The 68313-nt window shown below is 33.3% G+C and overlaps 6 protein-coding genes across 7 annotated transcripts; 2 read left to right on the top strand and 4 right to left on the bottom strand.

Annotated features, from left to right (window-relative positions):
- Positions 1-1218: 1218 nt before the first annotated feature.
- LOC115697382 (uncharacterized) lies at positions 1219-2415 on the bottom strand. Of its 2 annotated transcripts, none has more exons than XM_030624364.2 (2): positions 1626-2415; positions 1219-1483 (listed from the first exon to the last, which is right to left on the bottom strand). In XM_030624364.2, the coding sequence occupies exons 1-2, from the start codon at positions 2080-2082 to the stop codon at positions 1440-1442; spliced, it is 501 nt and encodes a 166-aa protein (XP_030480224.1). In that variant the 5' UTR covers positions 2083-2415; the 3' UTR covers positions 1219-1439. The 2 variants fall into 2 exon arrangements, with proteins under 2 accessions (XP_030480224.1, XP_030480223.1); XM_030624363.2 differs by having other exon boundaries at positions 1219-1501; positions 1626-2316.
- Positions 2416-2978: 563 nt separating this feature from the next.
- LOC115697383 (protein TIC 56, chloroplastic) lies at positions 2979-5966 on the bottom strand. The gene is made up of 5 exons (XM_030624365.2): positions 4899-5966; positions 4408-4605; positions 3824-4106; positions 3529-3691; positions 2979-3412 (listed from the first exon to the last, which is right to left on the bottom strand). The coding sequence occupies exons 1-5, from the start codon at positions 5626-5628 to the stop codon at positions 3212-3214; spliced, it is 1575 nt and encodes a 524-aa protein (XP_030480225.1). The 5' UTR covers positions 5629-5966; the 3' UTR covers positions 2979-3211.
- Positions 5967-7241: 1275 nt separating this feature from the next.
- Positions 7242-12145, top strand: LOC115696981 (gamma-interferon-responsive lysosomal thiol protein). The gene is made up of 5 exons (XM_030623877.2): positions 7242-7581; positions 10228-10293; positions 11244-11381; positions 11611-11703; positions 11804-12145. Exons 1-5 carry the CDS (start codon positions 7318-7320, stop codon positions 11999-12001), a joined length of 759 nt encoding a protein of 252 aa, XP_030479737.1. The 5' UTR covers positions 7242-7317; the 3' UTR covers positions 12002-12145.
- Positions 12146-17325: 5180 nt separating this feature from the next.
- Positions 17326-19416, top strand: LOC115698280 (gamma-interferon-responsive lysosomal thiol protein). Its single transcript, XM_030625492.2, has 5 exons — positions 17326-17848; positions 18062-18127; positions 18240-18380; positions 18997-19089; positions 19194-19416. The coding sequence occupies exons 1-5, from the start codon at positions 17492-17494 to the stop codon at positions 19263-19265; spliced, it is 729 nt and encodes a 242-aa protein (XP_030481352.1). The 5' UTR covers positions 17326-17491; the 3' UTR covers positions 19266-19416.
- A 141-nt stretch (positions 19417-19557) lies between these two features.
- On the bottom strand, positions 19558-22208 carry LOC115698281 (kinetochore protein SPC24 homolog). The gene is made up of 7 exons (XM_061101584.1): positions 22051-22208; positions 21712-21921; positions 21048-21190; positions 20851-20951; positions 20362-20435; positions 20074-20222; positions 19558-19843 (listed from the first exon to the last, which is right to left on the bottom strand). The coding sequence occupies exons 2-6, from the start codon at positions 21887-21889 to the stop codon at positions 20116-20118; spliced, it is 603 nt and encodes a 200-aa protein (XP_060957567.1). The 5' UTR covers positions 21890-21921; positions 22051-22208; the 3' UTR covers positions 19558-19843; positions 20074-20115.
- Positions 22209-25521: 3313 nt separating this feature from the next.
- LOC115696991 (protein NODULATION SIGNALING PATHWAY 2) lies at positions 25522-27591 on the bottom strand. The gene is made up of 2 exons (XM_030623887.2): positions 26153-27591; positions 25522-26056 (listed from the first exon to the last, which is right to left on the bottom strand). The coding sequence occupies exons 1-2, from the start codon at positions 27204-27206 to the stop codon at positions 25737-25739; spliced, it is 1374 nt and encodes a 457-aa protein (XP_030479747.1). The 5' UTR covers positions 27207-27591; the 3' UTR covers positions 25522-25736.
- Positions 27592-68313: the final 40722 nt, after the last annotated feature.

Below are 68313 nucleotides of genomic sequence, written 5' to 3' on the forward strand. Positions count from 1 at the left end.
GAATAGTAGTTTCGTTATTCTAAGAGCAAATTGGACATATTGTCAAAACCTTCATACCATGGCGAGATAAGTTGGCATAAGCCGGGATGAAATTCAGACGTGCCTTCCACACAAATTTTTTTATCTTAGACGGGAGATTCAGCTTCAAAAGAATTTTCCACCATATCAAATTTATCAATTTTAATTGTATGATTAAGATTAATGAGCATCATTATGTGTAAAATAATATGTGTAATTTGATTGCATCCCAATCAAGTGTATATATTTATACTGTTCAAATAAAATAATGGTACTTTATATGGAATTATCTTTGCTTACAATGATGTGTGGTACAACCATGTGGAATAAATTCACATGCAAATTTTGTGATAGTTGGACTTATTGAAACTTGTACCATGTTTTAGTTGTGGCTATTAATTTACATTGCTTGAATTATGATCAAACATCATAATGGAAGGGAAATTTGATTTTTTATGCTTACATTTGGTTAAAATTTTTTTTCTAAACAAATAATAACTAATATTTGTAAAATATGACAATTTTTATGATATTCCTAAAATACCCCCATTTACATCACCCCATTTACACCATCGGACCACCCATCGGGCTACCCATCGGACCATCCATCGGGCCACCCCATCGGGCCACCATCGGACCACCCATCGGGCCACCCCTCGGACCCATCGGACCACCCATCGGACTACCATCGGACCAAATCTGCTACCAATTATTTTTTTTATGTTTTTGTGCATACAAAAGTAGCATCAGGTGACCATCGGACCACCATCGGACTACCATCGGACCCCATCGGACTACCATTTTTTTTTTTTTTTTTTATGTTTTTGCACTAAAAAAAAGTATGAAAAATTTGAGAGGGGTATTTTTGGGTTTTAGATAAAGTGGTCATATATTTTTAATGATGATATGTATTAGTTTAGAAATAAAATATTAGGTATATGTAAGTATAGAAAATCAAATTTCCCTAATGGAATTAGAATGAATAAAACTGAAATTTTCATAGGAACTAATTAATTTTCAACTATATCCACATTGAAGGGGTTATTTTCAAAGCATAATAATACAATAGAATCCTAATTAATTTACATAAATACACCATTGCAACAACCAAAAGCTAATTAACTATAAACTCATTAATCCAATCATATATATTTTTTTCTTTTCAAAACTTTTGAATTTAAAAGGAGAAGTAAAATCAAATTGGATCAAATGGGTAACTTTTTATTTTTAACTATGACTAAAAACATTACAAGCAAAATGTGAATAGTATAGTATGCCAATGCAAATTGTTATATACATTCACACAAACCCAACCCTTTAATAACAAATCACAACTAAGAACACATATCTAAACTATTCATCAAAAAAAAAAAAAGAAACCATAACAAAACAAGATCTCTTTTCTTCTTCCTCTTTACATTCTAATCTTTAACAAGGGAGTGAATTAGAATACAGGCCTCATCAGCTGTAGGAACAACATCATCTAGTCATATTAAGAATAAAAACAATGTCAAACACTAAAAACGATGTCGTATTATTATTATTATGCATCAAGAAAGAAAACAAAGAATGGTAAATGGTTACCAAAATAAAATCAAAATAGTTACCTGGAATTGAAGTTGGGAAATGGGAAACAATGGTGTCAATAATACCACCACCAATACCATCATTCTCCTTTTCACAATCTGGTTTTTTCACTTCTTTTTCATTCTCAACTTCAATCTTAGAAACCCCATTTGGAATGTCACCATTTTGAGCTGAAACCTCCTCTGTTTTGGGACTTGAAGGAGAGACTAAGTTGGATAAGAAATTGGTTATAAGCCCACCTTTTTTCTCATCATCTACATCATTTTCTTCTTCTTCCTCAGACTTGGAATAATCCCCATTTGGTGTTGTTTCAGCTTCATTTTCACCCTTTTGAGATTTGGGACTAGAAGAAGGAGAGACTAAGTTGGAAATGAAATTGGTTATAAGCCCACTTTTTTTCTCATCACCATTTTCTTCATTCAAAGAAGTGAAATGAAGCTTAGTTTCTTCTTCTCTTTCTGGCATGAGATCATCCATCTCTGATTTCTTGACACCAAAATCAAATGAGAGAGTAAAGAAAGATATTTGTTTGGGGAGAATGGAATGGAAGAAGTGAGCAAAAAGATTAGAACTTTAATAAAATACAAGCCAAGAAAGAAGATTATATATAAGAAAATTTATATAATAAAATAAAAATCACCGCTTTTATTACGCGTATTCCATTGTTGTTGTCTGATGAAAATGGTAGACCAGTGTACAGAGAACACGTTACAAAGGTAATTTTATTATTATTATTACCATTTACCATTTATCGATGAGGAAAGTCGGTGGACTTTATGGGCTTCTACTACCCAACCCATCAATTGGGCTTTCCCAATATGGGCCTTTAATTTTTGGTTTGAGCTGGCCCATTATGGAAATTAGACTTTGTACCAACTTTTACAAAGGTCCTTTTTAGTTTTTCTTCTTACCTATTTTACCCATACAACCTCAAAATGACTTTAAAGTTTGGTTAAGATAAAAATTGTTTAAATAAACTACTCAATTAATAACAGCTTTAATTTTTGTCCTAAATATATGGTTTTAAATTAACAAACTCATCAGTCAGTGGATGAATCTTCCTTAGCTAGTTATTAACATTGTAATTAACCCACCAAAAAAAATAAAAAATTGTACTTTACTCAGTTGGCAATATCTTTTAGTGTACAAAATTTAGTGTTATACTTTAAACTAAAATGAATAAAGAGTAAGTCCAAACTCCAAGAAAGCTTTTTTGAGCTAAATTTACTTGATCATAAACAAAGTCCAAGTTTGAACAAGTGTGTGATAATGCTGCTAATGTAAGAACAATATGTTTCACAATTAAGGTAATTATGGGAAATAGTGCCTGGCTTTTTTCCATGGTTATAATTTAGAAGTGTAACAAGAGAGCCTAAAATAAAGAACATGATTTATCAAATGAAACGACCCCATAATTGGTTTGATTGAAACTGAATACTGATATCTACTTATTATTATATAATCCAAAAGCATGAAAATCTGAAGTTGCTATTTGCAATTTGCATGGTTAAACAGTACAAGAGTTACTCACAAGTAAATTTGTAATGAATTGAAGGTAGAATCTTGCTTGCTACTAACTCAAAATTGGATTATTCTTGTGATCATGCTACCGACCACGAGCAAGTCGGCGAATCAATTCTTTCTCTTCCTGTTCTTTCTTCTCTCTCATCCTCTTCTCCTTCCTTTTCTTTTCCCTCACTGAAGCATCAGCAAGGACACTTTCGAGTACAGTGTCGAAACCAGGAATTGTCTGTTTCAGTTTTTCGTAAACATGGGTGCTAAGCAATGTATAAACATCTATCAATCTCTGCAAGAACAAAATAAGACGAGAGAACTCGTTAGAGGTTTCGCACGGCATCACTGAAACATAAAAGTCATGTAAGGAAAATGAATTTTGAAGTCAGAAGCCAGTGTATATAGTACCATGACTTCCTTGTTCCACTCCTGAATGTATGGAGGGCCTGTGGTGTATGAACCAAGAGGTTCACGGTACCATTCCCCGCCATATGTTATTTGATCCATTGCTTGTTCTACACTTAGAACCTCCCATGGCCTTAGACCAGGGATAATTCCAGCCAATTGACGCCTGTCCCAGATAAGCAAATAGTGAATTAGTATCATAAGCAAGCAGTTCTTATCAGGACTCGTGTTATAATCGAAAATCAAAAGTTGGGTTTACGAAGCATTTTTGTTATTTGCTTTTTTGTTAAACCAATACCTAACATCTTTTGGAATGTATTTGTTTGGCATGTGATCGGCTTCAAGAATTGTCGTGAGTTCAGAACCGCCAGCCCAGAGAAATAGAACATGACTTGGAATTCTAACACCAGGCCAAATCCCATCATTAGCTTTCAGTACTGCTAAATCACGTCTTTTGCTTTCATAAGCTTCTTCTTGAGCCTGCTTATAAGTCTTAGGCTCACGACCCTTTAGAGGAACCCAAGGAGGGATACCTTTTTGTAATTTGTGAAGGAAAGCAGTGGCAGCAGCTCCAAATCTAACTATAAAACAAGAATAAGGACAAGTTTGATTCTAACAATATTCAAAAGATAAAATGACAAGAGGCAGCATAACAACTTATTAAATGGCAACCCTGCAATATGTTATGCTATCTCAAAATATCTGAGCTAATCAGAGATTCAAAAATCGCTATCATTACCAGCTTAACTCAGCCTATGATTTGATGCACATTTTGTTTTGACAGCATTGCATCAGAAAACCAAGACACAATTTTTAAAGATCAACCAACTGGCTCAAGGCTCAATCAAGGCTCAAGCAATAATGCAAGAAAAACTAACAAACCTTCCCAAGTGGCAATCGCACGCTCCATGCCGTAAACCATGTGAATTGGCGCCCATTCATCCATGTCTTCAGCCCAAATGAAAGTATCCTTATCAATAATGCCACCACCCCACGCAGTCTTGAGGGTTATCAATTCACAAGGCCCCCTAGTACGGCCCAACCGATCCTTATAGTAAAATCCACCACTCCTCATGATAACTGCCATCAGTACATAACAATAACCACATTAACATATGGTAACATAGCATCATTCTCAACATAGTTTCTTTCTTTCATTTTCTCAGGGAATTTTCGGGTCCTACAAATACAGTCCCATCTATACCGAAAAGCTAAGGTTTTTCTTAGAGAATATGATAAAGAAACAAACTTTTTCACTAAACTAAGTAAAACAGCATTATCATAACTCCTTTGAATCTCTTAAATAAGAGCTATAACACATGTCTCAAACTAGTTTGAATATTCAATTTCATCAAAAATAACAAAACACTTACAATCATAGTACCGCTTCTCGAGTCTCTTGTACCCAATAGCTTGAGCAACATCAATGGGGCGCCCAGGCGGGTAAGGCCTCTGTCTGAAGCCCCAAAGCCCAAAGAAGAACTGCCTGGCAAAATCCCAGAACTTATCATCAGATTCCTCTCTGGTCTTTATGGCTTTCCTAGGCATAGGCCGGCCATCAAGCCCAAGAACATGAGGAACCGATTTCCATAGCTTCCTATCTTCCCTTCTGTAAGGATTCTCATTCTCTTTCAGCTCCATTTCATTGTACTTATCCGCAATCTCCTCAGCTTGGGCTAAAAACTTCATAACTGGATTAGCCCTGATTGCTTCCAACAACTTCTCGTTCTCTCTAATCTCTTCCTCGGTTGGATTTTCCTTCTTTTCCCAAAAAGGGTCTTCCTTTAGAATCTTCTCTACTTCTGGTGTGTACCTGTAATCAGGCAAGTTCTCACATTCCCAGAAGTACTGGTCCAGCATTTTCCCGAAATGACCTTTTTCCTCTTCGGGCTCTGCATTTTCTGACTTGGGTTCTTCTGAATTCTTGTTTAGAGGCTCGTTGGCTTGATTGAAGAGGTTTGAGGAGCTGAGTGAAGCGAATTTTGTAGGGGTTTGGGTCTTGAGGAAGAATGAATCGGTTAGTCTGAGGAGGTTCAGGGGAGGAAGTGGCTTAGGGGGTTTTCCGAACCAGCTTTCGAAAGGGTTGAAGTTGATGGACGCCATTGAAGATAATTCTTAAGCTTCCGAGTCTCAACGAGTTTGAAAATTGAAGACTGAGTTGGACTCGGTGCAAGGGAAGAAGAAAGAAGGGTTCTCTATACGGATAACAGTTACGAGAACGAGTGAAACGAAGTTTGGGTCGTAAGAAAGCCCATTATGTCCTACATGGGCCGTAAGAGCCCATTGTGCTATATGGGCCAACAGTTTACGTAGTTTGTGATTTTAACTTCATAATTATCACTTTTCTTTTATAAATTTAGAAAAATACAGTAAATTTAGGGGATGGTTCCGGCAAATATAGTCAATGTTTTTTTTGAAAGTAAAAATATAGTCAATGTTTAATTAACACTTTAAACCTAGTTTTATAAGGTATGTTTTCATTGTTCTTATGAAAAAATATTCAAAATTGATAAAACATAATATTTAAATACCTAAATATATTTTTTTGTTGCAAAGATACCCGAAATGTTAAACTACAGCACCTTTATTACCCCAAATAATTTTTAAAAAGTTAATAATAATATATTTTAATTTATATAAAATATATAAAAAAAAACCTAAATTAATAGTAAAATTGAAGAAATATTTTATTTTATAAATATAATGTTTATCATTTAAAAATGTTCAAAGAAAAATAAATAGCTAAAAAATTATTCAAAAAGATAAAAAAAAAAAAATTAAAAATATTCATATAATAATAATAATTCACTTACTATATTTATTAAATAATTTGTCATAAAATATCGGGTAAATACCGTTTTGGACCCTGTGTTTTGCAAAAGTTATAGATTGGACCCTGTGTTTTGTTAAATGACAAAATGGACCCTGTATTTTCTAAAATAGTAAAAATAAGACCCTGAGCTTAATTTTTGACAACTTTTTTTCAATACAACCAACTTGAAGACAATGCTTAATACGAACAGATACAAAAAATGCAAACAGTTTTATCATAGCACTTTTAGATCGAATTATAATTAAACTTTATTTTGACAAAAAATCAATTCAGGATCCTATTTGTACTATTTTAGAAAATACAGGGTCCAATTAGTAACTTTTGTAAAACAGAGAATCAAAATGGTATTTACCCTAAAATATCGGCACTAAATAATTTTTTTAATACCAATTAATTATCAGATAGTGAATAAGTTATGCTATATTGTTTTTAAGGAACTTTCTTTTTACAACTAAATTTATTTTCTCTATAGCAAAACAAATAATATATTCACTATAAATTAATAATTCCAATTCCATTTAGAAATAATAATAATAATAATAATTCTAATTTGTTCAAAAGAAAAAAAAATAATTTTTGACCTTCTTAATATTTTCCAATTCTAACCTACAAGTCATTTTTTAACCAAAATCATATTTGCAACCACTAATCTCCATTCTCCACTGAACAAATTTCACAGTAAAGCATCTATGGAAACTGAAAATAATAGCAATAATAATGCTTCATTTATAATAAAAAAATTAAATTAAAAATACCCAAAATACCCTCAATATTAATGTCTCGAAATCGTTATAGGACCACAAGCATTCTCAATAGTGAAAACATTTTGGTAATTTCACCTCCAAAAGCATCCTCATTCCTCATTCATTATAAGATACAAAGATAAAAAAGCAAAGCAAAACTCACAACACAACACATAAGAAAGGTTGGATTCGATCTCAATCTCATCACTGACATTAATGGCGGGTGTTGTATCTTGTTGGAGCTTTTTGGGTTTTGGTTACTTGATACTATTTCTGTGTATAAACCCATATGGGTGTGTGGGTTCTAATAACAAGGTCCAAGTTTCATTGTACTACGAGTCATTGTGTCCGTACTGTGCTAATTTCATCGTCAACCATTTGGTCAAGCTCTTCCAGAACGGTTTAATCTCCACCGTTGATCTCAGGCTTGTTCCTTGGGGTAATGCTTCTCCCAATCCTGATGGCTCTATCTCTTGCCAGGTCTCATTCTCTCTCTCTCTCTCTTTATTATTTAATTTTGGGTTACTTTTTATGAAAATTTGGAATCAGAACAGAGAACTCTGTAACTTTATTGCCAAGTTTGGTTTGTTCTTTTGGAATTTTCTCTCTTTTAACATTCGTTTCTCTATTATTCTTTTTATTTTACTCTTTTTTGTAAGAGAGAGAGAATTTTACTCTATTTCCGGTGAAAGAAAATCATCATTTAGAAATATGTAACATTTTTTAAAGAGGAAAAGCCCCAAAGAAAGTAATTAAGAAATGTAACTAAGAAAGTTTATTGCACTATATTTAGGATTTAGCTTAAGGGATAATTTCAAAAAGCACAAAAATAATAAAAGAGAAATTACAAAAATACGGTTTGTAACTTTGTATAGAGTTTTTAATATTTTTATGATTTTTTTAGATTTTATTTAAGTTTTTTTAGTGTAATTTTATATTGTATACTTGTTATATTTGTATTATTTTGTATGTTATTTTGTTGTTGTTTTAATGATATTTTCTTGTTACTTTTTGTGTGGTTTTTTAGTTGGTTTTTTTTTTTTTTTTTTTTTTTTTTTTGTATTTTTATGAAATAAGGTATGAAAGTAAAAATGTAAAAAATTTACAAAATTTTTTATGAAAATATCTCTTATCTTAATCAAATTAAATACCAATTATCCATAACACCAAAATATAATTAATTTTATAAATACGAATTTCTTTTAGGTGATCAAATTTTAATTTGCTACTATTGAACTCTAAAATTATATCTTTATCTATCACAATATTAGACTTCATATTTATTTTTATTATTATAAATTAATTAAAATTTGATCACCTAAAAGAAATTGGAATTTATAAAATTAATTAAATTTTTAGTGAATTATGGATAATTGGTAATTTATAAAATCAATTTGATTTTTGGGAAATTATAGTAAATGGCCCCAAATCATAGGAGTATGTTAGTTTATGTCCTCTTTTCAAAAAAATATAGTAAATGACCCTAAATCATAAGACTATATTAGTAAATGTCTTTATTTCATTTTTTTTTTTTTTTAGAATTAGAAGCAAATTATTTAAACATTATGGTATCTCTATATTAGTTTTGTTAAAATCTTTTTTATTTTAAAGTTATGTCAATTTTTTTAATTTTTTATGAGTTGTTTTGGGTTGTTGGTATATAGATTTTGTTGTACAGTATATTTCTATTTTGTTGTATGGTATATTATTATTCTTAGATGATATTAATTTTTTATTATGATATGTATAATAGTGGTATATAATTTTATTAGCATAATAAAAATATTTTAATGTATGTATATAATTTTGTTGCTACCTACATATATTTAATTATTATTTTTATATTTTTTGATTGTATGATTATTTATTTTAAATAATATTTTATTAGTTTTTATTTTATTATATACAATGGTCATGGTATACGTATTTTAATTGTGGTATATAATTTGGTTAGCATACTATACATACATATATATATATTAGTAATCTATATTTTTATTATTATTATTTTTTGTATGTATATTTTGGTGTATGATATATGTATTTTTTGTTATACGGTATATAATTTTTTTTAAATAATATTTAAGTTTTATTTTTTATTGTACTTTTGTTGACATGATATATAATTTTATTAGCATCCTATATATTTTTATTTTTATTTGTTATTATTATTATATATATTTTTATTGTAAGGTATATATTTTATGCTATATGGTATATAAGTTTTATTGTATAGTATATCATTTTATTTTAGATAATGTATGTTTAGTTTTTATTTTAGTATACATAAATGTGATATATAATTTTGTTAATATGATATATATAATTTTTTTTAATAATATTATATTATTTTGTTTTATTTTTTATTGTAGGTATATACGTTTTATTGTATAGTATATGATTTTTGTTGTCTATAATATATTATTTATATTTAATATGATATTTAGTTTCTATTTTACTGTATATAAATTTTTTGGTATGTATTCATATCTTAATGGTGATATATATAATTTTGTTAGCATGATATATATATTTTTTGAGTATTAATTTAGTATTGTTATAATTTCTTTGTGGTATATAATTTTATTACTACGGTATATTAATTTTCTGTACTACGATATATCCAATACTGTTGTATATATTTAAATGATCTAATATATTTATTTATTTTTGTTACAATATAATAATATGCAATACTAAAAAAAATTATGTAACTTAATTTTGTTATTATATATAATTTTTTTAAAAAACTATGTGATAAATCTATTTTTATAATTTTTATTAGCTAATTTATTAGATTTGGCCATTTTCTTAATTTTTGTAAAAAGTGGACATTTATTAACTTAGTTACCAAATTTAAGGTTATTTTGCATCTCAATCCTTGATTTTTTGGTGGGTTATGGGCCAATGACATAAATGGTGTAGTTGACCATTCTTTATGATTTGGGCTGTAAATACTCATGGGTTTCTCATTCATCTGCAAGTGCAACTACTAACTATGTTGAGAGTTGAGAGTTACATTTATTTTTCTCTGAAAATCAAAATAAAAATGAATTAATTTCCTTTAATTGATGAGTTGTATTGAAATTTTTAATTGATTTGTTTGGTTAAAATTTTATGGTGCAGCATGGAGTAGATGAATGCTTGTTGAACACAATAGAGGCTTGTACTATTACTGTTTATCCTGATGTGGTAAGACTAATTAGCAAAAATTAATTTTTGAAATATTTTAACATGCACAAAAAATCATGCTTAATAATAAAATTCCCTTACTTTAAATTTTTTGTTGCATATATATTTAATTATACCTCTCAAAATTTGGTTCTTTCTCTGCATTGTCTAGAAATTAGAATATTTTACAAATTTTTGAAATTTTTTTGAATACTTTATGCTAAAAACAAAATCAGACAACAAATTACACTAACTTATTTTTTTTTTAAAAAAATAATGGCATAAATACTCAATATTTCACATTTGTATGATGAATTAATTAAATACTCAATCTTTTTTTTAGTGACACAAGTGAACAATGTTTATTTTCTTAGTTTTTATTAATACCCACTGTAATGGAACTGTTAAGTGATTATTGGGTGAATACATGATCTGTTATTATCAGTACTACACCCTGATTATAACATTTTTTAAAAAATAATCTAAATTAAATTAAGTCATTTAAATATTAAATTAAGTACTTATATTGTTATTTTTTTAAAAAAAAATTCAAAAGTTTATTATAAATAACTAATATGTAAACTATCACGCTAGAATTATAATTATACATGCATATAAAAAAAGATCAGTAAAAATAGGAATCGTGTACGGATAACATTTTAAAAGATGTAATGTAGTAATTGACATAAACTATTGATACAATTAAGTATCAGGTCTCATGTAACTTAGGGAATAATTTTAAAAAAATATCGTTAACTAGTAGAATATCATTTCTAAATGGTGTTAAGCATGCCTAATAACAATATTCATAAATTATGTATGTGTAAATATATATATCATTGTAGTAAATTTTTTCATTTAATACCTAAATATATAAATCTTTAGAATTTAAAATCATGGGTAGGTTGGGATGAGTAGTGTAGATGATGATGATGAGTTTGGTTTAAAAAATTGGTTTGTTTTGTATGCAGAATCGACACTTTAGATTTATCCACTGTGTGGAGAGACTGAGTTTGCAGAACAGACACAATGAGTGGCAAAATTGTTTTCAAATTTCAGGGTTGGGCACTGTCCCCATTGATTGTTACAACATTGGCTACGGCAATGTGGTAATTAGTTACTAGTTACTACTTACCTATATATTCTTTTTTTAATTTTATGCCTTATATATATCAAGCAAAATAATCTCATTTCTTCACTTTAGCTTAATTTATGTAATTCCTTGCAAAAATCACATCAAACAATTTAGACAGCTGGTTGAATTTTTAGATAAGGATTATTTTACAAATAATACACAATCCAAAACTAATTATTTGTTAATAATGTTGGTTTTGATAGATTGAACATAGATATGGAAATGAAACAGCTATGCTTAAGCCTGCACATAGATTCGTTCCATGGGTCATAGTCAATAATAAACCAATTCAAGAGGTCAGTAATCTTTCCATACTATATTTTATATATATAATTAATAAAAATAAATATTGTTTTTTAACTAACATAATAATATATATAAATTTAAATAATGCAGGATTATATAAACTTTATGGCTTACATTTGCAAGGCTTATAAAGAGACTTCTAAACCAGAGGCTTGCAATTCAGTTTCATATGAGAGTAATATTAATGAACTAAATGATCAGAAAGTAGACTCAATTCCTCAAGTTTGCTATGAAGGTGAATCAAGAAGTTTTACATCATTAGGGCTAGCTCACAAAATCCCTAAATAATATAATATAATGTTATTTTATATAAAATATAGTAATATTATTGGTATAACAATCTTATCCCAAACAAAGTGTTTGGTATAATAATATTATTGGCAATGATTTGGATCAAAATTTAAGATTTGGGTTTTGTTTATAAGTTATAAACATAGATGAGTCATATTTTGTTATATATTTTTTTTTTTTTTTTGTGAGGATTAAACTCATTTAATCTGTCAAAATTAGTAGTTCTATCTTTTCACTCCTCGGATGAATATGAAAAAAGTTGTTGTTAATTATATGGGTATGCAGGATTGGTCAACAAACCTGTGAAAACAGTCTTGCAGGTCTACCGACCAATCCCAATCCCATATAACTTGAGAGGCTGCTCGTGGTTAGGATGAATAGCAAAATTCTTTTTTGAAGAAATTAAACAAGAAAATTAATTATACGGTAGATGCTTGTTGTTTATGGTTTAGTATATAAGGTTTAAGGTCAATTTACATTGGTCAATATTTTGTTTTTAATATATGGACTTTAATATGGAATATGGTAACCTTTTACTCTTCATCATTTTTCAGGAATAACCAAAACCAAAGCAATCAAACACATGATTTAATACACACATGTATTTCTATGAAACATATTAAAGAAGAGTGATCATTTCATGATTTTGACTATTTTAAAGCTACAATGACCAAATTCATTAACTTCTTATGGGCCATGTTCATCTTTGCCAACCATGAAAGAGAAAACAACCAAAACCAGTTAGCTATTTCTTTATCAAACTACACTATCACATGCTTTTGTACCATTTTTTGTTAGGGAAAATGGTTAATTAAAAAGGAAAATTTGGTGGACTGTTCTCATCTTTTGTGGATTGTTAAATAAAATATGCTTATATTTGAGTAGTTGATTAGATTAAGATTAGTATGTGGTTTATGACACAAAAACGCCTGTAATAAAATAATTATTTTCCTTTAAGAAAAAACAGAAAACCAAAGTTTATATAACTACTCAATGATTACATTTTTATTGTAACTATTACATTCTTCCTTCACGCAGATTACCAATAGGTAAAACTTTCTTTTTTAGAATCAATTAATTATAATAATTATTTTCTTAAAATAATTAATTGAACATTTAACAAGACCTCTTTTAGCAATTAATAATTATAAATAATTTTTTATATAAATCCCTATTATAATTATTTTAACAGTTAAGTCATTTTTTTAGAGAATAGTTGAGCCATTTAATTATAATATTTACAATGAAACTTTATTTTATTTTATTTTTTACAAAAATTAGACTTCTTTTTACGCAAATTAGAATTCTCTTCTTGTATAATAAATTTTTAAATAATTAATTATTTTTAAAATGATATAAAATTATTTTTTTATAACTAGAAGAACTAAGTATGAGGTTTTCTATTCGAGTTTGAGGTTGCTTTGTTTTTTGGGGAGCTTGACTTTGTTTTTTGACTGTGGTTTGGTTTTTTGAGTAAATGACTCCTTATCAAAAAAAAAGATAGAGGAGTTTAACTTTTTTTTTTTCAAAAAAAAAATACATTTAACTTAATTCACTGTTTACTTTTTAAATATTTAAATATAAAAAGTATTAAGTAAATAATTAAGTGTAATAATTTTAAATTAAAATATAATTATAATAAAATTTTAATTATGAAATTATATGTGTTTAATTTTAAATTATAAAGAGTTTTGCGATAAAATTTTTAATAATTTAAGGGCAAAAAAAATTGCTAAAAGATCCTTATTTAATAATAAGTTACAAAAAATTAATTAATAATTATAATTAATTTAATTCTAAAATATAATTAATATTCATTAAAGTTTTATAAGGAAATAAATTATTAGGTAACTATTAGGTTATAAGTTAATTATTTTTTTTTTTGTTTAATTTCCAAATTAATCACAATCATTCATTAGTAATCTAATGGCTAAAAAAAATGTAACCATGATAGTTATATATTTAATGTAACCATTGAAACCTCTTCCATATATATTTATATATATATAAGGATAATAGTTACATAAAGAAAAATGTTTTTGAGAAATCAATAATGAAAAATCAAATCAAAAGAGAGTTATTTTTTAAGGATTTTTACACAATTATTTTTTATTTTATTTTTTTACATTTTTACTAAAAATATTTATTTTTTCACATTTTTACAGAAAAAAAATGTTATTTAAAAAAAATAATATATAAATTTGTAAGAAAAGAAGCTTAAATTTGTTAAAAAAAAATATTTAAAAAATAGTAAATTCGTAAAAACAGTAAAATTATAAATATATATATTTTGAAAGAAATTTGTAAAAATATTTTAGAAACAGTAAATTCGTATTTTGTAATTTTTATGTGTTTATGAAAATATTTTTTTTAAAAAAAAAAAAATTATCTCTCTAAAGGGATAACAATAAGAAAAAAAAAATTAGGGTTTCTTATTCCTAAATTTATAGAGGTTGTCTTTTTCTCTCTGGCCATCCTTGTTCCTTGGGCTAAGTTGTGACTTGGTCAGGTGTGTTTTGCTACTGCAATTCGATTTTTGCTACTATTATTAGTCTTGTCTCTTTGACATGATTTTGAGTACTTTAGTCTTATCTGTGTGATATGATTTTGTTTTATTTTGTTTCGTTGTTGGTTCTTTTTTGTTCTTTAATGGCCCGCCATCGAATCGTTGTTAGTGGTTGAAAATAATAAGTTCTTTGCGACTAAAGGGTTTGTTAGTAATGTAGTTAGGTAACTTACACAATAGTTGAGAGCTTAAGCTCCGGGGTTGAATGAACCTGTTGTAACAGTTTCTACTATTGTGTCTTTTGATTTTATTTTAATTTTTTTATCAAACGATCTAAAAATTAGACGGCTGATTATTTGATTCGTTTTTTTTTTTTAATTTTAATCATGATCGTGTCTTAAATAAGAGAGATGTCCCCATTAGAGATTGCACGTTATTATTATAGTTAATTTTTATTAATAAATTTATTTTACAAATTGTAGAGAGTATTTATTTAAGTCAACAAATTTTTTATTTTTCTAATTTTTAATTAAAATTTTAAAATATTGAGCGCGTAATATTTATATAATCACAAAACTTATATTATTGAGCGCGTAATATTTGGATTTTAGTGCCCAAATAATGTTTTGTACATATTATTTTATTTATTTATGAAAAAGGGAAGAAAAAAAATTAAATCAAGAATGCTATCACTTTGTCTTGTCATTTTGTATGATATTTCCCTTAGTTTTGGAGTCATTTAGTTGTTGTGGAATGGTATGTGGGCAAAATCTGTGTCTCTTCTTGCTAAGATTAATGTATTGTTAGGTTTATTTGGTTTTGGTCAGTCATTGTAATTAGTTGCAATTAGGAGTGATAAATCGTGTTGTGTTATTGTGTTTTGTTTGATCTTTGTTTTCGTATTAGTCGTATTAATCTATTTTTAACTCGATTTTAATTAACAAAAATTTATGTTGTATTCGAGTTGTGATATTATATTTGTTGATCGAGATTTTCGACAACCAATTAAATAATGTATAAAAAAAACTGTAGAGAGTTTAATGCATGAGATTTTTACGTAGTTGAGGCATTAATGAGCCTTAGTCCATGAGTCTTTTTTTTTATTAATGAGAGTATTTATTACAGAGAATGTTCTTGGTAGATTTTTCTCCGATTTTCTCTCTTTGATTTCTTAAAACCAAAAACTTTTCGACCCCTTTTCAGTTTGTTTGTAGGGTATTTATAGTGTTTATGGGTGATTCCTAGGAATGAATCACTTGTCTTTCTGTGTTAGCTTCGTAGAGGCGCATATTCCCAACAGATACACAATAGGATGTACATGACCTATACCGTAGGTATCTTAGGGGTTAGGTGGATATAATCTTTTATCCCATTTTGACTGATGTGATCCCGCATAAAGTAGCCGTCACTAACCTTATTGATTGCAGTGTAATAGCCGAAAAAGGGGGGGTTACGCCATCTGTCATGTCGTTTATGGAGATCTCAATACGTCTTCCCTCATGCGGCATTAAATGCGAAGTGACTGTTCAAGAGATCTCCATACTTCCCGGAACTGCCTTAGCATGCCTCTGGCCTCCCGGAGAGTAAAGATACTTTTTATGCTCTCTTCTGGGAGACACCTTCCCTGAGATACTCCTTTGTCGTCTAAGACTTAGTCGATTTCCATAAGCGTTGGTTTTTACAAATCCACGTGTGAGCCTTATCCATGTCCATGTATTTTGAAAAAATCAAGGGCAATAATGTTGAATGGTGTTTTGTCATCTTTAACAGAAGGCATTGTAAAAAGAAAAATAGAAAAGTTAGGTTTTCATTAAAATATATATGAGTCTTTTTATTACAATAAAAAAAAAAAAAAAAACATTTTTAAGATATTTATGCATGTATAAAAAAATCATATTTGAGATTTTTTATATTATTTTATTCATCAAAAATATGTAGATTTTGTGTTAAGTGGGTCATGCTATATTTGATCTATTTTTATTTCAAACCAATTATGTGGATGAACTTTTGACCCACTTAATTTCCCAACCCTAACCTACAAAAATTTGTGTCATGTTCAAGTTGTGTTATGTTATCATTTTTGCTACCTCTACATTTGTAATTAGTCTCATTTACCATTATTTGAATATACAGATCTTTGCAAGACATTATGATATTTTCATTTTATTTATAAAAAAACAAAACAAACTCAAGTCAAACATCTCTTGAGAACCACATATAGCTGATTGTTAGTAATAACAAAATTATTTGGATAGAAAAATAAATTTAAAACGATAATATGATTCGAAATTCACACTAAATAAATAAGCTTAGATTTTCTTAAATGAATTTTGTTATTTTCAAATTAACATACCTAACATATTTATTAAACATGTCATTTTGGAATTTACATACCTAACTTAAAAATGAGAGAACAATTAAAATTCAATTTATCAAATATATATAAATATCAACCTACTTAAGAGTATACACACTCATGTTTAGTACACTTAAAATATATCAAGTTAGTTAAATAGATCAAAATCATGCTAAATAACTAATAAATGTGTCATAAAATAGTTTTAACCTACTGATGATGTTTTAATTTTAATTTTAATTTTTGGTACGATTACTAAATTAATTAGGTTAATTTGACATTTATTTATAATACATAAATCTCGACCCGTAAACACAAATTGCAAGCACTAAATTCACCTATTATCATTACCAATTGCAATAAATTAATAAATGAATTTGGTCAAAATAATAAATAAAAGACAAGAAAATTATATATTTCTTTAAAAACAATACTAAGGTACACAATTATTTGAGTAACTAATAAAGGTAGTAGACAATATTGACTATGAATACTTCTCTGGTCATTATAGCAAAGAGTGCAATTACTTCTCAGTGTTAACTGTTACTGAAAAATGTCCATTAATATGAGTCTCTGACTCACTCTCTCTCTCTATCTCTCTCTATATATAAATATAAATATATAGATGCACAAACAAAGTAGAATCCATATCAGAAAAATGGGTTCTCAATCTGATTATAATAGAAATTTGGTTTTCACATATGCCATTGGATTTTCATTACTATTGTTTACATTTCACTATGATAATAATATTAATAGTGTTGAGGCTTATGATGAGAAACAGAAGGATTCAAAGATGGTTTCTCAGAAAGTAAATGTGGGAGTTTACTATGAAGCTTTGAACCCATCTTGTTCTTCTTTCATAGTTAAAAATCTTGCTCAAATTTTTGACAATGGTCTTCACACCATTATAAATCTCAGGCTGGTCCCTTGGGGCAATGCTTATTTTCTCAACAATTCTACCAACACCACAGTTTGCCAGGTTCCATTTTCTCTCTTTTATATATTTTCTTATAATTAATAAATATTATCACTCAAATTGGATATTAAGCTCTCCACCGACAGATTCAGTGTTTGCAAAAAATACCCATTTTGGGAAAAATAAAATTAATCAAATTATTTACTATGCATGTTTGGTTTGGTTTTTTTTCTTTATTAATGATTGTTGTTGTTGTTATTTATTTATTTATTTCAGAATGGGTCAGATGAATGCAAATTGAATACACTACAAGCCTGCACTATTAATGTGTTGCATGATGTGGTTTGAGCCTTATTTTATGCTATTATTATTCTCTATGGTTTATTTATTTAATTGTTGTTCATTATTGGTGTTAATTTAATTTAAGTGATTTATTTTCTTCTAAAAAATTCAGAACAAGCATTTTGCTTTGATTTACTGCTTTGAGTTTCTGGCCATTGAAGGAAGGCATAAGGAATGGGGAAGTTGTTTCACTTCATTGGGTTTGCCTCCAAAATTGGTCTTGGATTGCTTCAATAGCTTAAATGGAACATTGGTACTTCTTTTAATCTTCACTAAAAATCTATTTTACTATTAAATGTTGCATAATAATACGTATACATAGTAGAAATTAAACAGAATATTCTTATTGTTGTTATTTGAGTTGTCAAAAACTTTGTTCGAGTTCATTCGGTACACCATATTATATTGTAGGCTTAATTAGGATTTTTACCTCCCGAACTTTGATATGTATCAAATCATACCCCCTGAATTTTTCTGATCGTTAAAAATTTTCCCTGAACTATTGAGATTATTAGATTTAAGGACTTTTGTCTAATTTCATTCAATTTTACTATTTTAGTGATTATTTATGTACTAAATCATACTCCCCAAACTTTGATATCTACCATATTATGTTCCTTGAACTTTGACATGTCCCTTAAACTTTCATCCATGTTAGATTTTTTTTACTAAAATTAGATAAAAGTCCTTTAATTCAACAATCTCAATAGTTCATGGGGCATTTTTAACGACCTTAAAAGTTCAGGGAGCGTGATTTAGTACATATCAAAGTTCAAAGAATAAAAATCCTAATTAGCCTATATTATATAATATTATATTAAATTGTATTGCATAATACGATATAATACGGTATAAATTTAACTTTGCAGCTTGAACAAAAACATGCTATAGAAACAGCACAACTCAATCCTCCTCACACAATTTTGCCTTGGGTGGTTGTTGATAATCAATCTATTGGAAATGTAAGCCATACTTATTCCTTAATGCCCCTCTTAATTGGTTTTCTTGTTTTTGTTTTTCTATAAGTAGATATAATTAATCACACTTATTTATCTGATTTAAGCAGGATTATAGAAATTACTCAAGCTACATATGCAAGGCTTATAAAGGTAACAAAGTACCAAGGGCATGTCAATAAATTTTCTTGTGGCAAGAAGAGCTGATTATTTTGGGTTGTCTTTGAAGATGGTCATGGTTAATCGTGTCACATCATATACATATATATTCATATATTGGCTATCTTTGTAAAGCTTGGATAAATAATGAAGCAAAAATACTATATTAGCATATACATATACTTGAAGCATTATTTTACTCTCAAAATTCAAAAGACAATTGGGAAATTTGACTATTATTGTTAATTTAAGTGGGCCAGGCAAATCAAATATGTAGAAGTTGCTTTAATGGAGAAATATATTAATGACAATTGATGAGAAAAAAAAGGTTCACTAATTAAACAAAATGTGCATAACATGAGTTTTCATCAAAATCTAAATTGAGCTTCAATAATTACATGTAATTTATCAGGAATAAAAACAGGTGTAATTGATCAAAGAAAGGAAGAAAGAAAGAAAACAACACAGGCAATTAGGATTTGGATAAAAATTCTTTCTGGTTCTATCGCATTAATCTCGTCGCTAATGACTGGTTAATTGTGTGTTTTCACACTTCACATATGGAAGAAGAGTCCACAAATCACAATCAAGTGCCATAAACCTGAAAACATTAAAAAGAATAAGCAATTGACTTATGTATATTTGCACATCTTTGAAATCCTTTCTTTTCCAATATTAACCAAATTATGCAAATGCAAATTAGTGATGATCCAAATACCAAATGACACCAAATGTTTAATTTGGTATATATGCCAATAGAATTAAATACCATTCACATATCACAGAAACTTACTGATAACAGCACTAATCTGAGGGTTTGAAATAACTTACCCCTTTATATTATCATTGCAGAAGGAATATGAATGGTGGATTTCATGAACCTATCATCTTCCAAATGCTATCACACGTATCAAAGGAAGTCATCTGTTCTTGGTCAAATTCAAATTGCTTGACTAGCTTTTTATCCCTGTCGACAATATCTGTAATTGACATAGCTGAGGAAAACAGAATTATCTACCAATGCCTGAACATCCTTCAGTGATTATTTTTTTATTAGAAACACACAAGATATTGTAAGAAAGATAAAAGAAATAAAGACTAGTTGCAACACAAGGATACGGCCTGAAACTTTCGACGGGTCATACAGGTCAGGAATAATATTTGTGACAGATGCAAACATAGAAAGTGTTCTCCTGCAGGATCAGAAGAACAAGCATCAGTTTCAGACCAAGAAAATCGATGAGTCATAAAACTTAGATTGGAAATAACTTAAATTCACTTTAAGATTGCTGGTCGAACTACTCACAAACATTCATATTTTAAAATGACAAACTTCAATTATTGTATTACAAAGGATGGCAATAATGAAGCTTGACTAAGCTCTTTAATGAACAGATCATCTGATTCCAACAAATTCTAAGAGTTGTAACTTAACACCATGAAAGTGAAAATCTAAAATTAATAAACACAAAAGGAGAAAAAAGAAAAAGAAAAAGAAAATAATATATTCATAGACTGCATTGCTCAACCAAAGATGACATTTTTCTTCTTTTGTTAATAATTACACTGTATGCACAATGAGACATAAAAAGAGATTGCTCTACTTACTCTGCCCTACGCTCATCTTGCTTGGATTCCCTCAATTTCTCTGTCTTTTCCTGAATAGATATCCTTTTGCATTCTAATTCATTAATTTCTTCAGTGATAACTGTGTTAACACAAACAATACCAGAAGCACAAAAATCAGCAATCAGCAAAATCAAGTTGAAATCTAAATAATAAATATGCAACTGACTATATACTTATCTAAGCTCCTCCAAAAGCAAACATTCTTCGTTGCATTCTTCTTCTAATTCTTTGTTAAGAAGGTCTAATTCCGCATCAGAAACAACCTCAGATTTTGCAGCCTCTGTTTTCTTCTTGCACGCAGCAATTTTGCTCTCATAATCTGTTTAATAAAGTTGAAAAGGGGATGTCAAAATCTGTGCAAAACAGATAAGAACACCCTGATCTTAGACATTCATTATAATTGATCTAGTGCTCAACTAAAATTTCATTTCAAATCTACATTATAGTTCAAATAGCCAAGACTATTTCAAATCTGAGAAAAAATAGCCCGAGAAGTTATTCCATGAAGACCGATGCAGAGTTCAAACAGCCATGTCTCACATTTAACTTTAGATATTCTCATAAACATTGTTAATTGACCCTTTTCACGAAAGTTTTTGAAAAACCAGGAATTTCATAATTAAGCCTTACAACTACTTCATTATGAACAAGTTGAAAATAGTATCATTTCAAGAATCAAACTTTCGAATTTAATAAGTCATGGGTCAAAGTCCACTACTCTTTTAAGTCCAATTTACATTTCAATGATAGAAAAACAAACAATATTGCACCAAATATTTTTTTTTACTCAATTTTCTCAGTAAACAAACAACAAAGGTGAAGAAAAATCAAAAAATAGACCTTGAAGCATGTTTTGAACCTCATTGAAATCAGCGAGGCTGGAAGATCGCAAGGTCTTCACATTATCAAAGGACTGCACCAAGACGTCAATTTCCCTCTTATCCTTCAAAACCCTAATCATATCATCGCAGTAAGAAATCGACTTTTGGCTGTCGAGATTTTTCGAAAGATCTCCCATTTTCGGGATTAGTAACAGCTGAGCTTCAAACACTGCAGTTTAAAGAGCATAAAGAAACAATATATTGGTGAAGAAAATCAAATCAATAAGTCAGAGTTCGTTGCATTGCATGTGTCTGTTTGGTTGCCGAGAAAATTAAGAAGAGAAAGAGAAATACTTACGGGAATTTTAGGGTAGCTTTTGGTTTGCGTGAAGTGATCTTTGTCTACTCTGCTCCGGCGGATTGGGGTTCGGGTTTGAGTTTGGGATGAAGAGCGGGAAATGAACAAAAGAGCTGATAAATGATAATTGCGATTAAATTTTCAACTTGTTATTTAATTTTAACTATTAAGTAACAACCGGCAGTTTGGAATATAACTAAATATTTTTTTTTACAATACTATTACCAAATAATTAAATTATCACAAATATAATAAAGTTTAAGCAATACTTGTCAAAAATATCATAAAGCTTGGAATTAAATATGAAAAAAAGTTTTAAGTTTCAACAATACAATAACTAGTGGACTTTGGGCTGGGTCTTCACATATTGGACCTAAATACATATAAAAATTAGTATTTTTATAATATGCGGTGTGGTGCGGTTTGAACTGCATATTAACAATTCAAAACCGCAAACTGCACCGTACGGTTTAAGAAAAATTCAAACTGAAACCGCACCGCAAAGAATTTTAAACTGTATTTTTTTTACAGTGCGAGCAATTTGAGCATTTTGATTAACAGCCCTACCTAAACCCACACAAATATATACAGTGATTCTAAAGAAATGCTAAAAGTAGGGTTGTGCATAAAATTTAAAAAACTAAAAAAAAAATTCGTATAAACCGATCTACCAAACACCGTTAGAACCAAACCCTGAAAAAACTGAAACCGATCGTAATACATATATATTAATTTATTAAGTTTTTTTTTTTTGCTTTATTTATGTATTATAGTTACTAATAATATATTATTATTTTATTAATATTAAAGTTAAAAGAATAAGATAATTAGTTTTTGAACAATTAATTTGTATGTTTGTAGTAGTAAAATGTAGAATAATGTATTTATAGAATAAATTTGATCATATTTTAAAGAAAAAAAAAAGAAGTTCGGTTTGGGCGGTTTAAACCGACCAAACTGAAGTTCAAAACGGCCGGTTTTAAGATAGGCTCTGGATTAGTCAGTCGGTTTTCGAATTGCACCAATCCAGATTGAAAATCGAATTCTGGATTTTTATGTAGAAAAAACTGACCAAATCGATCGATACTCTGCCCTAGCTAAAAGGTACCAGTATTGCCTAGCACCATCTTATGTGTTAATATTACTAGTGGTCTAACTAAGTATCATATCTCATATAGTTTAATGTAATAACTTTTAGGGAGTATCGCTAGCCAATCTCAAGGTGACATGTTTAGAGGTGCTAGGCACAACTGGTGCCCAATAGGAATGGTCTGTGATTCTATAATGCACACCCTTAAAAAGGGTGCACTGATATATTTCTTATCTGTTTCAGCATTCAGTATAAAATTTTAGTTTAATTTTTTTTCATAGTCGTGTACGTTATAGTTATTTAAGACATCCTACAAACTTTAAGATATTCGAAATAATTTACAATATAGAAAACAATATTCAAACAGTCTATTTCACATGCGTATAAAATAAAACAGTTTATCCATTCAAAAAAAATTATTAGAGTTTCTCATTCCAAAATTTATAGCTACATGAGCTCGTCTTTTTTCTAAGATTAGGCTCGTCAGCCTTTTTTGGGCATAGGTGCAGCTTGGTCGAGATTGTGTTTTGTTATTGCGATTCACTTTTTGCTATTGCAATTAGTCTTGTCTCTGTGATATATTTTTGAGTGTTTTAGTCTTGTCTTTGTAATATAGTTTTGAGTGTTTTAGTCTTATTTGTGTGACGTGGTTTAGTTTTATTTTGTTGTTAGTTATTCTTTGTTCTCTGATGGCTCACCATCAAATCGTTATTAGTGGTTAGGAATAACAAATTTTTTGCAACTAAAAGGGTTGTTAGTAGTGTAGTTACTTACCTTGCAGAATAGTTGAGTGCTCAAGCTACGAGGTTGAATGAACCTGCTGTAACATTTTCTACGGTTGTGTCTTCTAAGTAGTAGATGAAACTGAATATAGGTGTTCTTAAGGTTAACTGTGATTTGCATCTTTTTTATCTTATTTTATTTTTAGTTTTTTTTTTTTGTCAAATAATTTAGGAGTTAGGTGGTTGATTATATGATTCGTTCTTCTAATTTTAATTCGGGTCGTGTCTCCAACAGGGAGATATCCCAATTAGATTGCATGCTATTATTTTAAATTATTGTTATTAATAAAATTGCATGATTTATTAAAAAAAATACCTAAACCTGACCCGACCCGCACCATTTAATGCAATTTATTGGATAACATTGTCTCCACATGGATTAAATGTAAAAATTATTGAGTCATATATAAGAACATGGGCAGACTACTCCACTCATCACTAATTAATTTTAACATGGAATATCATGATTCTTAACATAATCAATCACTAATCCAATTTTGTGGTTTTTTTTAAAAAAATATTATAATATGTTTTTAGAAAATTCTATAAAGGGGTGTACTAATACACATCTTATTTGTTTTGGCATTCAGGAGAATTTTTTAGTCTATTTTTTTTTCGCATGATCATGTACGTTGTAGTTATTTAAAACATTCTGTAAAGTTTTGGAAAATTAAAAAAAAATTAATACGCTGAAAATAATGTTCAAACAGTCAGTTGCACACGTACTTCTTTTATTTTATACGCGTGTGAAATAAATTGTTTAAATACTATTTTTTATATTGTAAATTATTCCAAATTTTTCAAAATTTTAGTTGTTGTCTTAAATAAATACAACATACACAGCCATAAAAAAATAATTAGACTAACTTTTTTCTAGAAACCGAAATAATAAGAGGTGCATCATTGGACCATTTTTTTTTGGGTGCACCATACAAACTTCTTATAATACTATCTCAGACTTTATGTTTTGCAAAACTTATCGATTGGACTTTCTGTTTTATTAAATTACAATTCGGACCTTGTGTTTTTCAAAGTAGTACAAAATAGATCGTGAGTTTAATTTTTGTTAAATTAAAACTTAATAATAACCAGATTTAAAAGTGTTATGACAAGAATTGATATACGTTTTGCATCTATTCATATTAAAAATTAGTTTCAGATTGATTATATAAAAAAATATTTGACAAAAATTAAGTTTATAGTTTATTTTGTACCATTTTAAAAACTATACAGTCTGAATTGTCATTAAGAAAATAGAGAGTCAAATCTATAAGATTCAAAATAATATTTATTCAATAAATTTTATTTTATTTTATTTTACTAGTCCATGTTCTTCATTAAAGAATTGTTAAAAGAAATTAGTGGTGACACTATATGAGGTGTTATACATTGAGTATAAACATAACCTTTAATTTTCTTCACACTGATCCAATAAAGGGAACTTTTTTGGTAGTGTATCTGGCAATTTTTGATATTATGTTCACAATCAATTTTAGAGCCCAAACAAATTAAAAAAAATAATATTAACACTGGGAGACCTAAAATAGCTAGCCATAATGGTTCAAAATTAATCTATAAGAATAATAGCTCATAAGAAAGTGTTAAAGCTGTTCTTCTGATGAGTGAAATAACTGCATAAAAATACATTGATATGCCAATTGGGCCAATAATATTATCTACACATAACTACAACAAAACACAATCAATTTATATACACAAATCAAAATTTAAGCATCTCAAACTATATTTTTACAAATCTGATTTTACACTAACTAAAATAGCAGAGAGAAAATACTTGTAAGTATTTTCTAGATTTAGTTTGTCCATGCAGATATTCTAACCAAAGGAACTCCTTTCCAATTTAAGCTAGCTTCATTTCCATTGACCCCTTCACTCCTAATTTCATAACAATTATTATCACTTACCATTTCTTTAGCTTCCATTAAACTCTCATTGCTCAACCTCCACTCCTTCAAGCCAAACTCAGCCTTGAGATGAAACCCTTCTCTTATCTCCTCCCACTTTTGTGACCAAACCGAAGAAGAGACGAAAGGCGCCACGAAAAGAGTCTCCATTGTCATTCTTGCTTCTGAGAGATGAGCTGGGAAAGTTGACTCTATAGAGTCTAACAAGGCTTGGTAATGCAACACATGACCATCAAAGAATTGAGTGAAATTAGTACTGTTCTTAAGATTCTCACTAGGCTCACCATCTGATAAAACTATTATACCTTTGTTTGATGATAACAAATCCTTGGCTAAGTTTAGAAACTCCATAACAAGCTTTCTACTTCTTGTGATTCTCATGTGTGACATTCCAACTGCAATATTAAAGGCCAAAAACTCTTTCCCACAACCCCTTTTCTTTCCCTTTTTTACTTCACTAACTAAATCTTCAATCCCAATTTGTTGAATCTTTAGCTCTAGACCATAGGAGCTAGCATGATCAAGAAGTTGCCTCTTAGTTTGCTCAAAATCAACTTCTTCTTCTTCTTTTGCCAACCTTATTGAAGTGAGTTTCAACGATTTCCATCGCGATGAAGCTGCCTCAATAGCTTGAGACCATTGCAGCCCTTCTCTCATGTCAAAATCTACTATGTGAAGTGTGTCAACATCATCTGGTGTAGCTTCAAGGATGGCTGAATTTGCTGTGAATTGAGCAAATTTGACATAAGGGAAGATTTGGCAAAAGGCCTTGAATGCAGGGTTGGAGTTTTTGAGTGACTCTTGGATTAAATAATCAATGAATTTAGTGTCAATTTGTTGGGATAAGATGAAACCAACTCTCTCCAAAGCTTTTCCAACAGGGCTGACTCTGTCACCGATTCGCCTCAAAATCACATCCTTTAGCTCACTCTGCTCTTTCTCTATGGCCTCACCACATGCTTTGAGGAGATGAAACAAGCCTAGCTCGTTTTCGATCTTCATGTCTTGTTCAGGCAAAAATAGTACTGGTTGGACTGAAGTTACATCCACTATGGATGGTGATGATGATGATGATGATGTTGATGAGCTAGGACTTGAATATTGAAGACTCCCAACACTCTCATCCTCCATTAAAGAACCATAAATAGCCTCGAATTCGCCACTCAATTGAGGCTCAAACACTTGCTCCAATAACTCCATTGGAAAATCTTCCATCATTGGCAACACTTGCAAGGACTGATGATCATCAAATTCCATACAATATTCTTCAACTTGATTATTATTGTTCCAACATGAATTGTTATTCATGTCATGATAGACTAGTGGCCAAGAGGACTCAAATAGCTCTTGTTGCATCATGTTTTGAATTTGGTGATCTAAAAATGTAAGAAGAAATAAAAGACTTTGGTGTTGGAGTTTACTTTCTTGGCTAAGTATTATATGAGTATTTATATTCAATTAGGCAAACAATGTAATGACAAATTAATTAGGAAATGGAAATTTATTTATGTATAAAAAAATTGGAAAGAATTAGGAGTCATTATCTTATCTTAATAAATAATTAACATATCATTTTCACTAACTTTCCTCCTACCTTTTATCAAGGTTCCCAGCTCAGGCTTCTCAACTTTTTTGGCAACTTCTTAATGTTGGCTTATATGACAAGTAATCTCTATTCATTCAAGAACAATAATATACTTTAATCTAAACATTACTTAGAAAACTATTTGTGTCTTTTTAATGCAATTGCCTTTCACTTGTAAGGAAAATACTCTCAATTTTTTTTTTTTATTTATTAATTAATGAAAGAAGAAAAGAGATTAATTTTTGGGGTTTTTCAAAAATATTTTTTTAGTGTTTTATTTTCAAGAACAATAATAGACTTTAATCTAAAGATTACTTAGAAAACTATTTGTGTCTTTTTAATGCGATTGCCTTTCACTTGTAAGGAAAATACTCTCAAATTATTTTTATTTATTTATTAATTAATGAAAGAAGAAAAGAGATTAATTTTTTGGGTTTTTTTCAAAAATATTTTTTTAGTGTTTTATTTTCAAGAACAATAATATACTTTAATCTAAAGATTACTTAGATAACTATTTGTGTCTTTTTAATGCAATTGCCTTTCACTTGTAAGGAAAATAGTCTCAAAGTATTTATTTATTTATTTATTAATTTTTTATTTATAATTTTATTAATTAAGTTTTTATTTTAAAAAATATAATTTTAAAGTTTTAAAATTACAAAATATGATTTTTTTTTTAGAAAAGTAAGAAAATAACGAGAAATCAACCTTACGATAATTATAATAAATTAAAAAAATTACTAAAAATAATTTGAAAACTAACTTCATGACAATTATAGATAAATTATAAATAAATAAAAAGGAATATCAAACACTAAAGTCAGTATTTTGTAAGTAAAAAAAATTAAATCATAAGAGTAAAAAAAATTTGTGTTGACGTATATTTGTAATTTTTTTTTTTAATTTTGATCAATTATGAAAAAATTTCTTTTAACTTCTAATGCTAAGAGTTAATAACTAGAAACAACCAAATGATATGAAATAATAAGGTAGAGACTATTAGTGACCCTTTTATGCAAATACCACAATTTGTGAGAGCCCTTTTGAGAAAATTTTACTTGAAAAACCTTGAGATTGTCAATCCTTTTTTTTTTCTCCTAAGAAAGGACAAGAAGAAAATGGTCAAACAATTTTGTAGGAAATTTTCATTTATTTTCTCTTAAACTTAATACATATATTAAGTAATAGATTAATTAAGATTAGTTTTATGCTGTCTTTTATGTTGTTCAAAAAGGTGTTTAGTCTCTTTCATTATTTTAACTCTTATATATTGATTTGGGGAATAGAATTGAGTAAAGTAAATATATATTAAAGGCTATTTTTTTCACTTTCAAATATTAATTTTCCCTAAGAGGAGAGATATGTGAGGGTTCTAGTGTGGTAGTTTATTCCATTAGTTTTTTTTTTTTAAATAATAATAATAATAATAATAATAATTTTAATAATAAATATATTATTATTATTATTTTAAAAAAACTAATATATTTATTATTAAAATAATAATAATACTCATTTAAAATATTTATTATTAAATGAGTAAAAATAGTCATTTAATAATAATAATTTGAATTTCGGTGATGGTCATTCTTGAGATATTATATTTATGAGAAAAATGAGTGAAAATACTATTCTGTTAGGCTATGTTTAATTGTTTATGACCATCACCGAAAAATGAGACAAACACGGATAGCTCCATAATCCCATTTGTGTTTTTTATTTATTTATTTTAAATGTAAAAATTATGTATGTTTTATTACACTTTAATGATTTTTTTTTTTTTTTGTGTGTAAATTTTGCATTTATACCTCTATTTTAATATAAATTTTTATATTTATATCTTAAAATATTTCTCTTAATTTTTTACTCTTATTGTGCAGATTTTCTGGGTTTTTGCTATGAGTGACCACTATTCCATTATTTATTTATTCAAGATTATTATTTAAGATATGTTCTTTAAAAATATATATATTTATGAAATAGTTACACAATATTTTATGTTGAGAAATATATAAATTAAAATCAACTCAACTTATCTAAAAATCTGTATAAATCTACACAAAAATGAGTATGGATTATCATCAATATTAGCCCCTACGACTCAAAAACATATTGAAGTTAGCTAATAGATTTTTCTAATGGCAAATTAATAATTAGATCCATATGCAACAAAAAAATCCACGAATTAAATAAGTAACAAAACAATCTTAATTATGTTTGAATATGATGTACAATTTGGATATATATATATATCTATATCTATTATTATCAATAAAAAATGTATTAATGTCTATTAAATATTTCAAATTAATTGATTAATAATCTCTTTCAAATCATTAAGGCACGATTATTATGTTATCATCATGTTAATTTAATGTTATGTGATAACTATATATTTCTTATTTTCAACTTTCAAACTTAGCATTATCAAGAATATTTCCAAAGATATTATATAATATTAAAGAGATTACGATTAGAATTAATTAATGACATAATTTATTTCTATATATATATATATTTATATATTAGAGTATGCATGATGCTAGTTTTTGAAACATGAAAGTAACAGATTTTGTATTTAATTGTGTCCATATATTAACACGTATACTACTTTGCATCAAATATGTTTAATTAGGTAAGTGTCATCACACTCTTAATCATGGTTTTAATTATATTATTAGAATTAATGAAATATTTGTCAACAAAAAATGTGAACATTTGTGGTAGTTCTCGTTTAAGGACTGTTTATTTAAAAAATAAATAAATAAAGTTTTCATTCAAACTAAAATTAACTATTAGGACAATCATTTATTCAAATATGTTTACCAACAGAAAAATATTTAGTGCATAAGCTACACTATTTACAGAATTATGTATTTTTGATATACATGAATAATTACAAAAATACGTCAACACAAAAAAAAAAAAACATTTTTACTCTTTAATTTTTTTTATTTATAAAAAATCTCTTCAGTAAAAATAGTAAACCGTTTATTTAGAGTTTATTTATAAATGTATTATAGTTGTCATGATATTATTTTTCTGGTTATTTTATAGTTTATTTTAGTTGTTGTAAGGTTGATTTTTCATTATTTTTAATTTTTTATTGTGTAAAACGTATTTTTGTAATTTAAAGCTTTACAAAAGTGTTTTCGTAATTAAAAATTTTAAGCTGTAAAATTATAAATAAAATATAAAAAATAATATTTTCTTAAAAATTTCACAAAAAATAACTACCCATATGTATATAAAACACTAAAAGGATCTTCAAAAGAAAACAATTCCTTATAACAAATTAAGGAATTAAGAATACCAATTAAAGGCAGAGAGTTTGATCCAACTTCATGCAAATTACAATTTTTAAATATTATTAACGATTGTCTTATTGTTTGTCTTCAACTTCTTAATCTTATTCTATACATATTATTTAAATTAGGATGAACTTCATCCCCTTTATGAGATTCATTTTGTTTATATTATAGAATACTCATGTAAAACACATTCAATTTTTCTATCATAACCATGATGACTAATCTATTCAATTACTCACCTTTGTGTCATGAATTTTTAGATTACAAGTTTAAATTTGTCATAATTATTTATATGTATATAACATATTTAAAATTAAAATAGAACTCGATCAAAATAAACAAATATAACATAGGAATTTTAACTCTATATAATGAAATTTTTAACTTTTTTAATTTTTTTACTGTGGAGTAGAATTTTTTTCAAAAATATTATGTAAGTTTTATATTTTGTAATGTGTTAAATTTTTACGGTTATTTTTTAGTTGTTCCACTATTGTTTTAATTGTTCTGTATTGTTGTTATACGGTTATTTTATAAAATAATAGTATTTTTGTAAAAAAATTCGTATGACAGTAAAATTATAAACTTTTACTCAAAATTTAATATTTGTGTGTAAAAGTCCTTATAATATATGTATGATTAAATTAAATACATACATGGGTATATTTTATTAGACCACTATATGAGTAAAATTAAAAGATAGTTGAGTCATCATGGACTCTCTATACAATCCAATATAATAAACATTCTCATATAATTTATGTCCACTAAATGACATAATTAATATATTTTTTTAATTTATTTTGTTACCTAATTTGTCACCATTATTTCAACATATATAGTTATATAATTAGGATGACTTGTTAGTGATGACTATCATGGACTTTCCTGCATTGGAGGCCACAAAATGGGATTTCATTTTTGGAGGGGTTTTTAATATTAAACAAACATTAACAATATTAGATATTAGATATTAATATATATAAATTAATATATTACATTATTTCTTTTTGCATTACACTATAATTAACTTATTATTTCTAATTAATAAAAGAAATATTCTTTATTACTACTAGATTATTACTCTCTTTTCTCCATGAAACATTAGTTTATTCAAGAAAACAATTGGTTTATTCATTGCATGTTCAATTATTCAACTTCTCTTTAAAGAAACTTTAAATGAATATTATATATATATATATATATATAAATGTTTTCAAGTTTCAACTTTCAATGTCAATGGAGAAAAGTGGATTAAATTGAAATTGAAACAAAAAATTAATTAATAAATTGATCCAAAAATTAAGAAACTACATAATTTATTTAGTAAAAACAAAAATTGCAAAATTATCAAGATCCTATTCTATATATATCCTTTTCAGTGTCCTCTATTGGTAACTAGTAAAAAAATTAAATAAAGAAAATTGGTTATATATTGTTGGGTATAGGACTAAGCTATGGTATCCAATACAAATGGATCCATTAAATCAGTCAATGAATACAACAAATTATAACAATGATGATGCTTGTCAAGCCCTCTATCACTTTCCATATCATAACATAACATTTGGAAGTCTTCACATTTTAAAGGTAATATTATTATTATTTTTATTAGAAGACAAAAAAAATTCAAAATAAAGTAATAATAAGAAAATAATTAATTACAATATTACAAAATAATAATAATTATTTTTTTTTATAGGAGGGATGAGATGACAAATTAGGTTTTGGATAAAGTAAAAGCTTTTAAGTTTTAATTTGATATATTTATATAAAAATACATTGCAGTCTTTATCTGTTTTGATTAATAAATTCATCAAATTAAGGGATATTAGAAACAGCCAACTCACTAATCAACATATGAAAGTTTAAAAACTGCATGAAATCAGAATCTTATCAAGGTGATTTATTATTGTTTAAGCAAAAAAAAATATATTTTTTTATATATATTTTCATAATGTAGTGAGTGAGTGAGAGAAAGAGTGTTAGGTACAAATTAATAAGACCTAAAATAAGTTTAATATATGGTGAAATTTGTATTTTTGAAACTCCTCAATTGTTTAAAAGAAAATGCCAAAGAGGATTGAAAGAGATAACTAGCCAACAAAAACATTTATATCTATTTGTATAAAAGAATGCATGGATGTTGTTTTTTCATTGTTACACTTACACTATTTTTGTAATTTATAAAATTTATAGGAATATTTTTATAAACATCTAAAAATGATAGAATTTTTACAATACAAATATACAATATTTTTTCTTTTTACAAAATCATCGTTTTTTCATTGTTTTCAAAATAATATTATTTTTACGTCGGTGCTACGGGAAAACATGAACACAACATTGTTTTTTTTTAAAAAAAAAATACAAGTGAAAAACTTGTAAAAGAAAAAATCCGTAAAATATAAAGAAATGTAATTTTAAGTACTTTCGGTAAATTTCCTAATGGTATATAAAAAGCCCTGAAACTGTATTATAACATACAAATTTTACGGTCCCATTGATTTATATATATAGAGTAATTTGCGATATAAATATTAAAGTTTAACTTTCGGTTGCAAATAAATACCTAAATTTAATTTTCGATGGTAATAATACCTAAGTTATAATTCTGGAATTTCTATAAGTACTTAGATGTTAAGTGTTAAATAAATTGCCACGTGAGAATCTCTAATTAGTCCAGGTCATTAAATTTTTGTTTTTTTAAGAAAAATAATTCAAATGTACCAATAAGAAAATGACACATGGATAATGACTTGATACTTAATGGTTAGGTACCTAAAGTTTTAGAAATATAACTTAAGTATTATTACCGCTAAAAATTAAACTTATGTATTTACTTGTAATCGGAAATTAAACTTAAATATTTATACCGCAAATTACTCATATATATATGTGGATGATGAGATTCCATTGATGAGTCAATTCTAAATTTCTAATAGTGTAAAGACTGCATATGATTAATACCTTGTATTATTAAATAATTAAGGTTTATGTATGAGATTAATTAATAATTATGAAATATAAATTTTGGAAATATATTTAATATTATATATATGTTATTATGCTATTTAATGTAAATTACCCAATTTCTGTGATTGTGTTCGGAAGCTGTGGACAGCGACGTTGGGCCTTTAGAGAGTCATATTTTATATGTTATAGAATAATATCGGAGTATCATTGTTAGGTTTTAGCGGTATTGGAATTTTCGGGGTTTGGAAAGTGACTAAATTACCCTTGGGAGTTTTTATTTTTGTTAACTTGGTCAAAGGTTAAATGGGTCTTTCTCTTCATTGAAGTTTGTCTTGTAGTGGAATTAGGGGCTGATTATATTCTCTCTTTTAGTTAAAGTTAATTAAAGAAAAATAAAAGGAAAACCTAGAAAAGTTGATACACTTCTTTCTCTCTCTCTTTCCTTCGAACCTCACTCATTCTCAGCCAAGGTTTTGAGTTTTCTTAGTTGAATTCAGAGGTAATCAAGGGTGTGGGAGCTTGTGTTCAAGGTATTGTGTTCTAGCTTGCTCTCTTTGTTGTTCTTTACCTTTTAGTTCAAGTTTTGTTGAGTAGTTTTGGTTTTAATAGGGCTGTGAGTTTATTGTTGGTTATTTCTCTTTTCTGGGGTTAGGTGTTGATTGTTTTGAATGATTAGGGCTGAATTAGTTAGTTTTTGTGAGGTTGTGAAAGAATTAGAGTTTTAGAGCTCAAGTTGGAGCTCTAATGGTGAATTGAGATTTTTTATGAATTGTTGTATTCTGTTGCTTGGATTTGGTTTATTACAGTGCATATAGGTATTCTGGAAGTTATTGCAAAGTTTGGAATTGATTTGAAGTAAGGGGATTGAATTTTTGTTCCCAGCTCAGAACCGGTCGACCGGTTCTGAGAAGCCTCTAGCAACCGGTCGACCAGTTGGTACCCAGGAACTGGGGTTCCAGTTGGGAACCGGTCTGCTGATTGGGGCTTTTTCCCGAGCCTTAGTTTTTCTCGGTTTTGTGTAATTTAGGGTATTGGCATCCTAATTATCGATAGGGTTAAGCTTAGGTTGTATATTAAATCCCCGTTGTGTGTTTTAGCGTAACTCTCATCGAATTTTGAAAACTATGGTTTAGGGCCCTGTAAAACGTCGAGCTGCGTTTCCACTCAGGCTGACCGACACACTTGAGCACGGAACAAGGTAAGATAGCGTAAGAATATATATAAGAATATATGCTTGTTTACATATTGCACTACTAGCACTAGTTTAAATGTGATTTATAGAGTGTTAGTATAGTGTTGTTTATAAATGTGGTTACAGTGTTACCAACACGAGTACCAAGGGTACGTCGTGTTCGTGGTACAACACCTAGTAACTCCCGGGAGTACAGTTAGGGCTCTACCAACACAAGTACAGATTTTGGTATTTTAGTGCATTTGGTACAGTAGTCGTACTTCCCTTAAGAACGTTCTTAACAATTTGGTGAGCTTGGTTATTGAGCTCAGCGCGGCTTAATCATAAAGCCGGCATTGCAATACTTTTATATATATTTCTTGCATATCTTACTGAGTCTGTTGACTCATCAGTTTGCTACCTTGTGTAGGTAAAGGAAAAGCAAAGCTGGAGGAACAGTGAGGCGGAACTCGGCAATGATTGTACATATCGCGGCAGTGCAACCTGGAGGGTTTCGGTCTTTTAGTATTTTGGGAGTCTGTATTTTGGGGTTGCATTTTAGCGAGTTAGTTTTAAAAAAAAAATATTATATGTGTATATTAGTAAAATACTTTTAACTTGTATTTTGATACTCGGGATCCCGACCCATATGGTTATTAAGCTATAAATTATTAAAATTAACTTTTAAGTTTATTAAATATAAAATACAGGCGTTACAAATAGACTTATTGGAGGGTTTCATTGGTGTGCATCCAGTAGAAATTGAACCTACGAATTCACCAATTATAATTTAGGCACTTTAACTATTCAACCATTAATGCTTAGCGGGGTTCTTCGTACATGGTGAATAACCAAAATAATCTAATTGAAATGAAACTTTTAGGCTAAACCAATACAATTTAAGGGGACTTAATTTTAATGAAAGGACATCAATTCAAATAATTTTTGAATTGAGAGGGATCAAGAATTCTCACTATTTTTTAGATTTAAGAAGTTATTTTAATAGAAAAAATTAAATATATATATAAATATATATATATATGAGAAAACAAGTAAGGATAACTTGTTATGACACATTTACTATACAATATTCAGAATCGGAATAAATTAATAGAAAAATATAATGGAGTAAATGAAGAATAATCAGAAGTAAAATTTGTAATATGTTGTTTAGTAAAATTGTTTGGAAATAAAATAATAATGATTTATCTTATATATATATATATATATATATATATATATATGAGAAAACAAGTAAGGATAACTTGTTATGACACGTTTACTATACAATATTCAGAATCAGAATAAATTAATAGAAAAATATAATGGAGTAAATGAAGAATAATCAGAATTAAAATTTGTAATATGTTGTTTAGTAAAATTGTTTGGAAATAAAATAATAATGATTTATCTTATTTATTTTATTAGAAAACAAGTAAGGATAACTTGTTTTGACACGTTTACTATACAATATTCAGAATTTGAATAAATTAATAGAAAAATATAATGGAGTAAATGAAGAATAATCAGAATTAAAATTTGTAATATGTTGCTTAGTAAAATTGTTTGGAAATAAAATAATAATGATTTATCTTATTCATTTTATTAGAAAACGTAATCAGAATACTTAAATTGACTAAATTGTCCCTTTGAGTTGAACTATAATATACGATAGTTATTTTGTAAAGACATATTTCAAAAGATAAAATTATTATTATATATTTAATATTAACAAATAAAATAAAAATAAATAAAATCTATTAGTCTGAATGACATTCCTTAGAAAATTGGTGGAGAACTATTCCTTTTCTTTATCCTTTATTTAATCAAGTTCTCCATTTTTTAATTTTAATAAAATTAGTAAACGAAAAATATAAGAGAATGACTATCTTATCATTGATTCTCATTACTTATTAGTAAACATGTCATTCACTTAGGGCTTGTTTGTATCGTCGTATTAGGTCGTATTGTATTGTATGATATTGAATTGGATTATATATTATATTTTTATATAATACTATGTTAAACTTTAATTTATACTAAAATATTATATATTTAGGTGTCCATAAAAGTTAGTACTACATATAGTTTTACATCAAATACAATTCAATATAATACAATACAATGCGACCCTAATATAGCGTTTCAAACGAGCTCTTAAATAACTTTATATTGCAAATTTGTAGGCTTAAAAGCTTATAAAAATGAAAATTTCTCAAAATTGTATTCCACCGTAGGCAGCCTACTCCTCTTTAGTCCCAGGCCCAGTTAAGCTCCCCTACTAACAAGCCCAAGCCCAAGCCCAAGCCCAAGCCCAAGCCCAAGCCCAAGTTTTATCCTAGACCCTATACATTATGTGTATATTATATATATCATATATGTTCTTTCACTTTCATGGGGTTTCATTTCAACTGCTGCCTCTTCAACTTTGGCAGATCTCTTCTAAATCTTTCTAAATGTAATACAATCCAATAATCATCTCTGTTTATGTTCTCTCTCCTAAACAATGAAATCATCAAACTGAGATGATTAACATTATATGAAAGAAAAACTAAACAAAACAGATCACATCATCAGATCCTTATGTGATAATTATCATCATTTTTATTTATTTATTTTCTATGCTCTTCTGTAAAGAAAAATTCAATTGTTATTATTATTATTTTCTCAATGTTTTTTTAATTAGGTCATATCATAATTTACTTTATTTTATTTGACCAAGAAATATTTAAAAGGAATTTTGAATGGTTTTATTTAGTTTTGTTATCTTGGGAATAAATTTTGAATAATGAAATGAATGGTTTCATCCATATTAGATTATTAAAGCTTTTCAATCTCATTATTAGTTACTAAGGAGGAGATTTGTTCATGTAAAATGGAGTCTCCCACACCCCAAAACAATTTATTGAGACTTTTAATTAAGATGGTAATTGAGTCAGAATTCTTGTGATGAGAGATGTTAATTTTGGTTGAATTTTTCATTATGTGTTAATTAATTATCAACACAAAATTACTAAGGTTGTGTTAACCTAAAAATTAGTAACTAGTTATATATTCAGTACCTAGCTAATGGCTACTCGCTACTCAAGGAATTAATTTAATCAAAAACATAAAGCTGGTAAGATCATGGATATTGATTTACTAAACTGAAAAAAGAACTAAGTTAATTAGATTAGTAACTTATAATTCCTCACAAGTTACTAACTTGAAAAAACTTGTAATGTCATTAATGGTTGAAAAATTGTAGGGGAATAAGAAAATTAAAGTAGAATATAAGTTTTAAAATATGTGTAAGATACAAAAATAGTAATCACTAACCAAACACCATATAATAATCGAGATGCTTAGTTTGAGGAAGAGTTAAGTGTTTACCCAAATTTTAACGATGATGACGTGTTAAGAGTAGCAACACGTGGCACGAAAATATCGGGATTAAATTAATGAAGAATATGTAAAGTCATGATTGTTGGGATGACCGTTAACCATGAAAGGTGTTCATGACCGTTAAAATAGAAGTCAGACGATCACTCTTACCCCTAGCTTGAGTAAGGTAGGCATCTCCAAGAAGAAAAAAACGATGAACTAACACCTTCGTAGGTGGGGTGAACAATCACCACACACCTACATGCCAAGTTAGTCTAAGGGGTAGATGGCACTACCCCGACCATAGACATAAGGATACACTCAAAGGTAAATGAGGACATCTACATAACACTATGACTACTAACAACATACAAGGGGTCACCCCGAGATGATTGTCACCCTCCTTAAGTTGGATCTCGGGAGTGTCGTGTCGCCCCCAAGTGTTAGCTTTTATCCCCGAAGGTGATCAACGAGCGTGTCACACCCTTGGGAAACCCTCATCGTCAATTACTAGTTCAAATGTTCAAATCCCACAAGAAGCTCAAAGATAGTTATAAATCCACGAAAATAGCAGGATATTATCATAAAAAATCAGACTTCAACTACCTTCGAAAACCAAAGAGACGGTTGAGGTAGCTCTACGTTGGTCGCGTCTCCTAAAGCGGGAAGTACCGACTCTTTCCTCTATATAAGGGGTCACCCATGACCTGGGACGGGGGATCCGCAATTTAAACCGCGACTGCACCGCAAAGAATTTCAAACCGTATTTTCTTGTGGTGCGATGCAGTGCGAATAGTTTAAGCGGTTTAATGAACACCCTTAAAGTCCATTTTGTATGAGAAAAGATGATTTTTAGTTTTGTCCAATGGGCCTGATGGGCATTGGCTTGTTAATGCTTGGGCTTTGCTTGACTTTCTTATTAGAATTAGAATTATGGGGCTTTAGTATCATTGTTTGTTAATTTGTTAGGAAAATTTACAAAAATATTGAAATTTAGATTAATTTTTACATAAAACACCAGTAGAACAACAGCGAAAACTTAACACAGTATATTGCAGTATGAAACTTATAAAAAACACAGTAAAAAGTAAAAAATACCGTCTGTCAGTATTTTTATAAAAATATAGCAAAAGTTAGTATACCATGTAAATTTCTCATTTGTTATTCTCTAATATAATTAGTTTTCCCTTTAATAGTATGATATATATATGGGTTTTCTAGGGACAAACAAGACTAATTATACAAGTTATCTCTCCATTTGGATGTATTCACTCGATCAATATGTTTGAACTTTAAACCCTCTCTTATACCCTTAATTAGGCAAAGCTTTAGATTATTCTTAAGACCCCTTTGGACAAAAATCAACACAAGACATTGGTTTTTGTTTTGTGGTTCAAAATAATGCATATTTCCTATTCATATAGATATTAGCTAGATATTATTGCATATTCTATAAACTAGCATTACTTGGCAAATACCCTAGCTTTTTCAAAGACAAAAATATTCTCTTTACTTTTGAAATACAAGTAGTCTATTCTCTATTTTACTTTAAAAGAATATATAACCTTTTTTGTAAAATAAAAACCAATTAATTAGGACAACAAACAAAGGAGTGTGAGACTTGCAAATTAACCATGACCACACCTCATCTCTTCTTCAACCTTTGAATTTATTAGAAGTTCTACAAAATAATTTATTAATCACAACCATTTAATATTAATCTAATAATTAAAAATGAACATAATCATAATAATTATATATTTGATATAATTATTGAAACATCTTCTTTTATATAATTAAAATTAATTAATCGTTGATCATTTCCTGATATTTTTTATAGTAAAGTAATTACTTTAGTATTGTATCTTATGAGAGTTATAATTAAAAACTAAAATATTATTTTTAAACGTGAATATTAATATTTTATGAATTTTTATATAATTTATATAAAAATATAATTTTTTTTCTTCAAAAAATAATTATTTTATGGGTAAAACTTATTAAAAAAATATGAAAAAAATAATATAAGGTAACCGGTTACCTTTTTTCTTACTATGCAACTGGCTATTTAAACTGCTTTTTAATTTTTTTTTTTATTTTTCTTTGGATTTTTCCTACAAAATTAATTTTTTTTTGAAAAAAAAAAGCTATATTTTTTTAAAAAAATTTTACAAAAACGATACAAATAAAAAAAAAAATTCTTTTCAAAATATGAAAAATCACCATTTGAAAAAAAATATATGAAAATTTTGAATTTATAATGTTTTGTTCAGATGTATTAATTTTGAAATTTGGAATTTTGTTATGATAGTGATAACTTATTTGTGTAAGATATTATTTTTGGTAATTATATGTTCACATAGAAAAATTCCAATGACAGCATAAATGTGTCATATATGTTGTAGCTTTTAATCACGTGTCGATATAGTGGTAGAGATTGTTTTTATTGACATTTTAACTTATTTGGATCAAAAGTTCGAAATTTACCATAATCTTTCTTAAAAAGATTAAAAAAGACTTTGCCCTCTAAAGGTTAGCTTGTTGTAGTTAATGTCATGTGTGATGTGAACCATTAAAGTGATTACTGATAACTCAATTAAGGAAGACTGAAGTATAAAACTCCTATAAGTAACACGTAATTCCCGTAATTATTAAAATGACTGAAAGGATGGGGAAGAGTTTTGCACTACGTTTTCTTTTTTTCTCAAAAAAAAATAAATAAATAAAAAATAAAAAAGAGTAGCTTTCTCTATGGTCCCCAAAATTAATATGTTAGTGATTTTTTTTTTTCCTTTTTTTTTTATATACATTTGTCACTGTCAATATATATGACTCTAGATGGATCATAGAACGTATTTGCAATTACAACATGTACTTTCGATTTTGAATATCTTTAATTTAAAAACAACATTTAATTTGTAATAAATCACAATATTATTACTTTTGACAATATGTTTATATTATTTTTACATCAAACTATATTTAATATAATTTCCCATAATAGTGCATTTTCTTTGAAAAATGCGTTTACAAATAAAATTGAAGTTAGAACTCATGGTCATTACAAAAGATATTAACAGGTATAGTAGATATCTCTACCATGCCCGTAACATTGTTGGCAAAAGCTCATTTAACCACATTATGGACCGCGTAGTTACAGTTTCTAGCTATACAAGAAAAATTACAAATAGTCATAAACGTAGAGAGGAGCTTGCATTGATGCACATAGTTCTCAATCCTCCAAATGGAGTCATCCCCTTTTAAGTTCTTGATAACAATCTCTGAATCACTCTCCACCAAAACAAAAGGATGATGCAAAGAGACCGTCGTCTCCATAGCTAAAAGATAGGCCGCAGCTTCTCCAGTGAGTGGGTCAGAGAAGTGTAGTCTTTTTGCCGCTACCCACAAAACTGATTTGTTATGGTCTCTCACAATCGCCACAACACACATAGTTTCACCTCCGACTTTGACATCGCAGTTGATTTTAACCCAATCTTCCGGCGGCGGAGACCAAACCTTAGTCCCAACAGACTGTGAAGGGGAAAGAAGGCAGGAGCCATAATCTGTGTAACAAGAAGAAATAGAGTCAATATAGTGTTTAATGTTACCCATTGATTTATTATTGTTGCTCCAAAATTCGCCCAATATACGTGGACCAGTCAAGAGGGGACACGTGGATCAGATAACTTGGAAAGATTTGCTAAGTCTTTTTTATGCCACCAGGAAGCGCTATTAACATGGGTCCCGGAGGAGACACCCGGAGTACGAGTTACTCCCGGAAGCTAGTATAGCATGAAGGCCCTCCGGGATGTGTCAGGTCTCTCCCGAGAAATCAAGTCGCATTTAATGCTGCATGGGAGGAAGCGTGTTGGGACTGTAACACGCAATAAAGTCTGACGGCACAACCCCCAAACAGCAGCGCTACAGTAATGATCATTTAAGTCTAGCGACGGCTATTCTGCGAAGAGTCATGTCAATCATAAGACAAAAAGGACATTCTCCATAAAAGCCCTACAGCACCTAGGGATTTGACCATGCATCACCCATGGTATATTCATCGGAAATGCCCAACTTTATGGATACTTACAGACACATGTGTAAGAACAATTCTAGGGATTACCCCACCAAAACACTATAAATACCCCCTCAAAGCTCATTCAATGGGGTCGGAGAATCTTGGTTGCAAAAGAGCAAGAAGAGAAAAAACTCACCAAGAACATTCTCTGTATTTAAGAGAAAAACATTCTCTCAAGTGTAGAATCTGTATTAAATACATCCATTAATAGCAGTGGCTCGTGGACTAAGGCTCATTAACGCCCCAACCACGTAAAAAGTCTTCATCTCACTTTCTTACAGCTCATTATTATAATTATATTTTAACAGTTGCCGAAAACCTCGGTCAACATTTTGGTGCTTTCATTGAGAGCTGAGGAAAGCTGCTTCACAACAAGCATTTAACTCCACGATAATGGTGGAGACAAGAGCTACACGTCATCCTCGCCCTCTAGAAGACGCTCAAGATCCCAATGAGGAAGATGTAGCCTCAAGGGCAGCAGAGGAGTCCGAGGAAGAAGAAGAAGGAATAGTTCCCGATGAAAACCACGAGGAACACCTCGACGAGTACGCTTATGATGATGGAAGCTACCAAGAGCTGGTGCTCCTCAGACAAAAAGCTATCGATCATGAAGCTGAGATCGAAGCTCAGAAAGTGCAAAATCAAAAAATGCATGAAGTGATGCTAGCCATGCAGAAAGCCATGGAGGCAGCTGGTATTCACGTGCATCCTAAGGCGCTGGCCGCTGGACTCGACGGGGAGCCAGCGACGTCTTCGCCTAATTCCCAGCAGCAAAGGCCTAGGGAACCTAGCCCTATAAGGCACCCTGCTGAGGAGAACCAAACAAAAAATCCTACTTCTGGCCCCGGTCGAAAGAAAAAGGTGCAGGATCCGCGTAAGGTCCGCTCAGATTTCCCTAAAGGGAAAGGTCCGCAGAGGGGCAAGCCCCAAAGAGGGAGTCTTGGCCCTCAGGATCGAGGGGACCGGAAAAGCGTTTCCGTGCACCAGGAACCAGGGGGTAGAGGAAGAGGGGGACAGAGATGTCCACCCATTGATCTGAGGAATCAAATCAATGGGAATCAAGGTGACCTCCGGATCACCTTGACCAAAAAAGATACGGACCCGTAGTCTCCTCGGGTGCGTAAACGAAGGAATTATGGCGAGCTTGCCATCCTTCGAAAAGATATTGCCCGAGTCTCCCGGAGGCGTGGCGGGAGATGACTCCGACTCGGACAGTGAGGACCGGGAGCCTTGTGCCAAACATATCCTGGAGGCGGAGCTCCCTAAAAACTTCAAGATGCCCGAGATGGCGGCATATACTGGGAACTCCGACCCCAGTGATCACTTGTCACGATTCAACCGAGTCATGACAGTCATGCGGGTCAGCAATGACGCCAAATGCCTATGCTTCCCCCTCACTCTAAGCGGATCGGCAGAGGAATGGTTCAAGAAATTGGAACCAGGATCGGTGGGATGTTGGAATAAACTCCAAACCAACTTCCGGAGACAATTTGTCGCCGCCAGGAAGGTCAACTTGGAGGTTAGTGCCTTGACCAACATCAAGCAACTACCCACCGAGACCTTGAAGAATTACATCAAGAGGTTCCGAGAGGAAGCCTCGAAGACCAAGAAGGTCGACGACGGACAACAGCTTGCGCTTCTCCAAGCAGGAATCCGCACTTTGGGACTCCCTTCGGAACGAATTACGCAAGAAGGCGCCGCTAGCCTTCGGGACTTCCGAAGCGAGTCCAAAAATATATTAACCTTGAAGAAGCCCGGATCGTGGCTTACGGAGGCTATTATCCCACCGGATAGCGGGATACATGCCAGGAGTATCGCCCTCGGGTACTGTCCCGACCGCGACCCCTCCGGTAAGTGGCATACAGTTTTCTGCTACTCCCGGATACAGCCAGGGCCAAGCTTTGCCCCCGGCATCTTCCCATTACGGCAACCCGTCCGGGGTGAATGGACGAGCTCCTTCACAGGCTGCCCCGACCGCTAGCTTGACAGGCCCTACCCAGGGGTCGAGAAGCAAAAGGTCTTCCAAGGGCAGCACCCGAACGGGAGAGAAGCGCCAAAAGAAGGGGTACACACCCCAATACACTCAGTACACAGAGCTCACGGACTCTCAGGAACGTGTCTATTTTGCCACAAGGCAGACTACGCACTACCGGAGACCCCACCATTGTACGGAGACGGCTCCGGAGAGATCCGAGTAAAAGGTGCGAGTACCACAACGACATTGGCCACAGCACCAATGAGTGTAAAAATCTCAAAGATGAGATTGAGAATCTGATCCGTTTGGGCCACCTCTATGAGTGGATCAAAAATAGGTTACCCCACCTTAACCCGGGGCAGGTGGCAGGGGGTATGCCTTCGGGAACACCAGGGGGTACGGCAGAGTATTGCCTCCACCGCTCCCGCAGGTGACGCCCAGCATATACCCGGACTACCGCCCCGGCCTAATGGACGGGTAGCCATGATCTCCGGAGGTCCCCATATCGGAGGAAACACTCGAAAGGAGCGAAAGAGATATGCCGAGGCCGCAAGACACAGTGAGGTGTGGGAGGTCACTCAACTCCCAGCTCAAAGGCCTCGGCTAATGGACCAGCCCATAACGTTCACGGAAGAGGACGCCAAGACGGTGCGCTTTCCTCATCACGACCCGCTGGTCATAGAGACCCCCATTGCAAATAAAGTGGTGGCTAGGGTCCTGATTGACAATGGAAGTTCCGTGAACTTGCTCTTCAAAGAGGCCTTCACTGCGATAGGATTGACCGACCGGGACCTCTTTCCTAGCGGATCGCAGCTCACAGGGTTTAACGGGACAACGCTAATCCCGATGGGAAAAGTCAGGCTCCCAGTTACCCTGTGCCCGGATACCCCCCAAAGCACATTCAAGTATTGCACCTTTGTGGTGGTAGACTGTCCAACAGCCTACAACGCAATCTTAGGCCGACCGGCCCTCGTCGACTTTGGTGCAATAACTTCAATCCGACACCTATGCCTAAAATTCCCTACCCAGGAAGCCGGAGTCGGAACGGTGAGGGGCAATCAAGGAGAGGCCAGGCAATGTTACAATGTTGCCACCCACTTGCCAGTACTCATGGTCCGGGGGCCCCCTGAAATAGAAAAGGCTGAAGAAGACGAGCTGGATCCTCGCATAGGATCCAAAAGGGTCGTAGAACCAATGGAGGACGTCGAAGAGATACCAGTGTGCGACGACGACTCCACCAAGGTACTCCGGATAGGAAGAAGCCTAGATCCGGAGGAAAAAGATAAAATAATAAAAACACTGAAGGGCGCCATCGACATTTTCGCATGGCGCCAAGAAGACATGACCGGCATCAGCCCTCATGTCATCACCCATGTACTCAATGTCAACCCGGACATGCCCCCTGTACAGCAAAAGAGACGCCCGCTCGACTCGGTGAAAGCCGAGGCCTTGGAGAAAGAGGTGGATAAACTTTTGTCCAATAGCATGATCCGCGACGTATACTATCCGGAATGGCTGGCCAATCCGGTCCTGGTGCCCAAGCCAAACGGGACTTGGCGGGTTTGTATAGATTTCACAGATCTAAACAAAGCCTACCCAAAGGACTGCTTTCCGCTGCCCAGGATCGACCAGATGGTGGATGCCACATCCGGATTTAAACTGCTATCTTTCATGGATGCCTATGCTGGGTACAACCAAATAAAAATGCATACGGCAGACCAGGAGTGCACTAGCTTCAGGACCGATAAGGGGGTATACTGTTACCTAGTCATGCCTTTCGGACTGAAAAACGCCGGAGCAACCTATCAAAGAATGGTTAACCGGATGTTTAAAAGCCTCCTGGGACGAAACATGGAAGTATACGTAGATGACATGCTCGTCAAATCCAAAGCATGCAACAGTCATGCAAGCGACTTAGAGGAATGTTTCGAAGTCGTCCGGAGATACGACATGAAACTCAACCCGAAAAAATGCACCTTCGGGGTCAAGTCGGGAAAATTCCTGGGCTTCATAGTCAGCCAAAGGGGGATCGAGGCGAACCCGGAGAAAATCCAAGCTCTCCTGGACATGCCATCCCCCAAAAAACATAAGGATGTGCAAAGTTTGACCGGAAAGGTAGCCGCACTGAGCCGCTTTATCTCACGGTCCACGGACAAGTGCATACCCTTCTTCAACATACTGAAGAAATGCCAAAAGTTCAAATGGACGGATGAATGCGAGGAGGCATTCAAAAGGTTAAAAGACCACATGGCCAAACCTCCTATCCTATCAAAACCCGTCCTTGGAGAAGACTTGTTCCTTTACTTGGCCGTCTCCGAGCATGCGGTCAGTGCTGCGTTGGTCCGGGAGGAAGAAAAAATTCAGCACCCCGTATACTATGTTAGTAAACGCATGGTAGGGGCCGAGACAAGGTACCCGGTTATTGAAAAGTTAGTATTCTGCCTCCTGATGGCATCACGGAAGTTGAGACCATACTTCCAAGCCCATCCGATCAGAATTTTGACCAATCATCCACTCCGGCAAGTTCTCCAGAAACCTGAAGCCTCCGGAAGACTCCTCAAATGGGCAATGGAACTGAGTCAGTTCGACTTACATTACGTGCCCCGGATTTACATAAAAGGCCAAGCCTTGGCGGACTTCATCACCGAATGTAATGAAGCCGAGGCAACAGCCAATACACCGGAGCCACCCATCCCCACTTGGAGAGTATTTGTGGATGGAGCTTCTAATGAAAACGGTTCAGGAGCCGGAGTGGCTATGATATCACCCACTGGGTTGCGGCTCCAGGCAGCACTCCGATTCAACTTCACAGCTTCGAATAATGAAGCCGAATATGAGGCCCTGATAGCAGGGCTAAAATTGGCTAAAGCTGTAGGAGCCAAGAGGGTGGAAGTCTACAGCGATTCTCAGCTGGTAGTAAACCAAGTTTCCGGAGAATACCAAACTCGCGGCGAAAGGATGGCCGCGTACGTAACAATAGTCCGAGAGCTGCTCCACGAGTTCACGGACTATAAAATAGAAAGAATCCCCCGAGAAAAGAACGCTCACGCGGACTGTCTGGCTAAGTTAGCCTCGGACAGCGAAATCGAAGAGCTGGGGGTAGTACCAGTGGAACGTTTGGCAGAGCCAAGCATCAAAATAAAAGAGACCACACAAACGGTTGGGCAAGAACCCAGCTGGATGGTCCCCATCATAAAATACATAACCACGGAGTGAGTTGCCCCAAGAGAGGGCACCGTCTCGAAAGATTCGATATCGGGCTCATCGTTATGTAATGATGGATCAAATTCTCTACCGGAGAGGACTCAGCATGCCTTATTTAAGGTGTGTATCGGACCCGGAAGCTAGACAAATCATGCTGGAGGTCCATGAAGGGTTCTGTGGAGATCATACGGGAGGACCCAGCCTCTCGAAGAAAATATTGAGGCAGGGATACTTCTGGCCAACAATGAAAAAAGATTGTATAGACTATGTCCAAAAGTGTGACTCGTGCCAAAGGTACGCGAACATACCGAGAGCTCCTCCAAATGAGATCACTCTGATGACCAGCCCACGGCCCTTCGCGGTGCAGGGCATAGACCTCATCGGGTCTCTACCTACGGGAAAAGGAGGAGTAAAGTATGCAATAGTAGCAGTGGACTACTTCACCAAGTGGACAGAGGCTGAGCCTATGAAGACAATAACCGCTAAGAAGGCGTTGGACTTTGTTATCAAAAACATAGTGTGTCGATACGGCTTACCTCACAAAATAGTCTCAGACAATGGAAAGCAATTTGATTGCGAGGAATTTACTGACTTCTGCAACCAACACGGAGTAGTGAAAAGCTTCTCCGCGGTAGCCCGGCCTCAGACAAACGGCCAGGCGGAAGCAGTCAATAAAATCCTAAAGGTCACCTTGAAAAAGAAGCTGCTGGCTTGTAAAAATAATCGGCACCGAAGAATTGCCAAGGGTATGGTGGGCCTACCGGACGACCCCCAGAACCACAACCGGTCACTCGCCGTTCTCAATGGCGTACGGTTGTGAAGCAATGGTCCCGGTGGAAAAATTATTCCCATCCCACAGGAGGACGACTTACGATCCGCCACCATTCGAGCCCCGCTCCAAGAAGCTCCGGATCAAGTCGAAGAACTCCGGATGAGTCCCAAATACGGATGGCCGCTTATCAAAAGAAGGTGACCAAGTATTTTAACTCCAAGGTTAAAAACGAGAAAATTCGCTATTGGGGATATGGTCCTAAGAAGGGTTTTCCACCACCCAAGAACCCGGAGTGGGGGTACTTGGACCAAATTGGGAAGGACCATATGAAATCGAGGACGAGATCGGTTCTGGCACTTACAAACTGAAAAGAATGGACGGAACTACTGTCCCGAGAGCCTGGAATGCCGATCACCTCAGAAAATATTACCAGTAGCGAATTAAACTTAGATTTTGTTCAAAGGGTTTGTACCGTCCAAATGTATGCCTCCTTTATATTAAATAAAACTGAGTGCCTTAAAAACAAAGTTTCTATGCCACTCAGGGGGGTACTAGGGTATACCGCACGGACAAACAAAAACAATCTAAGTAAAATATCCTGACCCAAAGGGCAGGTCAAGCTAAGTAAAATATCCTGACCCAAAGGGCAGGTCAAGCTAAGTAAAATATCCTGACCTAAAGGGCAGGTCAAAAAACATGCGCAAAAATAAAGAGCGTAAGTATAAAAACCCTGAGCCAAAGGACAGGTTGAAATATATAAGTGTGGAAAAAGATCGCATATATATATAAATAAAAAAATCCTAGCCCGAAGGGTAGGTCATACACATGTAAATGGCCCGGGGACAGGCCTTAAATTGTCTCCCCTTCAAATAAAAGCTGCCGCCTGTATGTAAATTGTTCTAAGGCAGCAGCAAGTATGTACAAACAAAAAAAAAAGTTATAAGAAGAACGGGTAAAATCTGGGTCAATAATATGGCAGCTCAGTCAGCCCGCGGTGGAAGACGAGGTCCAATCCGTGCCTCAAGCTCAGCATCAAGCCTCTTCTTCTTTTCCCAAAATTTGGCAATCATGTCCTCGGGTTTGGGATAAAAAGTAAGCTTGATACTCTGATCATTGGTGGCCCAAGCCATGTAGACACCATCATCAAAGCGCTTTGGGCACCGGGCGCAGGAGACAGGAGAAAGGAGCTCGGCCCTCTTGGCCTTCCTGGTAGACTGATCTTTGTAGTCCCGAAGCTCCTTCAACTCCGCAGCTAGAGCGGCCTTGGATTCAATATCCGACTGGTGAGTCTCCTCTAGAGACCTCACCTTGGCGGCCATTTCATCCAAAGCCTCCCTGGCCTCCCGAAGATCTCGCCTAGCCTTCTCGGCAGCCTCGGTTTGAGCCCTTAGTTCCTCCTGATGATGGGCCTCCATCCTGCCTCTCCGCTGGGCCTCGGCCTGGATCATGGCCTCCGCCTGAGCCTCCCTCCGGATGGCCTCCTCTTCCTTGGCCTTGGCCTTCTCTTCCTTGGCCTTGGCCGCTGCTTCCTGGCGCTCGGCAGCCTCCCTCGCAGATCCGCTCTCCGCTGTGAGGTCTTGGAGGACCTTCCTGACGTCGTTCATGTCCCCAAAGTCAGACAGAGCGAAGCCATGGTTTATGATGTTCCTGGAGAGGCGACCAGCCTCAGCAGCAAGCTGAGCCATAACAGGGTATAAGAAAAAATTTCTCAAAGGAAGAAAACAAAATACAAACAACAAAAAGGAAACGCAAAAAATTGCAAAGTACTTACCACTGTGAGGGAATGGCTGAGGTCCTGAACCTGGAAGATAGAGTTCAGGGAAGCGCAAGTGGCAAACCGTTTGGGCGCACAGCGTGTAAGCTGAGAAGCGAACTCACCGGTCATTTCCGCGGCAAAGGGAGCCAAAGTGGGCCCTAGGAGGGGACGGAACCAGTCCGTTAAAGGGTCCAGGTTGAGGTTCCACGGATCATGATAGTCCGGATGGTTGATACTCGCCTCAACCTCAGCTCGCAGAATCCTCCTAAGGGCCTCCACCTCGGCATATCCCCGGGAGTACTCATCCATAGCGTAGTTGTGTTTGGCTATGCGAAGCTCCTGCCTCACCTCATCCCCCGGAATCGGGGTAAGATCAATGTGAGGAGGAGCAGGATTTTCCTCCATCGGAGAAACCCCGCCGTCTAGGCCATGAGCAGGAGTGTCGGCCCTCCGAGGCCTCTTCGGCTCGTCCTGGGCAATCATCTTGCCCTTACGCTTGCGAATCAGAGCCACTTTAGGCTCCTCCTCGTCCTCCTCTGCTACCACTGGAAGGGCTTGAGGCTCTCGAGTACCCTCGGCGGCATCCTCCGAGAAGTCCCAACCTTTCCCTTGGCTTTCCCCCGGAAGCACCTCCTCGTCATCCACTAAGTCAATGGTTTCGGGAGGAGCGCCGGAAGGAACCTTCAAGGAAGGAGCCGGGGGAGAGGGGGTGAAAGCCGGAGGAGCCACCGGAGTATGGACCCCGGCAAGCTGTTCCAGGATGGCATCCATGGAGGTACCTGTTCCAATAAAATAAGCAAGTGTTAGAAGTTCGTGAGAAACTGCTTACAAAAGGTGCAGCAAATAAACTACTCCTACCCGGACTTCCTAATTCGGCCCTAGCAAAGTCCCGAACTTTAATGCTGGCAGCATCATCTCCAAGATAACTGTCCGAGGGCCGGAACCAGCTGGACGCTATGTAAGCCGACGGACCTAAGGGAATAGGTTCCGGAGGGCCGGGGCCCATCCGGGACCGACCTAGGTAATCTCCTAAGTTCGTAAAATAAAATTCCTTCAAATGATCCCCCCACCGGGTCGACGGCATCTTAAACCTACTGAGACGCTCGTCGAACCCTATGGGCCTACGACTGGTATATTCATCAACGGAAGGGACATAGTGAATTATCAAGGGAGACTTACCACCGACCGAAGTGCTAGCACCGGAGCACCCGAGTTTGGTTCGGGGCCGAAGGCTGAGGCCGGGAAGTCTGGTTCTCAGAAGAACCTTCAAGACGAAGGGGCCCCCCGGCGGAAGGACCCCCAATCTCTTCTTGAAGAATCTTGTCAAAAAATTTTGCCTCGGACTTCCCGCCAATGGCTTGGCTCCTTCGCACCACCGGACTCCCCACGCGAAGCCCTCTCCCAGAGGCAGCCTGGGCCTGAGAATACGCCTTCTCCTGGGCCTTCCGGTAGAGATAATCTTGATACTTCTTCTCTGCCGTGGCAATGAGCTCATCCTGGAAGGCCTTCTCCGCAACCGGCGCCCTCACATTAGGGCAGATGACCTTGGAGAGGTTGGAGTCATCCACGGATTGATGAGAAAGGATAAGTTTGGCCTTCCTACAATTCTTCGTGGTGACCAGGCCCCCGACATCAAGATCGGCGTGGTCATAGGAGGCGAAGGCTTGGGCCCTTCGAAGGAAAGCCTGAGTGGGGAGCGTCCGCTGGTAAGGTGGGATCCGCACCCACTCCGTGAGAAGCTCCGGGTGGTCCACGGCCCGGAACCCGGACGAGAAGAAAAATCGATGGCGGTACTCCTTAACATGAGTCTGCCTATTATACGGAACCATCCCCTCGTTAGCAGGGTGGATCCGGAACCCATAAAAACCATCCTTAAGTTTGTCCCCTTTCTTGGGGACGGATACAAGTTCATAAAAATACAAAATTTCCGCCGGGCTGGGAGACCCCCAGCCGCGGGCGGTGTAAAAAATAAATAAGCCTGAGAGCAGGCGGTAAGCTTGAGGAATAAGTTGGTATGGCGCAAGGCCGACAAATACAAGAAAATTAACAAAATAATCCTGGAGCGGGAGCATGGCACCGGCCATCAAATGGGTCTGACTCCAAGCCCCGAAGCCGTCATAGTTGTGATTAGGCGTCTCCGAGTCGCGAGGAGGCCGGTGGAAGGTCCCTGAGGTAGAGGGTTTGATCCCAGCCACATTAATGATGTTCTCCAGCTGGTGAGGGCAAGTCAGGGTCGATCGAAGCTCGGTCGCTTCCCAACCAGTGGCACGGGACTTGTACCCTTCCTGGGCAACAGGTCCCAGAGAAACCTCCTCCAGGGTGGCTATGTTTTTCCCTTTCTTCTTCGAAGATTTCGAGCCAGAAGCAGACATTTTATGTTCTGAGAAAAACAAAAGGAAAAAACCCAGCAGTTAGGTCCCATACCAAACCCTAAATCTTGAAAAAGGGAGTGGGGGTCCCCTAACCGCTGGAAAGAGGCCCCCTCCGGACACGTGTCACCTGGGAAACTCAAAAGAGAATCCCTGAACAGGTGTCGGGTGCAGTAAAATCGCAGAAAAGTGTTTTTGCAAAAAGGAAAAGAAAAAGAGAAAAGCCTTCCTATGCCCTAAGCAATTGCTAATCGAAGAACACACGGCCTTCTTCAAGCAAAGCTGTACGCCTACAACAGAGGCATTACAATGGCGACTCTACAACTAACACAGTAAACATAAAGCAGAACTCGAAGAACTCAAACACTCACACACCCAGAAGTCTCTTAGTGCGAACCCAGAAAACAAACAAAGTAAGTGTAAGCATGTCATTATTTAAAGATGCAAGAAACTTACAGTTGATTGTTGAACTGGGGGTACTGAGTATGGTTGAATGAGAGTTGAGAGGCACTGGCAAAACCGAACACTGGAAAATAAAAAGAAGTGTTTAAGTGTTAAGGCAGTTTGTGCTACTTTGAGGAATTTTCTCTCTGAGAAATTCGAGCAGAAATGGCAAGGAATGGAAAGTAACCGAAATGAAGGAAAGGTGGTGGCTTTTATAGGCAAAAGTGCATGAGGAACAGGCGTCTTCACCTACCAATTGTACGGTGGGGGAAACGCGCGATTCGAATTCCCAGTAAATCAACGGACCAGATCAATCTACCATTAAGGCGGTGGAAACGTTTGAGTATCCGTCTGACACCATCAATGCGCCGCATCAATCATGGGGCGCGAAACGAATCGACCTCTGCAAAAGTAAATCGCCGCATTTAATGCCATTATTAGACACACCTTCACGCGCCCCCAAGTCATAGCAGAAGACCGAGGAGGCGGCTGGAAACATTCCTGCAAACAAACATATTGCTGCATTAAATGACATCATTTAATGTGCCCCCACGCGCTCGAGGCTCGAGCTAGGGAAACGAGGGGTCAACTGGAGACACTTGAACAAGCCTTGGTTTATTTTTACTAAGTAAACAAGGCTTGGGGGGTAAATGTTGCTCCAAAATTCGCCCAATATACGTGGACCAGTCAAGAGGGGACACGTGGATCAGATAACTTGGAAAGATTTGCTAAGTCTTTTTTATGCCACCAGGAAGCGCTATTAACATGGGTCCCGGAGGAGACACCCGGAGTACGAGTTACTCCCGGAAGCTAGTATAGCATGAAGGCCCTCCGGGATGTGTCAGGTCTCTCCCGAGAAATCAAGTCGCATTTAATGCTGCATGGGAGGAAGCGTGTTGGGACTGTAACACGCAATAAAGTCTGACGGCACAACCCCCAAACAGCAGCGCTACAGTAATGATCATTTAAGTCTAGCGACGACTATTCTGCGAAGAGTCATGTCAATCATAAGACAAAAAGGACATTCTCCATAAAAGCCCTACAGCACCTAGGGATTTGACCATGCATCACCCATGGTATATTCATCGGAAATGCCCAACTTTATGGATACTTACAGACACATGTGTAAGAACAATTCTAGGGATTACCCCACCAAAACACTATAAATACCCCCTCAAAGCTCATTCAATGGGGTCGGAGAATCTTGGTTGCAAAAGAGCAAGAAGAGAAAAAACTCACCAAGAACATTCTCTGTATTTAAGAGAAAAACATTCTCTCAAGTGTAGAATCTGTATTAAATACATCCATTAATAGCAGTGGCTCGTGGACTAAGGCTCATTAACGCCCCAACCACGTAAAAAGTCTTCATCTCACTTTCTTACAGCTCATTATTATAATTATATTTTAACAGTTGCCGAAAACCTCGGTCAACACCTTGTCGTTGTGGGCCCTCCAAATCGTATCTACCACAATCGATGCATAAAGGAACAGCTCATCAGTATCAACTCCTTTGGATTTAAGATTCCAAAAAAAAGAAACCCAATCCCACATTCGGGCTCCTGAATCCAGAACAGGCATGACCCCCCACGGAGAAGATCGCCAAAGATGGAAGGCAAAATTACAATACAGGAACAAGTGCTCTGTGGTCTCCTCAGCCTCCCCACAAATAGGGCAGGAAACCTCGTCAAAACCCATCCTCTTATTAGCAAGAGGGACTCTTAAGGGTAGAGCATTGGAAAGGATATTCCACCAATGGACCTTGTGTCACTCCTAAATCTTTGAGTTCCAAAGTTTGTTCCATAGTGCCGGAGCAATGTTGCACAAAGGAGCCCGATCGAGGGCTTGAATAAGATAGGCAGACTTGGTTGAAAATAGACCATTTGATTCTTTTGTCCACACCCATCTATCCCTTCCCTGGCCACTCGAATTACCGCCTCTTAAGATGTTATTAACAGTTTCCTGGTTAAAAAGGTTGTGTAGCTTGGGCGTGTCCCAATTTCCGTTAGGTAAAAGTAAATCCGACACTTTCTCCAAGCCCCGCTGTTGACGATAATTGGACTTAAGGTAAAAATCTGTACCATGGATAACCCAAGGGTCATCCCAAATACTTGTCTCTCTCCCGTCAGATATTAGCTTGCACACCCCTTTTCTTAAAATCTCTTTTGATCGCACCACATTTCTCTAAAACCAAGAATCAGAGCTCTTAACCTCACAGTCAAAAAACTGTTTACCCTTAATGTACTTAGATCTGAGAACATTACAGCACAACGACTGTTCCTCAGTAAGTAGAGCCCAACCCTACTTGGCCAGCAATGCCTGGTTCATCTCCACAGTCTTTCTAAAGCCAAGCCCCCCACGAGACTTGGGAAGACACAACTGGTCCCAGGCTTTAAGACAGATGCCTCTATTACCATAATAGTGCATGAAAGTGTATATTTGTAGCTATGGCCTTTTAACATACTTTTTTAATTAGTAAATTTGTTTAACAAATTACCCCTATTAGATAGTAAAAATACATGACATGACAGACAATGATTGTGATATTTTTAATAACATAAAAATAATAGTGAAATTTTTGTTTATTTATTTTTTATATTATTAAATAGAATGTGCAATGTGGATTTTTTTAAAGGTAAAAGAAAAATATTTATTAATTGGTAAATTAGACAAAATTTATTAAATATCACTCAATAATCAGCACAATAATTTTAGGCTAACCAATAACAAGGTAAGAAAACTCTAATAGCATATTCAACTAAATGCTCACTAAGCCGCTAACAATAAAACATAAAAAAAATTGTGAAAAATACTAAGTTTCCAACCTAAATGAACAACAACCAACTCCACCCTATCAATGACTATAAGTCAAAGATCTTTTAATAAAAATTGGCTAATACCTTATTATTCAATCTAGAACAAAAAAAAAAAAAAATAACAATACGACCAACCATGTTTATGTTAATCCTATAAAAAGATTGAACAACAAAACACAGGATCAATGAAAATTCGGGAATCCCCTAAATTGGAATATAGTAAGGATCCCTCACCATACTTAAAATATTGCAACACCATTATTGAAAATAAAGCCAAAGGTTATAAAACTAAACATAGAAAAAATAAACAACACACTGAAAAATTCTCCATAAGCCATGAATCTAAAACCCACAAGTCATTTTGTTCACCACTCTGACTCGCCCTGTTGCAAGGAACTGACCAAAATAGACAGCCCCGGTACACAATTGGTCCTCCACCTCCCCGTTGCCTCCATAAGCACGACCCAAACGCCCAAACTAGACCACGATTGCCAAACCAAATCCCACTGCACAAAGTCAATCGAAACAACCTTAGGCAAACACCACCACCCCTAGGCTAGAGATCGACAGAAAAGATGAATGACACAATCAAACCAGACACCCACCGACAACAACAAAATCTTGTACTTAGGGGTGTGCATAAATTGATCCGATCCAATTACAACCGACCGCCAAACATTGAATACCCAACTGTGATCGAATTGGATTGGATGTTATTTTTAAATATCCAATTGGATCGGATTGGATCGAATCGGATGGTGGATGGGGTGTCCAAAAATCCAATACATCCAACATCTAATAAAATTAATTAGTATTTTCATTTAGTTTGGATGCATATTTAGATTTTATATTGTTATACGTAAAATCTCTATGTATATATAAAAATTAACATTAAAATTTTACTTTTTTTTTTTGGACTGGATGGATCCAATCTAATCCAGTATATACTGGACTTAAAATATTGGATAGATCCGATCCGATTCAAAAAATACTAGGTTTAAAATATTGAATAAACCCAAATTAAACCAATTAATATACATATATAAAATACATCCAATGGATAGAACCGATCCAATCCAACATCCAATGGATGTTGGATCGATTGGATGATTGAAACTAATTGGATCAGATCGGATGGTAAAGTCTAATATCTAATATATAATTAGATTGGATCTGGATAGGCCTAAAAACATTGGATGTGGTTCAATAAACATCCCTATTTGTACTTAAGGAATAATAAAATCGAGAACATAAGAGAAACTTGAAAGGCAATAAGTAAAACACAACATTTCCAAATGTGTAATGTTACATAAAAAAAATAATTTAAAACTTATAAAATCTATTTTCTTACTAAAAATAATTATATAAACCTAAAGTTATATAATTAAAAGAAAAATTAATTATAAATACACATTTGAGAATGATGTAGTAATGCCATATCAGTCACTAAAGAATCACAATTCAAAGTGAATTTTAACTAACAAAAAAATTTGGAGACACAATTTAATAGTTTAGTTCGGGAAGTAAAATTTCAAAATAAGCAAAAAAAGAAAATATATATATATATATATATATATTACTATTACATGGAAACTATATTAATCCATATTTTTTAACAATTTTTATTGAATAAATACATAGTTAATTAAAGATTTGTACAACTTTTGAACAATGATAATAATAAATGTAAATGAGTTTTTGATAAGTACAAAACAATTATAAATGTAATAATTTAGATTGCCCATGTGTAAGTGGTCACAACAGCAATATATTGTTTCAGTAATGAACACTGATGATAGATCAAACATTTTGAATGTGTTTAATCAATTTCAAACTTTTTGGGTCCACATGCACTCATATATATAAATATATATATATATATATATGTATGGCATTGATGTTGGTATAATGTATATGTGACCACAAGAGATCTCACCAAATTCATCAAGTTTTATTTTGTTAGGAGTACCAACTTAATCATATAGATAAGATGGTTTACAGATCTAATCACCTTTTCTCATATACTCATTAAATTATGCCTTGGTGGTATTGATGATTATAATTGCACCTTCTGATCAGGCTAATTAAATTCAACAATGGGGAAATTAAAAATACCAAATAAAATACTATTAACAAATAACAATATATAGAAAATAAAATTGAAGGTTAATTTAGACAATGTGAGAATATGTCTAAATTCTCTATTGATTTCAACATTGCTTGAGGTTTTTGATCAAGAATAAGGATTAGGATATATATAACAATATTGGAAACTCAACAATTATTAATTGTACAAGAATGTTGATGAATAAGTTTCAAATTAATCATAATTAAGTTGTATAAGTAATTAATGGAATGAGATTTTTTTATATTATTTTATTTATTTATTTATTTTGAGAAAATAGCATTAGAAAACACCATCCAAGAACAACGAGCTCATAGGGACCGTCGAGAGTTAGGAAAATTCATTAAAACATGGCATCAACCAAAATAAGATTTTGAATACAAGAAAGATAATCAGGCTACTAGACTGTGCTTGCAGTAGCTGTTAAAGCAAACTTAGCTAAATAATCAACTACTATATTAACAATTTAAAACAATAATTAAGACTCACAACATTGAATTTGAAATGAGAACATAAAATTCTAATATAGTCCAGAATTAAACCCAATCTGTTTTTCAACTTGAACAATGTATATATGGCTCTAAATTTAAGTTTTTATATGATGGTGTTTATTATAGTTGTTGGTTATTGTATGTTAAATTTTTTGATAATTTAGTATATAGAAAACAAAAATTCATAATTTTATAATACCTTCAATCAACTAAATACATGCGTTGCGGTGTCTCCGAATGAATCCAACTACTTAAAATTAGCTCAAGTGACTATAAATGGTATTGAGAGTGTGTGTCGAATCTCTACTAAATAACTCAAAAAATGTAATATTAAGGCGTTTTTAAAGAAAGAAAAAAAGAATAATTAGAATAATTTACGGCATAAATATTTAAGTTTAACTCTCAATTGTAAATAAATACTACTTAAGTTTAATTTTTAATGGTAATAATATCTAAAATTTTTGTAGGTACTTAACTCTTAAGTGTTAAGTAAATTACCACATGACAATTTTTGATTGGTCCAAATCATTACTTTTTTTTTAAAAAAAAAACTTAGTTTAAATATACCAATAAAAATGACATGTGGATAATAACAATATTTAATAGTCAAATACTTATGGAGTTTCAAAAATATAATTTAAGTATTATTATCACAAAAAATTAAACTTAAGTATTTATTTTTTTTTCTTAAACTTAAATATTTATGCTACAAATTATTTTAATAATTACACGCGTTAAACAAATATTTTGGAGCCTCCTCTTATCACCATGCCATCGAAGTTTGACATATCTCACTCATCACTAATGTTTGAAGAAAGACCCAAATTATACTATTAAAATGAATTCTTTTCTCATCTATACAAATAAGAAAGTCAACATTCCTAGGGTGTTACAATTTTGTTGGAACTTAAGTACCTTAAATTGATTCTTATAAGAACCATGCACATGACAAAAAAAAAAAAAAAACAAAAACAAAAGGAAGATTGGACAGTACCAAAAGCAACAAAACTTGGTTGTTTGTGACCCTTAAAGCATCTCCTTCTACTTACTTGGAGAAAGATCTTTTCCACTAGAGCTAGGGTAATTGCTCTCCATTTAATCCTTATAATATTGTTATAAAGTTTATTGGTGTTTAGTAAGGTAGCACCTTATAAATAATTAGCGATATTTTATAATAGTTATTAAAAGTGTGTTTGAAAGTAACTATATAATTACTAGACAATGTAATTATACAGTTTAGTAATTATACTATATTTTAAAATACAATATGTATTTAGATATAAGGTGGTAATTATATATGAATTTCTAATATTTTGTTTGACAAAACAGATAGTAATTACACAGTAAAATAATATTTTTTTTAGTCGTTAATTTTTGAAATAGAAAGTTTTTAGTAATTACACCCAATTTTCATGGGGCCATGAGAATTAGAGAGTGTAACTGTAACTCCTCAATTACCTTTAATTACACAGTTACAGTATAATTACATGGTGAGATAATATTAAATTGTGTAATTACCTTTAGTTATACGCAAATTCAATTACATTGTGACTTTCTAAACATATTCTAAATTAAATTATATGTAATCCAATATTTAATTATTCTAATAACATTATAACTGTAAGATTTTTTATTCATCTCTTTTCTCTCTGAGATTGATACTGACAGTAGCTTTTTTTCTTCTTTGTTGCATGAACAATTCTCCCCTGAGTTGGATATCCGAACCCTAGTCCAAGGGTTCCAAGGTTTACTCCTCCAAACTCAATCTCTGGCCATTTTCTCTCTGGGAACTGATTTAATTTTTGTATTGTGCTGCTATGAGTCTGATCTTTCTGTGTTGTTGTATTGATATGATTCTGATATTCTGCCTTTTGTTTTGTTGCTACTGCTGGTTTATATATGTTGTAGAAGAGAGCAGTGAATCAGAGAGTTAGTTATAAAGTTCGTTAGAACTTTATAACTAACTTAATGACCTATCTAGGTAAATAGAGGCCTAAGGCCACATAAGCTTTATTTACTGCCTTGTTAATCATTTTGTAACTGTTCTGATTTTTTTTTTACAGTGAATGTGGGGATTTACTTTCAATAATTTTCACCTAAATCCCCATATGCACTGTGTTGATGTTTTTTAAGTGTAACTGAGAGTCTTAGCTCGAACCCATTAAGGGTTTTACCAACTTGTGTGTAATACCCTGGAATTAAGAAATGGATTAGCAAAATCCTAATTAGATAATTATGAATAATTGAGGAATTATATTATTATATAGTTCAATATATGTGAATTAATATGAATTTGAATATGTTAAGACCCCGTTGGTGAGCCAGGGGCATTTTAATAATTATGACCCGAGAAGGGTAAAATGATGAAATTAATTTAATTACATGCTTAATGGAACTATATTATTATATAGTATGCATGTGTTGTCTTTTCAGGTGTGTTCTGACAGGTTGGCGCAGTATAGCCACAACCGGGAATTTCAGGCCGAACCGGGTTCGGGCCCGAAATGCAAATGGGATTGATTTAGTTAGCATTTTATTTGTTAATTGATCATAATCTGAAATTTATTTGGAAATAATTGAGTATGAATTGACTAAATTGCCCTTGTGTGTAAAAGAGTATGTTTTTGGCCCTAGGGCAAAATAGTCATTTGACCATATTTGAGTTACATTTAATAAAGATTGATTTTTGAGGGAAATAGAGAAATTTTCTGGATTTATCTCCCTCTCACCTGAACCCCTCTCTCTCTCTCATAAACCCTCTTTGGTTTCAATTTCTTGATTTGGAGGAATTACTTGAAGTTGAACTTGGATTTTGGTGTGCTTTTGCTTAATTCTTGCTTGAGGCTTGAGGTAGCTCTCTTTCATTGAATTTAATTGAAATTCTTGCTGGTTTTTAGTTGTTGAAGAACATGAAAAGTGGTGTTGTTCTTGGATTTGCATGATAAGAGGAATTGGTGCTTGACTTGGTTGTTTTTGGTTGTGAAATTTCAAGATATAGTTGTGAGGTTATTGTTGATTATTGGTTGAGTTTATTAAGTATTTTCTAGGTCAGAAATTATGTGTTTATTGGTTGAGTTTGCAGCTGGAAATTATAGGTTGGAATAGATTGAGGTTCATGTTTATGAGCTTGATGAGTTGTGAAATGAAGCATGATTTTGAGATGATTATGCAATCTGAATTTTTAGGGTAAATTGTGGGTGTTGATGCATGTTGCATGAATTTTAATACCCTATCTTTGAGCTTGTTAAAGTGTGGAATTGTTTTGAGAGTTTGGATGTGAATTGGGTGTGTTGTTTTGTTGAAATTCGAAGGTTTGCATGCTGGTTTCTGGGTTCTGCACCCAGATGTCGCGACATGCTCTGGAGCATGCTGCTGCCCGCCCCTTTTGGTGGAACCTGGGTTTTGTCCCAGGTGTCGCGGCATGACTTGGGCATGCCACGGCCCTCCCTCGTGATTTTGGGCAGTTTTGTGTCGAACTTTGAAAATTCATAACTTTTGATTCCGAACTCCGATTTGGGAGTTCTTTATATCATTGGAAAGCTCGTTCCGAGCTCTATATGATTATCTGAATTTTAAATGCCATGATTGAATTTTATGAGTATGGAACCAGGGGTTAACCCTTTGAGTAAAAATCTCAGATTTGTGTGACTAGGATTACCGGCACCTGATCAGGAGCACCGGGGGATTTGGAATCTCTATCTATTGCTAGACAACAGGTAAGACAGTGATTAGCACGTAGAGTATGCGCAGTGGCGCTTATATTAAAAATGATATGCATGAATGTTTAGTAGCCGGGATTAGGGTTATTACCCTAGTGATATATGTGTATAAATGCCATGCCATGTTAATTGAAATGAGATTTAGGGATTATGTGCTCAAGGCATAATCAGGTTAGACTCGGTAACCATAACCGAGATGAACCAATTCTAAGGCCTTAATGTATTTAGACGTGTGAGAGCAACACGTGGGTCTACGCCATGTAAATTTAAATAGATGTGTGAGCGCAACACATAGGTCTACGCCACGTAGACATAAATGGGCATGTCAGTGTGATATGCAGGTCTGTGTCATACAGACATATGTGAATGGCATATTTGTTTAAATAGTATGATGAGCATATTACATTTGTTATAATTTATACTGTCTTGTTGGGCTTGGCTCACAGGTGCTCTACTGTGCAGGAAAGGGTAAGGCATTAGTTGATCAGCCATGAGTTTCAGGAGCTGGGCGAAGAATGTACATGTTCGAGTCATATCAGACCAAGCGGGTTAAGGGTCTACTAGCGATGAACTTTTGAAATTCCATTTTGCCGCTTAGGTCGGCTAGAAAAGAAAAGACTTGTAATAAAGTTTGTAAATATTTTTGGGATCCCAACTGTTTAAAAATTTAAATGTATTGCAAGTCTTATTTTCATTCTATTTAATATAAAAGTTTAAATTCTGCGCTATTTTGGTTAGTAATCCCAATATAGGGGATTAGGGTTTCATAAATATTTTGGGTAGCGTGCCTAATTGTTTAGGGCGTTACACTGTGTCAATCCCCAATAAGCTTAAGCAAAGCTTAAACTTATTGAGGGACACAACCTTTGTGCCCATGTCTGTTGGATTCACTTCAGTAGGCACTTTGTCTATCCCGATCTGTCCCTTATCCCTGATAAAGTGATATTTTATCTCAATGTGTTTTGTCCTGTTATGAAAAATTGGGTTTTTGCACAAATAGATGCTGCTCTGACTATCGAAGTAGATTATAAGCACCTTTTCCATTAACTTCAGCTCCTCCATAAGTCATTTTAACCATAAGCCTTCTTTAATAGCTTCTGTAGTAGCTATATATTCAGATTCAGTAGTGGACAAAGTCACTACTGGTTGTAATTGTACTTTCCAACTAATATAATTTCCTCCTGTTAAGAAAAAGTAAGCCGAAGTAGATCTTCTAGTGTCCCTATCCCCCGCATAATCTTCATCTGTGAACCCTTCAATGTTCTGATGTGTTTGTTGCCCCTGGTAGACCAATCCCAACTTAGATGTACCTTTTAAGTATCTCATAAGCTATTTCATGGCTTTCCAATGCTCTTTTCCAGGACTAGACATGAACCTGCTTAGCACACTGATTGCATAAGCAAGGTCAGGTCTAGTTCTAACCATTCCCTACTGCATTAGAGTAGGGAACATTAGCCATCTCTTCTTGCTCTAACTTGGTCTTAGAGCACATAGATTTAGACATAAGGTATTGTTTGGTAATCGGTTGTGAAACAGCCTTTGAGTCTTTCATAGAAAACTTTTCTATGATCTTGTTGATATAGTCTTCCTGATGTAGCATGAGTTTCCCTTTGATTCTGTCCCTTAGAATGTTGATCCTTAAAATCTTAGTAGCCACACCTATGTCCTTCATTTCAAATTCTGACTTGAGAAAATCCTTGACCTTGTTGATATTTGACCTCTCCTTGCTAATTATTAGCATATCATCCACATAAAGTAGCAAGTAAATGACTTTAGCAATTTTCGAACCTTTAAAGTACAAACAGTGGTCATAATAGCTTCTATTGAACCCCTGTTTGGTCATAAAGGTGCCAAACCGTTTGTTCCATTGTCTCGGGGATTGCTTCAATCCATATAGAGACTTGTCAAGCTTGCAAATATGGTCTTCCTTGCCTTTAACCACAAACCCCTTTGGCTGCTCCATATAGATGTCTTCTTCTAGATCCCCATGTAGAAAAGTCGTGGTCACATCCATTTGGTCAATTTCCATGTCAAATTGAGTAGCTAGCGATAACATCAACCTTATAGTCTTATATTTCACCATTGGTGAGAATATTTCTGTGAAGTCTATCCCTTCTTTCTCTGTGAACCCCTTTGCCACCAATCTCGCTTTGAACCTTACCGGTTCATCCTTGGTCCTCCCTTTCTTGACTTTGAAAAGCCATTTGCAAGATACCACACTCTTGCCATCGGGTCTAAGTACAACTCTCCAAGTCTTATTCTTTATGAGAGAGTACATTTCCTCCTTCATTGCTTTCAACCAAGCCTTGTAATTTCTGTCTTTAAGTGCTTCTTCATAAGATTGAGGCTCATAGATCAACTTTAAGTTTGCACATAGGCATAGGCAATACTCTCATCCCACACATTGTAACTGTACTTCTAGTTAGGCTTAGGAACTCTTCTAGCTCTATCTCTTGTAAGCTGATATTCTGTGAGGTCTTCTCGATTCCTGTCTTCTTCATCTTGAACTTCATGTTCCACCTGAACTGGTTCCACCTGAACTGGTTCCACCTGATTTGGTGCTTCTTGAGGTTCCATTTGAATTGGTTCCACCTGATCTGGATTCAGCTCCACTTCAGTTGGGCCGGTTTGAGTGACTCCAATAGATGTACCTGCAGTGTTAATTTCTGTGGAACCTGCATCAAGCTCATTAGTATTTTTACAAGAAAAATCATTTTCTTGAAAAATCACATCTCTACTAATGAGTGTTTTGAAACCTCCTTTCCCTTTTACCCATAATCTATAGCCCTTTACACCCTCGGGGTAACCCAGAAACACACATTTTAGAGCCCTAGGCTCTAACTTGCCTACACTTTGATGTGCATAAGCTGAACATCCAAAAACTTTCAAATTAGACAAGTCAGGTGGTTTACCAGTCCATCTTTCTTCAGGAGTTTTACCTTTAATTGCACTAGAGGGACATCTATTGATTAGGTATGTAGCAGTTACAACTGCTTCTCCCCAAAATCCATTTGCAAGCCCAACGTTGAAAAGCATGCACCTTGCTTTATTCAATATGGTTCTGCTCATTCTCTCAGCAACCATTTTGCTGAGGGGTTTTCCTCACTGTCCTGTGCCTTTGGATTCCATTGTCTTGACAGTAACCTGTAAGCTCATCATTACAAATTTCTAGGCCATTATCTGTCCTTAGGGTTGTCAATTTCCTATTAGTTAGGTTTTCAACAAGTAATTTCCAATGTACAAATTTTTGAAAAGCCTCATTTTTTATGCTTTAACAGATAAACCCAAACTTTCCTAGAATAATCATCAACAATAGATAAGAAATAGGCACTACCCCCAAAAGTTAGGGTTTTCTCAGGACCCCACAAATTCGAATGAACATAATCTAAGATACCTTGTGATTTGTGTGTGGCAGTTTGAAATTTAAGTCTATGATGCTCTTCCTTACCAAGTAGCTTTTGTTCACTCATGAGTTGTAACCATCTTTCACTAATGTGTCCCAACCTTCTATGCCATAGGACAACCTTAGTGTCTTTTGTAACATGCTCCTTAGTGTAATGGCAGCAAGCTACGGGGCTTCCTTGCAAGTAGTATAAACCACCATTTTTGTGTCCTTTAATGATAGTCATCGACCCCTTGGCCAATTTGATTGTACCCGCCTCAATTTTGCTAACAACACCAAGATCATCAAGTACACTAATAGAAATTAAGTTTCTAGATAAATCAGGAACATATCTAACATTAGTTAAGGTTCTAATAATGCCATCAAACATTTTAAAGTTAATAGAACCTGAACCTTCAATGTTGCATGTTTGGTCATTCCCAAGAATGACTTTGCCCCCTCTAGATTCCCTGTAATCAAACAAATAAGACTTATTGTTAGTCATGTGAAAAGTACAACCTTAATCAATAATCCAATCATCTTTAAAAGATGATGCAGCCACATAGACATCTCCACTATCATAACCATCACTTAGGTTTGCATTTTGATAGTCATTCTTAGTCTTATTTTGCTTGTTTGATTCCTCTTGATGATCTGAATTTTGTTTCCCATTGCTTCTCTTGTAAAAGTAGCATTCTTTCTTGAAATGCCCTAACTTTCCACAATCGTAGCACCCATTAGGATCTTTAGGACCCTTTGAATTTGACCTCCCTTTGTGATGATGATTGTTGCCCTTTTGTGAACCCCTACTAGTGCTTGAGCCTCTACTAGTACTTCTACCCCTATTTTGCCATGGTTTCTTTTGTCCAAGCCTTCCCCTACTTAGGTTAACATCCCCATTAGTATGTCTCGGTCTTTCAACCTTCAATTCCAAATCTTTTGATTTTAAAGCTGAGATTACTTCTTCAATAGTGATCTCAGTTCTCCCATACTTAATGGCTGTCTTAACCTCCCTGTAGGATTCCGGTGGTGAATTGAGAATGATAATTGCTTGATTCTCATCACTTAAGGCCTCATTTTCTCCTGAGTTTGCTAACTCAATGTGCAATCTCAAGAAATCATCCAAGTTTTGTTCTAGAGATTTAGATGGATTCATTTTAAATCCAAAGATTCTCTCCTTCAAGTAAATCTTGTTGATCAATGATTTCTTTTGAAATTGCTCTTCCAACTTGCTCTAAATTTTGGCGGGTGTATCTTCCTTGTCACCCAATCTGATTATAGAATCAGATTAGTTGAAAATGATTAATCTGGTTGCTGTTTCCAACAACTCTTCTTACTGGTCTTTGGTTGTATCAGCTGACCATTCCACATGATCTTTTAGAACCTTCAATAGTTTGTGTTGAGCCAATAGAGCCCTAATCTTTTTCCTCCAAATACGATAATCACCTGAACCATCAAACTTATCTATATCAACCTTCATGGAACTCATAATTGTATATGTATAAAATTATTTTTAAAAAAATATATAGATAATGAGTTTAGAATAATATTGTTGTTGTTCTTTGCAATCTAGTTTTGTGTATTTGAATTCTTGCTGGTACGAATGTGTTTCTTGATGCTTTCTTGATTAATCTTTGCTGCAGATTGTGCCTTGTTTGGCTCTGATACCACTGTAGGATTTTTTATTCCTCTCTTTTCTCTCTGTTTTTCTCTCTGAGATTGATACTGACAGTAGCTTTTTTTCTTCTTTGTTGCATGAACAATTCTCCCCTGAGTTAGATATCCGAACCCTAGTCCAAGGGTTCCAAGGTTTACTCCTCCAAACTCAATCTCTAGCCATTTTCTCTCTGGGAACCGATTTGGTTTTTGTATTGTTCTGCTATGAGTCTGATCTTTTTGTGTTGTTGTACTGATCTGATTCTAATATTCTGCCTTTTGTTTTGTTGCTACTGTTTGTTTATATATGTTGTAGAAGAGAGCAGTGAATCAGAGAGTTAGTTATAAAATTCACTTAATGACCTGTCTAGGTAAATAGAGGCCTAAAGCCACATACGTTTTATTTACTGCCTTGTTAATTTTTTTGTAACTGTTCTGATTTTTTTTTTTTTTACAGTGAATGTGGGGATTTACTTCCAACAATAACATTTTAGAAAGCTTTAGATTGAAATGAATTATATACAAAAATAAAGAGATTGTTATTAACAAGTGGAAGAGTTTTGAGAAGTCCAAAGTGGCCCTACTTAAGTCGCTTTAAACATTTTATTTAGACACATAAGTAGTTTTGGTTAGTCAATGTATTTAATTAATAGTTGTAAAGAAAATGGAGATTGAATAATAAGACGTATGCAGTTTCGTATGTCCTCTTCTTAATATTATTGACTTTGGTGGCTTCATTTTGATAAGGACGGGACTCACCCACACATACACACATGACTTATCTATATATATATTTGGTGCAAGTCTTACCCCGTTACTATAATTATACATACATCAAAATTACTAATAATACTTTTTATGTATCACAATTATCATTACTTGATCATTAAGGTTTTTTTTTTTTTTTAAAAAAAAAGTACGTATCACATTAAATCAAATCAGCTGTTATAAGAGCACTAATAAGACTAGGACAAGCAGCTGTCCACAAATCAACCCCTATGGAACTAGTAACAGACTTTGCTAGTGCGTAGGCCTCACTACCATTCGCAACACGCGAAATGGCGCAACAAGAACCACCACCAACAGTAGCTAAAAGAGAAATAATCTCCTCAACAATTGGTTTAAACATAATAATAGAATTAGGACTATTAATCCAAGAATTAATCACAGAAGAATCCGTCTCCACTCTCACCAATTTGATCATTAAGGTTTTCATTTTACTTAGAAATCAATTTTTTGAAATTTTTATTTCTAGTCAAAATCTTGATGTATATAAGATAAC

The sequence above is a fragment of the Cannabis sativa genome, chromosome 7 (genome assembly GCF_029168945.1).
Source record: "Cannabis sativa cultivar Pink pepper isolate KNU-18-1 chromosome 7, ASM2916894v1, whole genome shotgun sequence".
Classification (NCBI taxonomy): domain Eukaryota; kingdom Viridiplantae; phylum Streptophyta; class Magnoliopsida; order Rosales; family Cannabaceae; genus Cannabis; species Cannabis sativa.

Coding starts and splice junctions, on each gene's coding strand:
- LOC115697382 (XM_030624363.2), bottom strand. CDS start 2,082: ATGGATGATCTCATGCCAGAAAGAGAAGAAGAAACTAAGCTTCATTTC. Junction 1,502..1,625: donor TTTCCCAACTTCAATTCCAG/GTAACTATTTTG, acceptor TAATATGACTAG/ATGATGTTGTTCCTACAGCT.
- LOC115697383 (XM_030624365.2), bottom strand. CDS start 5,628: ATGGCGTCCATCAACTTCAACCCTTTCGAAAGCTGGTTCGGAAAACCC. Junction 4,606..4,898: donor CGAGAAGCGGTACTATGATT/GTAAGTGTTTTG, acceptor TACTGATGGCAG/TTATCATGAGGAGTGGTGGA. Junction 3,413..3,528: donor AGTGGAACAAGGAAGTCATG/GTACTATATACA, acceptor TTGTTCTTGCAG/AGATTGATAGATGTTTATAC.
- LOC115696981 (XM_030623877.2), top strand. CDS start 7,318: ATGGCGGGTGTTGTATCTTGTTGGAGCTTTTTGGGTTTTGGTTACTTG. Junction 11,382..11,610: donor ACATTGGCTACGGCAATGTG/GTAATTAGTTAC, acceptor TGGTTTTGATAG/ATTGAACATAGATATGGAAA. Junction 11,704..11,803: donor ATAATAAACCAATTCAAGAG/GTCAGTAATCTT, acceptor TAAATAATGCAG/GATTATATAAACTTTATGGC.
- LOC115698280 (XM_030625492.2), top strand. CDS start 17,492: ATGCACAAACAAAGTAGAATCCATATCAGAAAAATGGGTTCTCAATCT. Junction 17,849..18,061: donor CCAACACCACAGTTTGCCAG/GTTCCATTTTCT, acceptor TATTTATTTCAG/AATGGGTCAGATGAATGCAA. Junction 19,090..19,193: donor ATAATCAATCTATTGGAAAT/GTAAGCCATACT, acceptor TGATTTAAGCAG/GATTATAGAAATTACTCAAG.
- LOC115698281 (XM_061101584.1), bottom strand. CDS start 21,889: ATGGGAGATCTTTCGAAAAATCTCGACAGCCAAAAGTCGATTTCTTAC. Junction 21,191..21,711: donor GGTTCAAAACATGCTTCAAG/GTCTATTTTTTG, acceptor TTTATTAAACAG/ATTATGAGAGCAAAATTGCT. Junction 20,436..20,850: donor CAAGATGAGCGTAGGGCAGA/GTAAGTAGAGCA, acceptor CTGATCCTGCAG/GAGAACACTTTCTATGTTTG.
- LOC115696991 (XM_030623887.2), bottom strand. CDS start 27,206: ATGATGCAACAAGAGCTATTTGAGTCCTCTTGGCCACTAGTCTATCAT. Junction 26,057..26,152: donor TTTGTTATCATCAAACAAAG/GTATAATAGTTT, acceptor TGCATTACCAAG/CCTTGTTAGACTCTATAGAG.